Raw genomic sequence first — 72,089 nt, forward strand, 5'->3', positions numbered from 1 at the left:
GCAGGTTCGAATCCTGCCTCGGGCATGGCTGTTTGTGATGTCCTTAGGTTAGTTAGGTTTAACTAGTTCTAAGTTCTAGGGGACTAATGACCTCAGCAGTTGAGTCCCATAGTGCTCAGAGCCATTTGAACCCATTTGAAGCCGCGTTTACTGTACAAGCCCTGCCGATTACAACTTGTGCAGGCTCTCAACCCCAAGGACAAAGTGAAGCATCTCGAATTTTGTGGTTATCTGCTAGCAAAGATGGAGGATGACGCATTTCAACAGCTTGTAATTTTTAGCGACAAAGCGACGTTCCACCTTAGTGGAAAATTCAACAGACACAATCTTCGCATATGGGGTTTGGAAAATCCAGATCCACCATTGAAACACGAAAGAGACTCACCGAAGATCAACGAGTTCTGTGCCATATCCCGTACAATGGTTTATGGACCACTTTTCTTTGCGGAAAGAACTGTAACGGGCTAAAAATGGTTCAAATGGCTCTGAGCACTATGGGACTCAACTGTTGAGGTCATTAGTCCCCTAGAACTTAGAACTAGTTAAACCTAACTAACCTAAGGACATCACAAACATCCATGCCCGAGGCAGGATTCGAACCTGCGACCTTAGCGGTCTTGCGGTTCCAGACTGCAGCGCCTTTAACCGCACGGAGAACTGTAACGGGAATTACGTACCTGGACATGTTGGAACAATGACGGTTCCCTCAAGTTATGGAATATTTTAAAGACTTAATTTTTCAATAAGATGGAGATCCACCCTATTGGCACCGTGATGTACGAGGCTTTTTGAATGACTCCCTTCTTCAGTGCTGGATCGGTCGCAGGGGACTTGAGGACCTGGTTCTGCCCTTCTGGCCACCGATAACTGTAACGGGAATTACGTACCTGGACATGTTGGAACAATGACGGGTTCCTTCGACTATTTTTGGTGGGGTTATGTGAAGAAAGCTGTTTACGTCCCGCCTCTACCACCCAGTCTTAACTATCTGCAGAACCGGAACACAGCTGCCGTGCACTCAGTAAAGGCCGGTTCCCACTAGAGCACGGCAGCGCGTCGTGCGGCAACGGCAGCGGCAAGCGTTTTCTGCTTTGACGCGGCGGCTCGCGGAATTGGCGTTCCCATCTAGAAGCGGCAGACGCTAGCGGTAGCCAATGACGCGCAGCCACTAAGGTATGGGGCGGGAGCCACTGAAACGCCCGGTGCGTTTGATTAACTATATCTTACACCTACATGAAGGAAAGACGAAGTTGGGTCAAGACATACCAATTTTTCATTTTCTGTACAATGTACTCTTTCAGATATTTCATTATTCATGTTTTCTCATTTCAAAAATGGCTCTAAGCACTATCGGACTCAACATCTGAGGTCATCAGTCCCCTAGACTTGGAACTACTTAAACCTAAGGACATCACACACATCCATGCCCGAGGCAGGATTCGAACCTGCGACCGTAGCAGCAGCTTTTCTCATTTCACCATAAACAGATTTCATGACTACCGTTCATGATTGTTCACTATCTCCTAACACATTGAAACAATATACGACAAAAAGATTATTCAGATAGTTAAGTGGGAGAAAAATTTAAAATGTGATACGATAGCAGGTACAGGAAATCACTAAGAACACAAAGGCTTGGGGGAAGGCATTAAAGTGGAAGCCACCTGATAGAATTTCGCACAGAGGATAATGTAATCATCGCCAGCACCTTGCTTAAGAATCATGAAAGAATAATACATATTTGGAACAAAGTTTTCGAAACCAGATTTTAAATTATAAGACATTTCCCGGTGCAGACGCAAACCTACAATAATTTATTGGTTACGAGCTGCAGTTTACAAGTAAAGAGACAGTAAACGATATCAAATTAAGGAAATGGAACTTGACTAAGTCAAGACCCACAGTTTTTCGGTAATCTTAAAGTTACCGTAATGCAACGACAGACTGAAACAGAGGAAGGAATCCGCTAGAATACGAATGGATATCTTTGAGAGAAGAAGTGGTGAATGCAGCAGAGTATGTGAACAGGAAGAAGGTACAGTAGAAATCGTTAGATAAAACGTGATATATTAAATTTGACAAGAGGGAAAAATATAAAATGCAGCAAATAAAGTAGGCCATTGGAAATAGAAATGTCTAAACGTGATGTTGACAGAAAGTCCAAAATTGCAACTCGAGAGGGGGAGGGGTTGTACAAACTAACATAAGCACAATGTTAGATTCCTGTGAGATGTCTGAACACAAGCACAATGTTAGATTCCTGTGAGATGTCTGAACACGCAAGGCAATACTGATCCTACCACTTAGCTAAGTAGACACACTGAAGAATTGTGAAACTGTGTTTATAGCATTTGCATGTTTAGAGAAAGGTTTTGACAATCTTAATTAAAACAATATTTGAAGCTCTGGAGATGTCATCGATAAAACACAGGGCCACAAAATTATCTACAACTTGTACAGAAACCAAACTGCATTTCTAAGAGTGTGAATAGCAAGAAAAGCGTTCTGAAAAAGAAAATTTGTTCACATCTAATATAAATTCTAATGATTGGGTACTATTTTACAAAGGTATTTGTGTGAAGTGCGGTATTTGTGTGGAGTGCAGTCTTGTATGTAAGTGAAACGTGGGCGATGAACAGTTCTTTCAAGAAGATAATGGACACTTTCAAAACGTGGTGATCAACAAGCATGCTGAAGATTAGATACGAGGATCGTGTAGCTAAAGAAGAGGTACGGAATTAAATAGAGGAGGAAGAGGAAATTACGGCACAACTTTGACTACAAGAGGGTTAATTTGACAGGACATACTATGAGGCGTCAAAGAGTGAGAACAAAGGGGTTGTGTGATAGTATTCTGATAATAATCATCTGTTGAAATGCTATTCTACTACTTTATCTATTAATGTAAGCAGTGAATTTACTCTTCCATGCACTCCTCCACAAAAAATTTAAACCAAAACTGAAATCAGCTGAACACCAAATCTTTCAACCACTGTCTGACAACTATTGCACTCACTTTCAACTTTCTATAACTGTCACTGGCTAGCCACACACACATACAGCTATAAGTAGAACAGAAATAAACAAACATTAGTTTTCAGCATATAATTCTTTAGGTTGGCAACATGTACATAAACAAACCAAACAGGAAGGGACATGAGGTGAACACACTGTAGTTACGACTTCTAATCAGTGTTTCCGGTATAATGTCTACAGCTAGTGACAGAAGAAAAAAGAGCGAACATGAAAATGTGCTTATGTTCCATAATCTAAGTTTTAGTTCAACCTCCAGCATGTGACCAGGTGAGGGGAAACGCAGATGTCCACCAAAAACTCGATTCACTGTAAGTAATCAGTTATTCACGTAAAAAAAAGATGTGAACTGTTTTATAATCTGCAAGTATCACATATCAAAACAAAACTGAATCATTCTAGATTCCACCAAAGATGCCTTAAAGCAAAAGGCGAAACGCGTCTTGAACCAATAAGGTACACTAGATAAAGAAAAAAACGTTTGTTACTTACCAAAGGAAATAATCAATAGCTGTAGATACTCAACAAATTACATCTTATGACATACCAGCAAATTAGTTTCTTTTTAACTTCTGTAAGTCTATATATAATATTGTAAATATTAACGTGTTCCATGTCATTGTAATTCTCATTCCACATGCTATTAAATAAAAAAATTCATCTATCCTTTCTGAAAAATTGTAGTTACTTCCATATCTCGGTAGATAAATACATTTTGGATATTTATCACGCGACGAAATACATGACTGTGTACAAGTTATCGTTTTCTAGAAAACACGTTTCAATGTCTTGAACCGTTTATGAAATTTGCTGTTGATACAACCACATGGCTTACGACGAGCAGGACGAAGTATCGGTCGCATCGCGAGCGACCCGCGCGCAGCCACCACACAGCCCGTCCGCCGACATATCATTCAATATCTCGAGAACGGTGATAGCTATCGTTGTGTTCTCAGCTTTAGAAACAATTTCGCTATGTTGTCTAAATTTCATACGCAATAATGTATTATCTAAAATGAACTGTACTCAAAGTCCACGCAATGCGTTTTTACCTCTGCACACTCATTAAAATTTCGTGTAATGGTTTACATAAATTCGATACAGCAAGTAACCACGACGAATAACGAAAAGAAATTCGGTCCTTTATCGAGAGAAGATATCAGGCTGTAACATGCCCAAGAAACAAATTTTTCTACTGAATAGTTTCCTTGAAATCGGATGAAAAGTATTTCATAGCTGCCGCCGCGTCCGCGCCAGCGGTTCGGTGAAAGTTCGTGTGGCCCAGGGTTCCGTACCTGACGTCACGCTCACCGCGTTCTGTGTTTGGCGGCGCGGACCTGGAGCGCGGCACGCGGCAGCGGTAGCGGTTCGAAATGGGCAAACCGCGACGCGGATTCCGCTTTGCCGCACCACTGACGGCGTTTCCATGGCAACCACGCCGCTGCAGCTCGGTTCTGACGCGTGGCAGCCCTAGTGGGAGCCGGCCTTAACAGCAGATACGGTCTAGCGTGTGTGGGACGAGCCGTCCAGCCGTGCAGCCAACGGTGGCCACTTTGAACATTTATGACATTTATTACATTTCTAATTATTAAATAATTATTAAAAACTAATTAATTACAAATTATTACAGATGATTAAATTTATTAAATTGGTAACAAACATTATGAAAAAGAATTTTGAAACTTTTAATTGGTATAAAGGTTGTTCATTTTAGATTTGTTCTTGAATGAATACAAAGTTTTAAAAATGGGGTCCATCATTTCGAATAACACTGTATTATCTGGTAGAGTTTGTGCCCTTATTTACCGGCGGATTCGATCGTTTTCCGGTGGGTGGAGACTTTGTCTGTGTATTGGCCCCAAAGAATAAAATTCCACATTATAACACCTTTCGTGAACTGCAAGCGATATGCCGCGAAATGAAATTATTCGAGACATGGGATAGGATCCATGGGAATCGCGAGGGATGAACGGTTTTTACTAGTCACTCAGCGAACAGACTTGATTGAATATATGTTTGTGTTGGCCTATAGGATAAGGTGGTCGATTCTGAACGACGGCCCGCTGCTTCGTTGACCATCTAGCTTATCTGTGTACCATATTCATACATCAGCAAAATGTGCTGAGAATCCGAAGCCAAATTCATCACTGTTGGTGGACGCGGAATGTCGGCAGCGGGTCGAGGTGGTATGGCAAAGTGTCAAAGCTGCATTGCAGCTTATGCCTCAGTGCTTCGCAGGTGGTCAGGTTGTGCTTAATCGATGATACGAAGAGCACTTACACAATACGATCGGGATGAAGTGAGATGGATAAGGGACACATTTGATTATTACTGCACGATGTTTTACGAGTATTCATTTCGGTAAGAGTGTACAGAACATCATGCAGAAGTCCATCGTGTCAAGGCACACATCCTGTCGATCACGCGACGTCGACTGGGAGGGATTCCGATCCGGACAAAGTGTCTAGACGTGTCGAAAACGAGCAGCTCTAATATCGGTGGACCTTGATCGTGTTTTCGACAAGGTAAACCGTGATTTTTTATCGTTATTTATGAGACGTATGGCGGTTCCACCGTTCTTCTTCACCATAGCTGATGGTGATGATGAACAGTCAGGAGGTGGGTTTAGTCCACACTAATTGCTCGGTTCGGCAAGGGTGCTCGCTTTCATTGGTGCTTTTTACGATAGCACTCGAACCGCTGATGCATGTTATGCGACGCCCTCTCACTGGAATAACTCTACATGAGACCTCATTCACTCATCGTGCCTATGCGCACGACCTGATACTCCTCGCCCGCTAGGACATGAAGTGTGTCTGGCTGTCGGGCATCCCAATATTTACGTCATGGCGGCAAGTAGTGTCATTAACATGACAAAGTCCAGAATATTACACATGGGACGAGGTCTGGAACACGTGTCAGTAACGTTTTAGACGGTGTAAACGCTGTGATGGCTAGGCATCGTATTTACTTGTTCTTTGAGGCGGTCAGCAGCGGCGAGTAATCGGGGCTCCTTCAGAATGTTAGATTGTCCATACGTAACAATTCGTTGAGAGCCCTCGACATGGTCCAACGTGTAGCGTACCCCAACATTCACTTCGCGTCACGACTGCGACATTTAGCGCAGATCCTGCTGATACCGAAGTGTATCGCGGACCGCCTTATGGGGGCCTTCGGGTATTGGGTTGTCAGTACTGGGATGTTTAAGAACAAGTATGACACGTTAACCCTACCGTTCTGGAACGGCTGCCTCAGCCTCACAAACATGCGCATCAAAGCCTTGTCATTTTATCTGCGAGCGACGGTTCAGAATTAACAACAGCTGTAACACACCATTACATCATCTCTGGTAGAAGAACTTCTTCCGCCGTCTTTCGAACCTCCGATAGCGATGGATCACATCTCGCCTTCTCTTGCGAACGCTGCCTCATTTTTTGTTGATTATAGTTACGTTCGTCCGGAAGTCAGAAATCAGACATCCGACGAGAGCGTGGCAGCGTATCTGGCGTACGCCTCATCAACTGTAAAACTGGCACACAGAACCGCTTTTACGCCATTCATGTAGTTGCTTCTTTCCTTTGCATAACTTGTGGATTGTTGGACACGGGAGAACATAGCTTAGTGTGTGGCGTGGCGAGGGACATCTGGATGCTGTTACAGTGAATATAGGCCTCCCTTTGGTGCACCACCGATACACTGGACACGCGACGCAATACACGTTTTCGCACAATGTATTGTCTGTGATGAACTATTGGATATACCTGCAAGAGCAACATGAACTCATACGTTGTCATACGAGGTAGAGAACTTAATTTGCCAACTATTTATGAAGAGTAATTCACAATATGGCCAATAGCTGGGGTGTCTCAGGAATGAGACGATTTGTGGAACCGAAAGTTTAAAGTCGATAATGTACCCCCCATGAACCATGGACCTTGCCGTTGGTGGGGAGGCTTGCGTGCCTCAGCGATACAGATAGCCGTACCGTAGGTGCAACCACAACGGAGGGGTATCTGTTGAGAGGCCAGACAAACGTATGGTTCCTGAAGAGGGGCAGCAGCCTTTTCAGTAGTTGCAAGGGCAACAGTCTGGATGATTGACTGATCTGGCCTTGTAACAATAACCAAAACGGCCTTGCTGTGCTGGTACTGCGAACGGCTGAAAGCAAGGGGAAACTACAGCCGTAATTTTTCCCGAGGGCATGCAGCTTTACTGTATGATTACATGATGATGGCGTCCTCTTGGGTAAAATATTCCGGAGGTAAAATAGTCCCCCATTCGGATCTCCGGGCGGGGACTACTCAAGAGGATGTCGTTATCAGGAGAAAGAAAACTGGCGTTCTACGGATCGGAGCGTGGAATGTCAGATCCCTTAATCGGGCAGGTAGGTTAGAAAATTTAAAAAGGGAAATGGATAGGTTGAAGTTAGATATAGTGGGAATTAGTGAAGTTCGGTGGCAGGAGGAACAAGACTTCTGGTCAGGTGACTACAGGGTTATAAACACACAATCAAATAGGGGTAATGCAGGAGTAGGTTTAATAATGAATAGGAAAATAGGAATGCGGGTAAGCTACTACAAACAGCATAGTGAACGCATTATTGTGGCCAAGATAGATACGAAGCCCACGCCTACTACAGTAGTACAAGTTTATATGCCAACTAGCTCTGCAGATGACGAAGAAATTGAAGAAATGTATGATGAAATAAAAGAAATTATTCAGATTGTGAAGGGAGACGAAAATTTAATAGTCATGGGTGACTGGAATTCGAGTGTAGGAAAAGGGAGAGAAGGAAACATAGTAGGTGAATATGGATTGGGGGACAGAAATGAAAGAGGAAGCCGCCTGGTAGAATTTTGCGCAGAGCACAACATAATCATAACTAACACTTGGTTTAAGAATCATGAAAGAAGGTTGTATACATGGAAGAACCCTGGAGATACTAAAAGGTATCAGATAGATTATATAATGGTAAGACAGAGATTTAGGAACCAGGTTTTAAATTGTAAGACATTTCCAGGGGCAGATGTGGACTCTGACCACAATCTATTGGTTATGACCTGTAGATTAAAACTGAAGAAACTGCACAAAGGTGGGAATTTAAGGAGATGGGACCTGGATAAACTAAAAGAACCAGAGTTTGTACAGAGATTCAGGGAGAGCATAAGGGAGCAATTGACAGGAATGGGGGAAATAAATACAGTAGAAGAAGAATGGGTAGCTTTGAGGGATGAAGTAGTGAAGGCAGCAGAGGACCAAGTAGGTAAAAAGATGAGGGCTAGTAGAAATCCTTGGGTAACAGAAGAAATATTGAATTTAATTGATGAAAGGAGAAAATATAAAAATGCAGTAAGTGAAACAGGCAAAAAGGAATACAAACGTCTCAAAAATGAGATCGACAGGAAGTGCAAAATGGCTAAGCAGGGATGGCTAGAGCACAAATGTAAGGATGTAGAGGCCTATCTCACTAGGGGTAAGATAGATACCGCCTACAGGAAAATTAAAGAGACCTTTGGAGATAAGAGAACGACTTGTATGAATATCAAGAGCTCAGATGGAAACCCAGTTCTAAGCAAAGAAGGGAAAGCAGAAAGGTGGAAGGAGTATATAGAGGGTCTATACAAGGGCAATGTACTTGAGGACAATATTATGGAAATGGAAGAGGATGTAGATGAAGATGAAATGGGAGATATGATACTGCATGAAGAGTTTGACAGAGCACTGAAAGACCTGAGTCGAAACAAGGCCCCCGGAGCAGACAATATTCCATTGGAACTACTGACGGCCGTGGGAGAGCCAGTCCTGACAAAACTCTACCATCTGGTGAGCAAGATGTATGAAACAGGCGAAATACCCTCAGACTTCAAGAAGAATATAATAATTCCAATCCCAAAGAAAGCAGGTGTTGACAGATGTGAGAATTACCGAACTATCAGCTTAATAAGTCACAGCTGCAAAATACTAACACGAATTCTTTACAGACGAATGGAAAAACTAGTAGAAGCCAACCTCGGGGAAGATCAGTTTGGATTCCGTAGAAACACTGGAACACGTGAGGCAATACTGACCTTACGACTTATCTTAGAAGAAAGATTAAGGAAAGGCAAACCTACGTTTCTAGCATTTGTAGACTTAGAGAAAGCTTTTGACAATGTTGACTGAAATACTCTCTTTCAAATTCTAAAGGTGGCAGGGGTAAAATACAGGGAGCGAAAGGCTATTTACAATTTGTACAGAAACCAGATGGCAGTTATAAGAGTCGAGGGACATGAAAGGGAAGCAGTGGTTGGGAAGGGAGTAAGACAGGGTTGTAGCCTCTCCCCGATGTTGTTCAATCTGTATATTGAGCAAGCAGTAAAGGAAACAAAAGAAAAATTCGGAGTAGGTATTAAAATTCATGGAGAAGAAATAAAAACTTTGAGGTTCGCCGATGACATTGTAATTCTGTCAGAGACAGCAAAGGACTTGGAAGAGCAGTTGAATGGAATGGACAGTGTCTTGAAAGGAGGATATAAGATGAACATCAACAAAAGCAAAACAAGGATAATGGAATGTAGTCTAATTAAGTCGGGTGATGCTGAGGGAATTAGATTAGGAAATGAGGCACTTAAAGTAGTAAAGGAGTTTTGCTATTTGGGGAGCAAAATAACTGATGATGGTCGAAGTAGAGAGGATATAAAATGTAGGCTGGCAATGGCAAGGAAAGCGTTTCTGAAGAAGAGAAATTTGTTAACATCCAGTATAGATTTAAGTGTCAGGAAGTCATTTCTGAAAGTATTCGTATGGAGTGTAGCCATGTATGGAAGTGAAACATGGACGATAAACAGTTTGGACAAGAAGAGAATAGAAGCTTTCGAAATGTGGTGCTACAGAAGAATGCTGAAGATTAGATGGGTAGATCACATAACTAATGAGGAAGTATTGAATAGGATTGGGGAGAAGAGAAGTTTGTGGCACAACTTGACCAGAAGAAGGGATCGGTTGGTAGGACATGTTCTGAGGCATCAAGGGATCACCAATTTAGTATTGGAGGGCAGCGTGGAGGGTAAAAATCGTAGAGGGAGACCAAGAGATGAATACACTAAGCAGATTCAGAAGGATGTAGGTTGCAGTAGGTACTGGGAGATGAAAAAGCTTGCACAGGGTAGAGTAGCATGGAGAGCTGCATCAAACCAGTCTCAGGACTGAAGACCACAACAACAACAACAATGTACTCGCTTTATGCATTTTGGCAAATTGCACATTGAGAAGACGATTGTCACCCTCCTGTTAGCACCAGTTATGGCTGGTACGAACGATGGTAAAATACTACGACTCACATAATGTTCCAATAAATGGTCGGCACCGAAAATAGTGATGCCGCCCCAATAGCGGGAATGAATTAAGTTTATCCGACTGGACGCAAGATTTACAGTGCATCACTGCGTGCCGCTGGGGGGGATGTGATGAGGATAGCTGATTTCGTTGAGTCCCTCCCGTGACGAGGGTTACCTTACATAGATGGTGAGGCAGCTAAGTCATAACACCCCTTGTATCTCCCCAACCGTAATAGATACAAAGATGCCGTTTGGACAGTAAATTGCAGGGACAGGGGCTACTTGAATACATCACATTTCATGTTCGTGCTATTTTTTATTACAGAGTATGAGGCCATCTTTGGCTTTTTTTAAATGGAACCCTATGTTAAATTTTAGCGTAACATGATGGGCTTACAGAGACCGTTTCAAGTATGTGTATGTCATAATATTTAGGCGAATAGTTTTTGAGACACAGATATGTATCCGTATCGTATTCGTCCTTCGAAGCGGCGTTGTCCAATGCAACCTTTCCTGTTGACCACTGAGGAACTTAACAGAGAAGGCATTGTTTTCCGGCATCTCGATAACGCCGCAAGGTGACGCAGGAGGTAGCTGGAGAGAAGGGTATAAATGTGCTGCTGGGGTAATGAGACATCGCATTTCCGTCAAAGTTTCTTGGAGCAGACATGTACACCAACGAAGAAAAGTTATATACGCTTGTAGTGTATGGTGAAAGCAGAAGAAATGCTGTTAGAGCAATAAAGCGATATGGAGAGCTGTATCCTGATCGTGAGCGTCCAACGCGCCAGCTTCTTGCACGTATTTGCAACAAACTACTTGAATCGGAATCATGGAACGCCATACAGAGGACAAGGCAGAAAACTGCAGCTGGCGAGATACATGATGGGAGCGTTCTAGCGATGGCGCATAACGACCCTACTATTTCGTCGCTACGTATCGCCTCGAAATGTGGTATAAGTCATAGAAGTGTTCTACGTATATTGCACCGGCATAGATTTCACCCGTTTCACCTCTCATTACATCAAGCGCTGTCCGGTGTGGATTTCGAACGGCACCAGGAATTTTGCCGGTTTGCTCTGCAGCGCCTACAAGATGGTTCAAATGGCTCTGAGCACTATGGGACTCAACATCTTAGGTCATAAGTCCCCTAGAACTTAGAACTACTTAAACCGAACTAACCTAAAGACATCACACACACCCATGCCCGAGGCAGGATTCGAACCTGCGACCGTAGCAGCCCCACGGTTCCGGACTGCAGTGCCAGAACCGCACGGCCACCGCGGCCGGCCCTACAAGATGATCCAACGTTTTTTCAACAGGTGCTTTTTACTGACGAAGCGACTTCCACCAACCACGGTAATGTGAATTTGCATAATATGCATTACTGGTCAATAGAGAACACTCATTGGTTTCGCCAGGTACAGCATCAGCTACCGTGGAGTGTTAACGTGTGGTGCGGTATCTTCGGAAAAGTCATTGTGGGGCAGCACGTCATTCTGGGTATACTAAATGGCAACAACTATGCACAGTTCCTGCGAAACGTTCTGCCCATTGGGCTGGAAGAGGTACCACTAACTAAGCATCAGTGAATGTGGTTCCAACATAACGGCTGTCCTGCTCACTCTTCCCGTGTGGCTATAGAGCCGGTAAATGAAACGGTCCCGGCTTGTTGGATAGGACTTCGTGCTGAAGTCAAGTGGCCAGGTCGGTCTCCTGATTTGCTCCTCTTGATTTTTTTTCTGTGGGGAGCAATCAAACATAAAGTGTATGCTCAAATACCGACTACGCCAGACGATATGAAGCAACGTACCATCGAAGCGTGCGCTGATATCTCATGTGACACCCTCGCAGCCGTTCACAAATCATTCGTACGGCAACAACAAATGTGCATTGCAGCAGAGGGGAAGCGTTTTGACCACATGCTTCAGTAAAGTTTTGTTTCATGTACAGTATGTATTTTGCTTCTTTGTGTGTATTTGCTTCGTATTGTGATCAATAGCAAATATTTTCAAATAAAAAACAAATACGTACGAAATAATTGTTACCAATAAGGGCCTCCTCATTAACATTTATATTTCTGTTACTTAAAATGTATTAACATCTTGTAGTACTTTAATACTGTATGTTGTATACTATTTTGGTATCACAGTTGTCAAATAACTGAATAATATTTGCGCGACATCATCAGTTAAATTTTGCCCAAAATATCGCAGTATTTATTACTATTGTCGGGTAAATGGGTGTGTTTGTGTAAGGACAGACTCGCGACGTTTACCTTATACGCTACACAACAAGAAAGGTCGCATTGGACAACGCCGCTTCGAAGGACGAACATGATACGAGAACATATCTCTATCTCAAAAACTATTCGCCCAAATATATATCAGTGAATGTGGTTCCAACATGACGGCTGTCCTGCTCACTCTTCCCGTGTGGCTATAGAGCCGGTAAATGAAACGGTCCCGGCTTGTTGGATAGAGATATGAGGCCATCTTTGGTTGTTTTAAATGGAAAACTACGTTAAATTTTAGTGTAACATGATGGGCTTAAAAAGACAGTTTCAAATATATATATATATATATATATATATATATATATATATATATATACACACTCCTGGAAATTGAAATAAGAACACCGTGAATTCATTGTCCCAGGAAGGGGAAACTTTATTGACACATTCCTGGGGTCAGATACATCACATGATCACATTGACAGAACCACAGGCACATAGACACAGGCAACAGAGCATGCACAATGTCGGCACTAGTACAGTGTATATCCACCTTTCGCAGCAATGCAGGCTGCTATTCTCCCATGGAGACGATCGTAGAGATGCTGGATGTAGTCCTGTGGAACGGCTTGCCATGCCATTTCCACCTGGCGCCTCAGGTGGACCAGCGTTCGTGCTGGATGTGCAGACCGCGTGAGACGACGCTTCATCCAGTCCCAAACATGCTCAATGGGGGACAGATCCGGAGATCTTGCTGGCCAGGGTAGTTGACTTACACCTTCTAGAGCACGTTGGGTGGCACGGGATACATGCGGACGTGCATTGTCCTGTTGGAACAGCAAGTTCCCTTGCCGGTCTAGGAATGGTAGAACGATGGGTTCGATGACGGTTTGGATGTACCGTGCACTATTCAGTGTCCCCTCGACGATCACCAGTGGTGTACGGCCAGTGTAGGAGATTGCTCCCCACACCATGATGCCGGGTGTTGGCCCTGTGTGCCTCGGTCGTATGCAGTCCTGATTGTGGCGCTCACCTGCACGGCGCCAAACACGCATACGACCATCATTGGCACCGAGGCAGAAGCGACTCTCATCGCTGAAGACGACACGTCTCCATTCGTCCCTCCATTCACGCCTGTCGCGACACCACTGGAGGCGGGCTGCACGATGTTGGGGCGTGAGCGGAAGACGGCCTAACGGTGTGCGGGACCGTAGCCCAGCTTCATGGAGACGGTTGCGAATGGTCCTCGCCGATACCCCAGGAGCAACAGTGTCCCTAATTTGCTGGGAAGTGGCGGTGCGGTCCCCTACGGCACTGCGTAGGATCCTACGGTCTTGGCGTGCATCCGTGCGTCGCTGCGGTCCGGTCCCAGGTCGACGGGCACGTGCACCTTCCGCCGACCACTGGCGACAACATCGATGTACTGTGGAGACCTCACGCCCCACGTGTTGAGCAATTCGGCGGTACGTCCACCCGGCCTCCCGCATGCCCACTATGCGCCCTCGCTCAAAGTCCGTCAACTGCACATACGGTTCACGTCCACGCTGTCGCGGCATGCTACCAGTGTTAAAGACTGCGATGGAGCTCCATATGCCACGGCAAACTGGCTGACACTGACGGCGGCGGTGCACAAATGCTGCGCAGCTATAGCCATTCGACGGCCAACACCGCGGTTCCTGGTGTGTCCGCTGTCCCGTGCGTGTGATCATTGCTTGTACAGCCCTCTCGCAGTGTCCGGAGCAAGTATGGTGGGTCTGAAACACCGGTGTCAATGTGTTCTTTTTTCCATTTCCAGGAGTGTATATATATATATTTGAAACTGTCGTTTTAAGGCCATCATGTTACACTAAAATTGAACGTAGTTTTCCATTTAAAACAAGAGAGAGAGGGTGAGGCAGCTAAGTCATAACACCCCTTGCATCTTCTCAACCGTAACGGATACAAAGATGCCTTTTGGACAGTGAATTGCAGGGACAGGGGCTACTTGAATACATCACATTTCACGTTTGTACTATTTTTTATTACAGAGATATGAGGCCATCTTTGGTTGTTTTAAATGGATATATATATATATATATATATATATATATATATATATATATATATATATATATATATATAATGAAACCGAGAAACTGCAGGGACAGATTCCTGACTGGAAACAGAAGAAAAACGGTCCTGTGAACACGTATCCGGAAAAGTATCGTTGCCACGGCAGATGGCACTGAAGAATGGAAGTTACTATGAACACGTGCCGTGTGTTCGTTGCGTGCTGCAGTTGATATGGATAGTAACAGTTTTCATGCAGGATACACATAGTCGTACGTTGGCTTACACCATGTTTCCGGGCCACTTGCCTGGAACTTGTTCTAGTGTTCGTCTCAGTACCTTGTAGAACCCTGTCCTATAAATCTAGTGTACGCACAGTCCGCCGCCTCCCTGATATTCGTCTGCTTGAAGGGGCCCATGATCACACAAACGCCAAAACAGGGCTTGAAATCTGATCTGATGTGGTTGGTGTCTCCGAAGGTACTTGTTTTGGGGTAGCTACGCTGCCTCTCGACAGTTTCCATCTGCTTGGCTGTACACAAACACCATCTCGGCATCTCCTGCTTGCAGTACGTTCGTCAATCACACAGTCTGTAACAAACAAGGAACACTCAGCATGTGATGAGAGGAACTGATTGCTTCTATGTCTTCCTTCAATCTGACCTGGTACGGATCCCACACACGCGAATAGTATTCAAGAACAGGTTGCACCAGCGTTCTATATGCGATAACATTTCAATGTGAATGACTCTTTCCTAAGCTTCTCCTTATAAACCGAAGTCAATCATTTGCCTTTCCTACAACAGTTCTCACACGCTCCATCTCATATCGCTTTGCAACGTTACGCCCATATATTTAAACGACTTGACTGTGTCAAGCAGGACACTAGTAATACAGTACCCGAACATTAAAGGTTTGATCTTCGTACTCATCCGCATTAACTTACATTTTTCCACATTTAGGGCTATAGTGAGTGTATCGTGTATTGAACCGGGGACCTAGAAACGACAGAGAGGCTTCGTCCCGACGTAGCCCTCAGTGGTTCACAACACAATAGGCCACAATTGTCCACCCACCCCAGCGCCGCCCCCCCCCCCCCCCCACCGAACCCAGGGTTATTGTACGGTTCGGCCCTCAGTGGACACTCCCCATCAGGAAGTCATACCAAACGAGTGTAACCCCAAATCTTTGAGTGGTAGAGCAGTTATGGTGTACACGTATGTGGAGACAGTGTTTGTGCAGCAATCACCGACTTAGTGTAACTGAAGCGGAATGAGGGGAACCAGCCCGCGTTTGCCGAGGCAGATGGAAAACCGCCTTAAAAACCATCCACAGGCTGGCCGGCACACCGGACCTCGACACTAATCCGCCGGGCGGATTGGTGCCGGGGACTGCCACGCCTTCCCGCTCGGGAAGCAGCGCGTTAGACCGCGAGGCTAGCCGGGCGGGCAACGTTTACGGCTAGCTGCCGTTCGTCACACGAACTGGAAATTTTATCTAAGTCGTCTTGTATCTTTCTACAGTCAGTCATCGCCATCTACCGTGCCAACGATCCATTTCTGGACACATGTCAACATCGCGACGCCCGTGGGATGGTATCGATACGTGATACCACATATTTTACTCAATGTTAGCTCTGAAAACTCTACGCATACGTCACTGCTCTCGGTCGTTACGTGAAGGCCCTCGGCCACTGATTTGTCGATGGTGAGAGGTAATGTAGGAAACTTAGCATTCTAGGCACACTCTCGACGCTGTGTATCTCGGAATATTGAATTCCCTAACGATTCCAAAATGGAATATCCCAAGTGTCTGGTTCCAATTACCATTTCGCATACAACGTCTGTTAATTCTCGTCGTGCGGCCACAATCAGGCGGAAACCTATTCACATGTATCGCCTGAGTACAAATGACAGCTCCGCCAATGCGCTGCCCTTTCATACCTCGCCGGCCGCGGTGGTCTAGCGGTTCAGGCGCTCAGTCCGGAACCGCGCGACTACTACGGTCGCAGGTTCGAATCCTGCCTCGGGCATGGATGTGTGTGATGTCCTTAGGTTAGTTAGGTTTAAGTAGTTCTCAGTTCTAGGGGACTGATGACCACAGATGTTAAGTCCCATAGTGCTCAGAGCCATTTGAACCATTTTTTTCATACCTCGTGTACATGATGCTGTCGCCATGTGTATAAGTACATATCGCCGTCCCATAACTTTTGTCACATCGATGTATAGCTCCATGTCTTCAGTAGAATAAACAATAAAGAAACTGGACTATAGCTGACTGAAGGCATGTAGTGTGTTGCCACGAGTCATGACTTTCCTTCTTTTCAAGTGTTGCAAAGCGTCGAGTGCACCGATCTCCCAAGGCGCAGGGCGTGTGTGGAGGGTGTATTACAGGCTGGAAATAGGTCTGCAGTATGTTGGGAGTGTGTACCGTACCATTACGCCCGCACATTCAGGTTGCCGTGAATATGAACTAGAATGTATATTGCAACATTAGCAATGATCGAGAGTTGCTTGTTCTTCCACACTTTTGTCTTCCATGAAGAAAACAAGTGTGTTCACAGGGTTCCTAGTTTCACAAACACTGAGACATCCCATAGCACGTCGAGTGGCCCATCATAACCCGTCAGAAAGTATCTGGAGCTTTTTGGAACACCATTTAGAACGTAGCAATCAGAATATCCGCAGGTTTGAAACTACGAAAACCGGTCGTCAATAAGTGTCTGCAGCTGGATTTAGCATGCCTGAAGAAAGTTGTGGATTCTCTTCCTCACAGAACTGAGGTCTTTACCAAGGCTAGAGGCGTATTCGCATGAAGGGTGATTACTTTCCAGTCTGGTGTGCTTACTTTACAAGAGGGGGGGGGGGGGACATGATTTACATACATGGTCGTGCTGGAGGCAGAGCAGCTGTATAACTGTGTATAACTGGTCATTCTATACACGAGCAACAGTGCTGCATTCATGTTTCTATGGCACTGCTTTTTCAAGGGACATTTTATACCGTGTCTTTTTATGGCTAGTGCCTACAAGGACGTAGGATTTGCTGGGAGGCGCTCTTTCTACATCTACATCTACATACATGCTCCGCAATCCAACATACGGTGCGTGGTGGAGGGTACCTCGTACCAAAACTAGCATCTTCTCTCCCTGTTCCACTTCCAAACAGAACGAGGGAAAAATGACTGCCTATATGCCTCTGTAGGAGCCCTAATCTCTCTTATCCTATCTTTGTGGTCCTTCCGCGAAATGTAAGTTGTCGGCAGTAAATTTGTACTGCAGTCAGCCTCAAATGCTGGTTCTCTAAATTTCCTCAGTAGCAATTCACGAAAAGAACGCCTCCTTTCCTCTAGAAACTCCCACCCGAGTTCCTGAAGCATTTCCGTAACACTCGCGTGATGATGAAACCTACCAGTAACAAATACAGCAGCCCGCCTCAGAATTGCTTCTATGCCCTCCCTCAATCCGACCTGATAGGGATCCCAAACGCTCGAGCAGTACTTAAGAATAGGTCGTATTAGTGTTTTATAAGCGGTCTCCTTTACAGATGAACCACATCTTCCCAAAATTCTACCAATGAACCGAAGTCAATTATCCGCCTTCTCCACAACTGCCGTTACGTGCTTGTCCCACTTCATATCGCTCTGCAATGTTACACCCAAATATTTAACGACGTGACTGTGTCAAGCGCTATACTACTAATGGAGTATTCAAACATTACAGGATTCTTTTTCCTATTCATCTGCATTAATTTACATTTATCTATATTTAGAGTTAGCTGCCATTGCTTACACCAATCACAAATCCTGTCCAAGTCATCTTGTATCCACCTACAGTCACTCAACGACGACACCTTCCCGTACACCACAGCACCATCAGCAAACAACCTCACATTGCTATCCACCCTATCCAAAAGATCATTTATGTAGATAGAAAACAACAGTGGACCTACCACACTTTCCTGGGGCACTCCAGATGATACCCTCACCTCCGATGAACACTAACCATCGAGGACAAATCTTGTAGACGATGTACACGTAACAAACATCAAACACATCGTTTATGCATGATGGTTCAGCTTCAGTGTTCGAGCAGAAGTATGTAACGTTAACATAAACGCTAGGTAGGTACTATGGATCAAGTTCTGTAGCCTGTGGGGTTGCCAGAACTTAACGCAATAGATTTCTATCTTAACTTCTTAGTTTGTGCACCAGCGAGTGTCAATGAGAAGATGCTTCATTACCTCGCAGGTTCAGCATTGCTGAACGGATTTCACTGACATTATTTCCTGACATTGTACTATCGACGATTACATATCCATTCATTGCGTTAAGTGTTTCTTGCACGCTGTGTGGTTCCTTAGTGGATACAGGAGCGAGGAACCGATGGCGTTCATGAACAGAGAATTCAGATGCTAATTTAATATCAGTAAGTAGTAAAAAAATTTATTACTTCGTTATTGTTACCGCAGTGTCAGTTGCTGACAGTAGCTATAAATGTCGAAACACAAATACGAAAGATTTATAAATCTGCCTTTCTTCAACAAAATATCTGTTCGAAGATGTCGAGCCCTGGTCACAATGAAAGTCTATACATGTTATTCAACTGGTAAATACACAAAATTTGGTCAATGCACGAATATTCGAACGTAAGTGCACCAACTGCTGGAGCTCCGGAGAGAGGACGCTTGCGTCTCACTGGCAGCGGCTTAATCTTTCGTGGCAGCGTCCTCGAGCCGCGGTGGCGGCTGTAGGAAACGCGGCGGCGTAGCTGGCAGGCGCTTATTTCAAAGTGCGGCCGCCTGGAATGAGGCCGATAGCGCACCCCTCCCCGCCCAGCTTGAAAGTATGGGGGGGTGGGGGGAGACATGTGCTGTGGATAGTGATGAGACTGGCTGCTTGGCTGGGGCAGAGAAAACAAACCCGCGTCCCGACATTGGGGCTTGCGAGCGCCTGGGATACTGTCCCGGAAGACCAGATGTAGGACCAAGCGAGGTGGCGCAGTGGTTAGCACACTGGACTCGCATTCGGGAGGACGACGGTTCAATCCCACGTCCAGCGATCCTGATTTAGGTTTTCGGTGATTTTCCTAAATCGCTCCAGGCAAATGCCGGGATGGATCCTTTGAAAGGGCACGGCCGACTTCCTTTCCCATCTTTCCCTACTCCGATGAGACCGATGACTTCGCTATTTGGTCTCCTCCCGCAAACAACCCAACCCAACCCAACCCAGATGCAGGGCCGGCCGGTGTGGCCGTGCGGTTCTAGGCGCTTCAGTCTAGAACCGCGTGACCGCTACGGTCGCAGGTTCGAATCCTGCCTCGAGCATGGACGTGTGTGATGTCCTTCGGTTAGTTAGGTTTAAGTAGTTCTAAGTTCTAGGGGACTGACGACCACAGATGTTAAGTCCCATAGTGTTCAGAGCCATTTTTGAACCAGATGCAGGACGCAACGGACGGCACAGGTAGGAGCGTAGAGGATGCCGCAGAGGGTGCCGGCGGCTAGCCGACGGTGACGGCGTCGGTGTCCGTGGGAGACGCGGCCCGCGGCGTCGCAGGTGGGCCGGGAGAGGCTTCCGTCGTGCACTGCGGCGCGCGGATGTGGCTGCGTCACGGCAGCAGGACATCGTGCAGTGAAGAACTCTCAGCTTGACATACGGCAGGTTCACTATATTTACGGAGCCGTAGCTGGTTTTGGTGGGGCTGGTGCGTGCTGCGCTGCTGCGAATAGTATACAGTCCTCTGCAGCTAATATGAGAACAACGCCGGATTCCCATAAGTGTGGCTTGTTGTGCACTCGATATTGAACTCTGACGTTCGAGTGAAACTTCGTGGTGAAGTCTGAACCTGGTGGGGACGAAGCAAATGCAGCAAGGTCCGATGGTGTCTCCCGTGCACACGTTCTGCCGGTGAAATCTCAGGAGCAGGCAAAGTACGATATGGACTCAGAAACATCAGCCAGGCATCTTCACGTGAATGTGAAGCACGATGCTGTGAGAGTTGCGCCTTAAACGTTCGGTCTCGCCGCTACAATGTGGCGACAATGATTCTCTCCTGAGATGCTGTATTCCACTGTGTTTGCAAAATTGTACGAATTCTTTGGAAGAAAAAAGCAGTTCATTGTCAAAAACAGTTGTTTGTGGCAAGCCTTAGAGAGAAAATAAAGAAAATGGTTCAAATGGCTCTGAGCACTCTGCGACTCAACTTCTGAGGTCATCAGTCCCCTAGAACTTAGAACTACTTAAACCTAACTAACCTAAGGACATCACACACATCCATGCCTGAGGCAGGATTCGAACCTGCGACCGTAGCGGTCTCGCGGCTCCAGACTGTAGCGCCTAGAACCGCACGGCCACTCGGCCGGCGAAAATACAGAAGCGAGCGGCTTTATAGTGCTGGCGGCCATCGTCGAATGCAATGGAATAACAAAAGGGTAAGATGGTAGAGCACTTGCCCGCGAAAGGCAAAGGTCCCGAGTTCGAGTCTCGGTCGGGCACACAGTTTTAATCTGCCAGGAAGTTTCATATCAGCGCACACTCCGCTGCAGAGTGAAAATCTCATTCTGGAAACATCCCCCAGGCTGTGGCTAAGCCATGTCTCCGCAGTATCCTTTCTATCAGGAGTGCTAGTTTTGCAAGGTTCGCAGGAGAGCTTCTGTAAAGTTTGGAAGGTAGGAGACAAGGTACTGGCAGAAGTAAAGCTGTGAGTACCGGGCGTGAGTCGTGCTACGGTAGCTCAGATGGTAGAGCACTTGCCCGCGAAAGGCAAAGGTCCCGAGTTCGAGTCTCGATCGGGCACACAGTTTTAATCTGTCAGGAAGTTTCATATCAGCGCACACTCCGCTGCAGAGTGAAAATCTCATTTTGAAAAGGGTATTTGCTGTAGGAATCGACGATAATCAACCAACGTGTTTGCCAAAACGGGCCAGCAAAGTCTATATGGAGGCGTTGCCATGGAGTATCAGAATGTGGCCGGGAGAAAAATTCCTGGCCCGGAGCGGCCTGGTTGTCCGCGCTAGGGCGACCTTGTGCCGTCAAACATTCTATTTGCTTATCTAAACCAAGCCACGTACAATGGTGGCTCACCAGCCACCTAGTGGGAGCTGTTCCCTTATGAACGCTACGCAGAATACATAGAACCTGCTGTCTGTTCATTAGCCGTGTGAAACAGAATCACATCACTGAGAAGAGATAAGCTGCTGCTGTGCACGAATTACCTTTGCATTAAGGGCTCGGGAATACATTTCTGACAGCGTGACCATCCTTTGAGAATGTAACTTTTTACCAATCGTAGTGATTGGTCATACTACGTAGCTTGTGCGATATACCACGAATCAATAGGAACAGAATCCAGTGCTTGCGAATCACAAGACTAAATATGTAAACAAGAAGATTCCTATGCGTCGAATGCTGCACCGGCGCTGACTGGTAAACGAGACAATGTGTCATCGTTTGCATGTTGTGCTATCAGGTGATATAGAATTTCATACTGGTAATTTGACAATAATAGTGACCAACGTTGAAGCTTTAGCGCCGTGCCGTCGAGAACTTGTTTCGATGCGTGAAGCAGCGCAGTCAGAGTGATGAGGAAGAATTTTCTGCCATACGGTAATGATAAAACTTGGTGACACCAGAGCTTGTTTCTCTAGCCCACTATAATTAATCTAAAGCATTGTTCAAAGTTTTGCAAGCAAATGTGATAATGCGTTCTATTTTGCCAATTTTGTAGGATGAAACCGCCCCGATGCCATGGGACGAGGCATCGACTGCAAGCCCAAGAAGTTTGAGCGTATCGTATTGCATAAGGCAAGGTTGACGAAGCAATACATTTTTCAGTCTTCGAAAAGCTTGGGCACAGTCTTTTGTCCAATGGAACGGAACATCTGCAGCGGTTCACAGGCGTGCCAAGTTGCGCCGCATTAGGAATGAACTTCATACAGAAAATTAATTTTTTAAGAACAGATTTCAGTTCACGTAACTTCTTAGGAGATGGCAATTGGTGATTTCCTTACAAATGTTTCGTCGAAGGACGAGCATCATTGGTGTCGATGATATGGCCTAAGTAGTCAGTCACTGTCTTGAAAAAAGAACACTTCGGTAAATTACATTTGACGCCTCCTAAGTTAAAACTTTAAAAGGACATTCCAAATTTTTAAGGTGTTGTTCCGGTGTTTGACCGCAGACGGTTATGTCGTCAAGATAATTAAAACAAGAAGGCAGACGTTACTATTTCTAGAACTTTTCGAAAAAACGCAGACGCGGAAGCGCTTCCTAAAGCTAGCCGTTGATATTCAGACAAAACCTACATAAGTATTCCAACAACAATTTTGTTTGCCTCTTCGTCCAGTGGTAAATGAAGATAGGCTTCTGCAAGATCGGTTGTTGAATAGAACTGTCCTCCCGCTAGGCTATCCAAAACTTCCTTTATATTTGACAGCTGCTAGGAATCAATGCATCACTGTGCATTTACCGTGTATTTGAAATCTGCACAAAGACGAATCTTCCCATTTGGCATATGAATGACAACTAATGGTGATGCCCACTGACTTGCTGAAATAGGTTTTAAGACAATACTGGATTCCACTCTCTAAATTTCTGTAGCCACGTCATCGCGTGATGCATGCGGCATTGAGCGTGTGCGGCAAAATTTGGATTGCGCATTAGCTTTCAGCGTAATGTGAGCGCGAAAATCTTTTTTGCAGTATACAGACACAACAACCGACATCAATTCTCTATATTCATATAAGTGACAACCACCAGCACAGCTATTCACAAAGACTCTAATCACCCGATTACAGAAAAACTAGCCGGCTTCCAATGTACGCTACACAGACTGAACAAAACCCCACTCACTGAAAACAACTACGAGAATGAATTGCAAATCAGACAAATAGCAGTAGAGAATGGAGATGACACAAACACTATAGATAAACTGAACCACAAAATTAAAACAAAATTAAAAAGGGCACCCAACACACAAAAGCCTCCTCATCAACTTACAAATACACAGAAGCCACACATGAGCATACACGAACAGGAAACACCCACAAAGACAAACAGGTGGTTCACTCTCACCTACAACAACAAAGCAGTCCACAGAATAGGCAACATACTCAAAAAACAAGGGGTAAAAATAGCCTACAGCACGGACAATTCTACACAGAGAAAACTAAGGACAACTAACTCAAGCACAGGCAAACACAAGACATCTGGTATTTACCAACTAACGTATCAGGATTGCAAAGCAGTTTATATAGAGCAGACAAGCAGAAAATTTAATACCATATACACAGAACACAGAAGAGCATTAAAAAGTAAAAGCTGTCATTCCACATTTGCTGAACAACTCATGGACACGTAACATAACCCAACAAACATCAACACAGATTTTAAAATTCTTAAATGCAGCAACAGCCCCCCACAAAAACTGATAATTGAAGAAAATTATCAGATACAAAAAGCCATAGTGGAATGCAAACAAGTGATAAATGAATATACAGCTCTCTGTAATGGTTCTCTGTTCTCTGCCCTCAAAGAATTATTAGACAAGATCAACCTATAAAGCTCTCACCCCTCCCCAACACCAGCCCCCCCCCCCACACACACAAAATAAAAAATAAAATAATAATAATAATAATAATAAACCCTAAAACTTACTGTCACTCTCTCTCTCTCTCTCTCTCTCTCTCTCTCTCTCTCTCTCTCTCTCTCTCTCTCTCCCTTTTCACACACACACACACACACACACACACACACACACACAGAATTAAATAATTTCAGGCATTGAAATAACCATATTTCAAATCGTAATTTTTGGCTTAAACAATTTATCTGCTTCAAGGCAAGGTATAAGTGGTTGCAGATGACAAACTGTTGAGCAAAACAGTCACTGTAGAAACCCAACACATCAGAAAAACCACACAATGTGGTAGAAAGGTATGATTTCATAATTTATGTGTTCTTTAAATATCTGTAATTACGATTTAAAAACTAATAGTTACATTTATAAAAACAGTATAGAACAATGTTTATCTTTAATTGATGAAAAATAAAAGCCCACTGAAGATGCTGCAACTGCAGTGAAACATGTTTGGGTTAAAAAACAAAATTGTGTTTTGCTAAAGGCCGACCCTATACAAAAACACATGTATTGTTAAAGCAAACACGGGAAAAAGAGCTTCAACCCCAAGATGATTGCTCCAGTATGTAGTTGAAAAGGCACTGACTGATTTCAATTTTTCATTGCAATCCAAAGTTTGCGGTATGTTCTCTGAATACAACTTTTCATTCCGTTTTGTGAAAAACTGTTATCTCTATCCACCGCGCTCTAGAGCGGTTTCTTGAATTTCGAGATGGGGAGAGCCTTTTTGAAGTGTGTGGTATTCGCATTAAGCGCGTGTCTGTGCGTGTTCTGCATTCGCATTAAACACGTGTCTGTGGGTTTTTTGCGTCTTTTTGAGAAGGAGTAGGAGCAGAAAGTGAACATGAAATGATGCTGATTTCCATCCGTTCTGCTTTTCAGTATTACCACGTGCAACAAAGGAGGGTTTTCTTGTCTTTTGAAGGCAGATTGGTTTTGTATGTCCCATGTGATGACAAAATTTGCATTCAGCTTGTCTGATGAAGCATTTATTCTGATTATGGGTGACAGGGCATTTCACCCAAGACTTCGTTTTGCGCAGGGCTGGTGCAGTTTACGAGGTGCTGACTTGCGAGTTCTGCGGACGGAACCGTGGCTGGAGCAGCGATAACTCCAGTGAAGCGACAACTGGTAGACAGAAACCTTGCTCAGCTAAGTCTTGAACTTTGCGTACGTCGATAATTTTAATCACGTCACTCAGGCTAGGGTTACTCTGCTTTAGAACTTCGGCCCTAGTCTCTAATCTCATAGATTCAGAGTAATAGTATCATGAAGCATTTCATCCTGTAAGCTGTGCTGCAGACAATTGAATGTACAGTCTTTGGTCGTGCCCTGCAGTTCCACAATCCATTCTTTATATGACTCATCAAGACGACGTTGCTTGCGGAAGAAAATATATTGTGAAGCAGCAACGAGTATTTGGAAAAAGTACGTCGAATCTTACAATTATGACCTCGTAGGGCTGGGTTTGGGACTCAGTGAGGGGAAACAATTTCATCAGGAAGGGTAGGTGTACACACCTACATATGAAAAGAAAAATGGACGATGTGATTCACCTGTGATTTTGTAGGCGTCGAAATGTTGATACTGTGGTGTCACCGCCAGACACCACACTTGCTAGGTGGTAGCTTTAAATCGGCCGCGGTCCATTAGTACATGTCGGACCCGCGTGTCGCCACTGTGTGATCGCAGACCGAGTGCCACCACAAGGCAGGTCTCGAGATATGGAATAGCACTCGCCTCAGTTGTACGGACGACATTGCTAGCGACTACACTGACGAAGCATCGCTCCTTAGCCGAGCAGATAGTTAGAATAGCCTTCAGCTAAGTCCATGGCTACTACCTAGCAAGGCGCCATTAGCGTTACATAGTTTGATAGTTATCGTATGAAATGTCTCATCAAGAACGCTGTATACAAATGGTGGATTAAAGTTAAGTATTCCAGCAGCTACGTACTTTCTTTATAGCTTTTATTGAGCGTCCTGTTTCAGACCATGAAGTCCGCCTGCTTGCTTAATGGCCGCCTCCCTTAAATAATGTGCGTAGTGTTGGCAATCTGTCAACACTACAGATACAACTGTGTTATGTATTCATTCCATGTTTCCTCCGTCTCCTCGAAACTGTCAGACCGATGAAGGCGGCAGTTGAATTCCTTCTTTAGCTTCTGGCACCGTTTACTGCTTGCCTGCTTGCACTTATACGAGGCAAAAAATTGCTGACAACAGTTCTGTTATTTGTTTACTATGAAACTGAACAATAGATGTTAGATGCTGCTCAGAACTTGGATGCTGCTCTCTCGGGTTTGTCATGATTCAGTAAATATTTCAACTTAATTTTTTCATCTTATGTATTTCAAATTAATACACACGCACACATACACACACATACACACACACACAAAGAAAAAATTGAACAGAAATAAATAGTTGCCCAGCTATGGTGTCCAAAGCACCTTTCGACAGTCGGTTATGTTATTCTTGAATGCTGCGTGGCTCTGTAGTGGATACAGGAGCGAGGAACAGATGCCATTCAAGATCAGAGAATTCCGATTTTAATTTATTCTACATCTGATATCAAATAGTAAAAATAATACTCAACTTTATTGTTGTTGCTGCAGTGTCAGTTGCTAACAGTAGCTCTGAATGTTGAAACATATACACATACAAAAAAAATTATAGATCTGTCACTCTTCAACACAATGTCTATTCAGAAAATGTTGAGCTCTGGCCACTATGAAAGTCTGCAAATAATATTTAACTGGCTGACACACAAAATAGAGTCAGTGCATGAATGTTCGAGTTTAAGTACACCCACTGCTGGAGCTCCGGAGAGGGGAAGCTTGCATGTCATGGGCAGCCGCGTAATCTTTCGTGGCAGCGCTCTCGAGCCGCGGTGACGGCTGTAGGAAACACGGCGGCGTAACAGGCAGGCGCGTATTTGAAAGTGGGGCCGTCTGGATTGTAGCCGATACCGCAGACTGCATTCCATTTTTTCGGCAGAGTAAGCCATGGACCTCCACCGTATCTACTCCCCAGCTGCCGATATTCGCATATTCTCACACCCCCTGAAGAGAGAACTGGTAGTGTTCCAAAGTAATAAGTAGGAAAACATCTGCGGAATTGGAGATACAGCACTCCTGTAGCTGTTCTCGCAGTAGCTGAACAGTTGACATTCTAAGCTTAGTTATCACGAGTTGCAAATGATAAAACGGGTCCTGACAATAATTCCTTTGATAAAGCTTGGCTCCATAGAATTAGGAAATGAGTACAATTAGGGCAATGGAATACGTAAAATTCGCAATACGTACTAAACGATTAAATGAAAATCACTCCATGATACAAACAGAAAGCATAACGCACTGAAACTGAACTGACTAAAATGACGTGCGGTTCTAGGCGCTGCCGTCTGGAACCGCGAGACCGCTACGGTCGCAGGTTCGAATCCTGCCTCCGGCATGGATGTGTGTGATGTCCATAGGTTAGTTAGGTTTAAGTAGTTCTAAGTTCTAGGGGACTAATGACCTCAGAAGTTGAGTCGCATAGTGCTCAGAGCCATCTTTTTTGACTAAAATGAGTAGACTTCACAAATGCTTACGTACTTCATAGAATACTCACATAACACATGTTTGCATCACTCCGATATCGTTCAGATGCTTTGCTATTGTGACTGTTCCTGTACCGACTGGAAAATCACCCCTGACGTGGTTTGTGCACTTCAATGGACTGCAGCATTTCAGTTGAAAGCAAAGCACTAGTAGGGACGTATTAGATACGTCTGTGTAACAGTACAATGAACATCCCCCATGCCACGAAGGTCATTCTCGACCACTACTCTTGTCCGGATGATCACGTTACGCGCTGTAGTCTTGTAGGCAGGGAAGTTGCTCGGCGTGTGTACCTCAGATAAAGTGATGTGGCGGGGACATAGAATCGGTTGCAGTTGAAAGTAATGTCGATTACTTACACCGCCCAGCCCGTCCGCGTTCTACAGGTGCACAAGATGACCGACATCTACGACTATGAGTCAAAGAAACCGTGGTTTGGATACTCCAGAACTGGATTTGGCGTTCGAAGAGTCTACAGGACGTCATATATAAGAAAAAACTGTTAGGAGACAATTCCATGGTGCCCATTCCCATTCTTGGCGACTGTGGCAGCACCACTTCGTTCACCATAACACCACGGCCTCTGTTACAGATGGTTCTTAGGGGATAGCCTGTTTCATGCCAACCTCCACGACAGACTATTTCGCGTTCGGTTTCATTCCATCATATGCAATCAGCTCTCATAAACAAGTTACACCAATATAATATATAAGAAAAAACTGTTAGGAGACAATTCCATGGTGCCCATTCCCATTCTTGGCGACCGTGGCAGCACCACTTCGTTCACCATAACACCACGGCCTCTGTTACAGATGGTTCTTAGGGGATAGCCTGTTTCATGACAACCTCCACGACGGACTATTTCGCGTTCGGTTTCATTCCATCATATGCAATCAGCTCTCATAAACAAGTTACACCAATGTGACGCTATATGTTTTCTTTAAAAGTGGATACCTAGCCGTAACTCTTAAGGAGTTCGCTTTCGATCTTGATGCTGCGAATCTTTGTGATCGCTGTGGCGGGAGATTTTTCATTCATTGTGCAAGTTAATGGTTTGTTTTGAACGTTACTTGAATGTCGACGATATCCATTGTATGAAGTGTAATACATACATCCCATAGGAGTTTGATGTCTGCACTTCCTGGACACTCATTTTCTGTCGCCCTCCTGATGCACATGGCCGGCCGGAGTGGCCGTGCGGTTCTAGGCGCTACAGTCTGGAGCCGAGCGACCGCTACGGTCGCAGGTTCGAATCCTGCCTCGGGCATGGATGTGTGTGATGTCCTTAGGTTAGTTAGGTTTAATTAGTTCTACGTTCTAGGCGACTGATGACCTCAGAAGTTAAGTCGCAGAGTGCTCAGAGCCATTTGATGCACATGGTGAGTCATTAGCAGCTGATATTTTTCCTGTCACAATTATCAACACAACACTTTCAATGAGCCTTACGAAAGATTAAACTTGTAGCCTCGCACGCAAGGGTTTCCTTGTGAGAATGCACTTGTCGAGCAAGGTCTCGCCACCGCTTTGCTGAGCTAGTGGTAGCCGTAGCCGACTGTATCTCTTCTAAGTATAGTGCACCACGGTCGGTGGGTACGCCGTCCACCATCCGGCGCCTGCTGACGTGGGCAGGAGTTACCAGTATACACTACTGGGAAATAAATAAAGGTTTCTTCTGTCAATGAGCTGATTTTGACTCACACTGACGCACCAACATCTACCAAAGATTACCCACACCCCTCACAGCGACTTTAAACAATAAGTGAAGTCAGAACACTTACCTGCTACGAAGATGTTTGAATTTAGTGGTGTAATTCTCTTCTTAAGTTCACGAGATGCAGTTTGATGAAATTTTAAGCACTGTACTATCAGAAGACCAGGACTGGAAGTGACTACATTGCTTTTCTGTACCAGGAGCGAGGTTCTGACTGATGTCTAATTTCATGCCTTAATTCTTATTACTTGGTAATGTGTATTTGAGTTTAGAGAAGTTAAACTGATAACTGAGGCAGCCATACTGGCTTATTATGCTAAAATAAATATAATTTATGTAAGAAATTCCCAGTTTCTGTAGCGTGATTGCCAGCCAAAGAGGGCATAATTTTAAAAAAATTGTATCGGAAAATCAGGCAGAAGAAAGAAATTTTTAGAGAGAGAAAGCAAAGAATTAAAAAAATTTTAGGAAATTCCAGATCCGGTACCAAGCGACAGAATAATAAAATTCGCATTTTTCACGATACACGCTTCACACCACAGGTTCAGCATTTTCGAACGAATTCCACTCATATCATTTTATGTCCATGCGTTTTCATTCATTTATCAGCATTAAGGTCATTCCTTTAATTTCAAAGAATTTAATTCAAATGATGGGTTATTTTTATCCACTTGACGAGTTTCGACATCTGAAATTTCTTTCCCACATATTTCACACATCACTTTGTTTTGCAGCCAAAAATTGTATATGAATGTCCTACATACAGAACAAGTATATTGCTTAACGTACTTTTGAATGCATGTCAGGATCATTAATACGTTTAATACATATGTGTGAACTGAAACCAACTGCGTAGTATGTAGAGTTGTATTGAGAATCCTGACATACACCATAAAGCACGTCCAGCCTTTTACTTATGCTATATGTAACACTTTGAATTTTAAGTTTCGGCTGTGTGCAAAATGAAGTCAAACACACATGAGGACGAGATTTCAATTCTTAAAATCAGTAGTATGAATAAAAAGTATTCCAGGAGCGACTGCGGAAAGATCATTCACTATCTCTCAGGGATTCTTCAAGAGTGCATCCTTTCAATCTCCGTTATAATGAACAAAACTTATCATAAATAAGTAGTTACCATTAAAAATTAACATAAATAAAATGCACTTCTGAATACCAGAGTGAGATACTGTATTGTAATTTCTGAAGCTAGGTAGTATAGCACTATTTGATCGGGAACTAGTATGAGGACGAGATTTCGATTCTTAAAATCAGTAGTATAAATAAAAAGTATTCCAGGAGCGACTGGGGAAAGATCGTTCACTATCTGTTAGGGAGTGCATCCTTACAATGTCGGTTATAATGAACAAAACTTATCATAAATAAATAGTTACCATTAAAAATTTACATAAAATGCACTTCTGAATACCAAACTGAGATATTGCATAGTAATTTCTGGTGCTCGGTCGTATTTTGAATGGGAACTAGCATCTATATTCTGAAACATTCTAGACATCCCCAGAAACGTGATTAGTATGCGTAGGAACTCGACAGAATTAATCTGAATTTCTTTCTCAGTTCATTGTTTAATATTGTTTAAAGTTAGAGGGCAAGGAAATACCAATTTTCATTTACGTATCTTACAAAAAGATGTAGTATTCTCGGCCTCTTAGATTCATAAATAACGATACACGACAGAATATAGTTATTTCTTGTTGTAAAACTCCAAAAGAATTATTTGTTCTGTATTTTTCCGAAGAAGAATGGTCATAAAGGGCCTAGATATAAATGTCGCATACACGTAATAATTGGAATTTGATAGAAACACTGTAGATCTGGAACTATGAAACCCTATTATGAAAGCATTCAGGTAATTTAAATAATGTGCAACTGTATGTCAGAAGATGGAAAGAACATGAGATACCAAAGAAATAGACTGACACAAGGAAAGAAGAGAAAAGACGAATTATGTCAACACAAGAAAGGAAGTGCACAAAAATTCCAGACTCATTTCTCGGCTCAAGTCAAATACAAATCAGTACCATATTCAGAATATACAGAGATATCACACATAAAACGTGTAGAAACGGACTACTTTAAATAAGAGTATCGGGTATGAGCATGTTAAAAGATTAAGACTGAAGGAATAAAAAGTTACATAAACGGGAAAGAAACTATAAACGAAAGTTTACGATAAAGTCAGTTGCAGCAGTACTGACATGGGATGAAAATGCCGGGAGGTTGCTGGACAGATAAAACTGTAACAGTGGTCAAAAAAATGATTGCTTCAGTGGTTCACGGGCGTCATGTTGCATGTTGCCAAAGCTGCACGTTATCCCAACGAGACAACTGCTCGTCATCTTCAGGTGCTCAACCACCTTTTCCGTGATTTAAATTTGTTGATGCAATAAACTGAGGTTCTAGTTTCGTCATTAAAAGGATGGAATCACCTTCTTCGGATAGGAAAGTGAGTGTTTATCGTGACCACCATACTGGTTTATCTAAATACTTCTCCAAGGTGATTGATATGGTTTTCCGTAATGATATCGAGTCTGTTATGGAGACTCTTGGGTATGATTTCAGTGTAAATGAGTGACGCTTTTTCACAGATTAGAAAAACGTTAGTCTGAAAACAATACTACTCCATAATTTTAATAATTTTGTTATCTTCTGATTGCTCATGCAGTTAATCTGAAGGTGAAATATGATGAATACAAATGGTATATTTCTTGAGATCTCAAGGTAATTCCTATTCTTTTCGGCATGCGGCTCGGGTCCACATTGCACTGCTGCTTTGTATGCGAGTGGGATAACAGAGACAGAAAGAAAATATTATGAGAAAAAAATGGTCTGCTGGGAATGAAATGATGCATGAACAGAAGAACATGGTGAATACTCCTCTTACGAGGGTCGGTCAAAAAGTAATGCCTCCCATTTTTTTTCTACTTAAAAAAATTAAGTTAAGTGAAAAATTTGAATTTGGCGCCATTCCTCAAACCTTCTTCTGCAATCCACTGCAGTAGTAACTTTCTGTGTCAACAGGTGGCAGCACAGCAGAAGTTTGTAAGATGGCCGACATCGATGTTCGTTTGAGACAGCGTTGTGTGATTGAATTCTTGAATGCAGAAGGTGAAACGCCCATACGCATTCATGAACGACTGAAGAAGGTGTATGGTGTTGTGACAGTGGATGTCAGCACTGTTAGACGATGGGTTCGTCGTTGTAAGGAAGCTGAAGGGCAAACACCGTTGACTGACGAAAAGCGGAGCGGCAGGCCGGTGAGTGCAGTGACTCCACACAACATTCAGCAAGTTGATGACATCATTCGTGGTGACCGTCGGGTGACTGCAGATGAAGTGTGTCGCATTATTTCTCTTAGTAAAGGCAGTGTGATCACGATTATTAAACAATTGGGGTACTCAAAAGTTTGTGCACGGTGGGTTCCAAGAATGTTAACCGATCAGAATAAAGAGGCAAGGAAAACAATAGCCTCCCAACACTTGCAGCGCTTCCGTTTGGAGGGAGATGAGTTTCTGACAAAAATTGTGACCGGGGACGAAACATGGGTGCATTTTTTTGAATCCGAATCAAAGAGGCAGTCAATGGAGTGACGTCACACAAGCTCGCCGAGGAAGAAAAAATTCAAAACTGTGCGATCGGCAGGGAAAGTTATGGCAACAGTTTTCTGGGATACAGAGGGTGTGATTCTGGTTGATTTTTTGGAGCAGGGATGCACAATAAATTCTGTTCAATACGTCACAACCCTCAACAAACTTAAAGCACGTCTTCAGCGAGTTCGCCCAACAAAATCAATGGCAGATGTTCTTCTTTTGCATGACAATGCAAGACCACACACCAGTCGTCACACCTCTGACGAGATTGTCAAAATTGGATGGGAAGTTTTGCCTCATCCCCCATACAGCCCTGACTTGGCGCCATCAGACTTCCATCTGTTCGGGCCACTAAAAGAAGCTCATCGTGGGATTCATTTTGAAGATGAGGAGGCCGTCAAAACATCCGTGTGTCAATGGCTTAGGAAGCAGAGCTGTGATTTTTACCGTGCTGGGATACATGCCCTTGTTCAAAGATGGACCAAAACTGTAGAGATGGGCGGAGATTACATTGAAAAATGACAAAATGATCCTCAATGTTGTGGTTTTCAACCTATGTAATTGCATTTAAATTTCCTGACAATTAAACGTAGAAAAAAAAATAGGAGGCATTACTTTTTGACTGACCCTCGTATTAACCCCTTCTCTCCACTTTCTACGTCAACATCTATATCTGCATCTACATAGTTACTCCGCAAGCCACCGAATAACACGTGGTGAAGGGTACCCTGTACCACCACTAGTCATTTCCTTTCCTGTTCCACTTGCAAACAGAGAGAGGGAAAAACGACTGTATGTATGCTTTCGTAAGAGCCGTAATATATTGTATCATATCTTCTTGGCATTGTACGTCTGCGGCAGTAGAATCGTTCTGCAGTCAGCTTCAAATGTCTGTTCTCCAAATTTTCTCAATAGTGTTCCTCGAAAAGAAAGTCTCCTTCCCTCCAGGGGTTTCCATTTGAGTTCACTAAGCATCTGAGTAACGCTTGCGCGTTGTTCTAACCTACCGGTAATAAATCTAGCAGCCCACTCTGAATTTCCTCGATGTCTTCCTTTAATCTGACCTGGTACGGATCCCAAACACTCCAGCAGTACTCAAGAATAGGTCACACTAGCTTGCTGTATGCGGTCTCCTTTGCAGACGAAACACACTTCCTTGAAATTCTCCCAATAAACCAAAGTCGACCATTCGCCTTCCCTAACATAATCCTCTTATGTCCGATCCATTTCATATCGCTATGCAGCGCTCCGCCCAGATATTTAAATGACGTGACTGTGTCAAGCAGGACACTACTAATGCTGTATCCGAACGCTATGAGTTTGTTTTTCCGACTTACCCGCATTAACTTACATTTTTCTACACTTAGAGCTAGCTACCAATCACCACACCAACTAGAAATTTTGTGTAAATCATGTTGTACCCTCCTACAGCCAGTCAACTTCGACACCTTGCCGTTCACCACTGCATCGTCAGCAAACAACCGCAGATTGTTGCCCACCCTGTCCGCCAAATCATTTATGTATGCAGAGAATAACAGCGGTCCTATCACACTTCCCTGGGGCGGTCCTGACAGTATCCTTATCTCCAATGAACACTCGCCGTCAAGAACAAGATACCGGGAACTATAACGTAAGAAGTCCTCGAGCTACTCACACACCTGAGAACCTATTCCAATTGCTCGTACCTTCAACAGCCTGGAGTGGTGCACCGTATGAAATAGTTAATAGTTTCTGGAAATCTAGAAATATGCAATGAGCATGATATTCTTAATTCACAGTTCGCAGTATATCATTTGAGAAAACGGCAAGCTGAGTTTCGCTCGAGCAGTGCTCTCTAAAGTCTTGCTGATTTGTGGACTAAGCTTCTCGGTCTCAAGAAAACTTATTATATTCGAACTGAGAATATTTTCAAGGATTCTGCTGCAAACCGATGTTAGGATTACTGGTCTGTAATTTTGCGTGTCTGTTCTTTTGCCCTTCTTATATGTATACAGAAGTCACCCGTGGTTTCTTCCAGTCGCTTGGGACTTCGCTCTGGGCGAGAGATTCGCCATGAATACAAGCTAGGTAAGGAGTCAATGCCGTAAAATACTCTTTGTAAAACCGAACTGGGAGTTCTTCGGACCTGATGACTTATTTGTTTTCAACTCTTTTAGCTGTTTCTCTACGTCAGGGATGCTTATTACTATGTCGTCCATACGAAAGTCTGTTCGGTGGTCAAGCTACTATATGTTTCTACGATTCTCTTGTGTGAACGATTTCTTAAACGTGAAATTTTAAACTTGGACTTACGTTTTGCTATCTTCAATTGCCACACCAGACTTGTCAACAAGTGACTGGATAGAAGCCTTAGATCCGCTTTTGCAGTTTTACATAGCGCCAGAATTTTCTCGGGCTCTCTGGCTGATCTCTTGCTAAGGTATGATGGTGGTAGTCCTTGTATGCTTCGGGTATAGATCTTTTCACAGACACACGAATCTCTGTTTACCTTTGCTTGTCGTCGGGCTTCCTCAGCATTTTCCGAATTGTTAATCCATGGTGGATCTTTTCCGTTCTTAATACACTTACTGAGCACATAATTCTCCAGACAACAATTTACAGTCTGCATCACACAGTGTCGCGACGGTTACTTTGTGAAAGCCAAGGACAGGGAAAATCACGCGCATTCATGTACTTGCTAAAGGAGTTCCCAAGAATCGGTGAAGCAAAAATAAATGGAGAGATAATTGTAGGGTCACAGATCAGGGAATTAATGACTGATGAATATTTCTCTGATTTGTTGAGCATGTTGAAGGAATGGTATATCTGTCTTTCCCAAGAGTATGCGAAAACTTTTTAGGCAACCGCAGGACACAGAATATTGTACAAAAAATGTTAAGATCACACCGTATTATGGGATGTAACTTGCCACTTAAACTACATGTCTTGAATGATAATTTGGACTTCTTCCAGGATATCCTTGGCGTCGTTAGTGACGAACATGCAGAACGGTTCCAGAAGGATTTCTTTCTCATACGGAAAAAAGTTATCAAGGCAAATGGAGTACCCTAATGTTGTCCATCTACTGATAGTCCTTACATTGCACCATACCAGAGCGAAGTGTCGCAGGAAACATAGGATGAATTATCTTTAGGTACGATTCTTTACTCGTCTTTACTCTTATGTTACTCATTTTTTTATTCCTTTGTGTATTGGTGGAAATTTTCGTTGCTTGCATTCGGAAGTCTTGTTGTGAGAGCGTGTCATTTTGTCAGATACATACAGGTTGTTTGATTATTATAGGTACAAATGAAAGGGGCGAATGAAGGACAATGAAGGAAACGAATAATCCTAATAAAAGTAGGTCCAGTATGACGTGTGCACGAATGCAGCCATGTCTACGTTACAACACCTTTAATACCTAGGGCTATGTTTGGAAGATGTTGCTAATAGTGAAAGGAGGAGCATGTGCAACATGCATGATAATGCGCTGGCACACTTTCATGTGGCTGTTCAGGTAAACGTAACACCAATCTTCGACAAGTGGTCGGTCGTGACTCACCAATACCATGGCCTCCCACCTCTCCCGACTTGAACCCGTTGTATCTTTTTGTGTGCTGATATTTTAGCTTTGGTGTACTCCAGCGATGTTAGTTGCGTTGATAGACTCCAGAACTGCACTGTAGATAGTAGTCAATGCATTCAGAACGTGCCATGAGATTTTTGAATGGGTATGGGCATCAATGAGGAGAAGTTCCGAAGCCTGCCATCACACGAATGGTGGTGGTGTGGAATAGCACCAATGTTTTTGTCCTGAAGTCTGTATCTGCGGTTTGAATTTCAGGGGCTCTGTTATAGGGTGTAGCGTATCGACCATATTTGGTCAAAAAATACGCCACAGCAGAAATGAGTTGCAACAGAGCCAGCCGCAGGCGGGAGAGAGTGTTATGCGTCGCAAAGCAAAACATGGCCGACTGCCGTTGCGAGGCGGAGCCATCTGAGCGCGGGCGCGGTATACCAACAGCCGATGCTGCAATATGCTAGCTGGAGGGCGAAAGCCGTTCTTCACTTTTCACCACGGAAATGTTTAGAGTACGTGCCTTAAGCCCTAAATGAACATAGTCTGAAGTGTGTACGTACTCAGCCACTCGTGTACGAAATCTTTCTCTCCTCAGTGTCACAGCCTACACCATAAGCCTGTGACACCCGGAGTGACATCCAGAATGCAGTGCAGGGTCCACTATTTGAACACGAAACAGGGCAGCCTGCCCTGAGTCATGCGGGAGCCGCCCGCTCTCTGGAGGAAGTGCATCACGGTCACATCCAGAGATGTCACTGACAGCACTATTCGAGTGACGCCACGCTTGGCCGCACTCTTTGCGCTGTCAGTAATGTCAGACGTCTATTGTTTCACATGAGAGGCAACTGGATGCCTTCACCAAACTGTTGCTGATGTACTGCTGCCCGCGCTGCAGTCTGGAACCGCAAGACCGCTACGGTCGCAGGTTCAAATCCTGCCTCGGGCATGGATGTGTGTGATGTCTTTAGGTTAGTTAGGTTTAACTAGTTCTAAGTTCTAGGGGACTGATGACCTCAGATGTTGAGTCCCGTAGTGCTCAGAGCCATTTTTTTTGTACTGCTGCCCAGTGCAGGAATAGAAAAAAATAGCTGAACAAATCCCCTGTCATCCTGATGTCTCATTTCACTCTCGACAGGTGATAATCCAAGGATAATTTAACAGAGGTGATCATATACAAAATTGTAATACTGCATGACGAGGGAACCGTTTTTTGCCGGACCTGTCTCTATTTGCATGATTTTCTTATTTCGTTGTCTTCTACTTGCCCGTTGCGTTAGCACCTGTTGTTGTGTACAGCTTCATACACAATGATAAGGAGGGGTGGACTTCAGAGAGGTACGCTGGCCAGGAGTAGAAGTGATTAGCGAACAATTCAACAAAACAAACAGAAGGTTTACTTAACATGTATTTCCCCAAGTGTATGAATATTCAATACAAATAATGCAGCAAGAAACAGAGTCTAGCACATCAGTGTCGACAAGGAAGAGTCTCACTGTACGAAGTTCAAGCTAAGTTGTTGGTGCGATAAGGCTCCAGGTGTTAGTGGAATTAGCAGCTGCCGCTAGCCATCCTACATCATAGCGGCAGAGGGGATGAGATGCTAGAGGCAGTATCAGTCGGCATGCTCCTTTGGGTCTACCGGATCCCACACAACTGCTATCGGCGTCAGACAGAAACTTTCAATTCTCTTACCAGTGTGGAATGCCCGTAGGGTCGTATCTACATGTGACACCACATCTATAATAGTCAAAAATTCTCTGTATTGTACATAAACTGTCACAAACACACACAAAAACATTATTACCTAAAAAATACGGCCAGTACAAAAACTATGAAATTAAATCTGTATTCTGGGGCGAATTATCTTCGAGAAAGAGTGTATATTGTTTTAGTAACTAAATTAAGGAACTTCTTTGCTGAACAGTATAATATGCTAAAAAAAGAAGGAAAAGAGGATTTCCACCAAAGACTTGGAAAAAAGAAATGCGTGTTAGGGACGGAAAGAGAATGAAATGCAGAAATCGACTGACACCATAAAGCATTGCCTCTATAACCATAAATTTATTTATGTTTTGTTTTGTTGACAACTTTGTTATTAATCGCAGTCCATTTACACAGTGTAACAGTTAGTCAGAATACGAACACTGAAAAAGTACCGGTTTTGGTACACAGTACCATCTTCGGGCCATCCTGTGATAAAAATAGTCGATTATATAGTCTGCACAGTGGTGAAGAGCAATTTACAAAAATATTATACCTTATGGCAGCAAACGTAGGGTATTAGTGAACCTTAAAATATGTAGGTAGACTCTTACTCCTGGCAAGCAGTCATCAGACTGGGTTCCCAAGTACGTGTGTCAAATACGAGCAGAAGATATCAATAGTGAGCTTTAAATAGATTTTAATTGCCATCAGAAGTTCTAAGAATGTCACTATTTCATTTTATTTTAGTTTAGTTCCCTTTTATTACTTTTAAAAATATCACAATGTAAAAGACAGCTAAAAATACATAACATCAGAAATTAAAAACATTACAAAATAGTCCCTACTGTTATCAAACATTAGAAGCAAAATTGCAGACGTGTTTAGGCAAGTTTACAATTTATCATAATATACAATTTATACCATTATAACAACCCCGATGTCCCCATAACTCTTTAACTAAGCAAGCGTCGAAATAATAGGATTACACATTAAAAATACATAATTATTTTTATTTAACAAGAATAAAGCGTCCAGAGGGAAAAGTGACATACTGTGTCTGTGTATTTCTTTGCAGCCGTCAGTTAACGATCTTTGACCACATGTCCAGTTTCCTGTGTGTCCAAGCAGTGTCGATGCGAACGGTAAGGTTCTCAGCGGCGCTGGATCGTGCTCTGTAGTCCAATTATTTTGTTCTGAACCAGGCGGTGCTGTACTTCTATAAATGATGAAGCAGTTTTGTCCGTGGTTACTTCGTGCATTTTGTGCATCCTTAAATTAAATCAGTAAGTCAAGTACATTAAAATATCGTGGTGCTAGGTACCCTACCATCTCAAAATCCATTTTGTGACAACCATTTAAAACACAGTAAACAATAGAATATATTAAACTAAATACCATCCTTCTGGACACAGTAATATTGTATATGTTATATCACGGTATGGGTAGAGAAGGTGAGGGAAGGGAGCAGACGAAGGGAAGAAAAAATAGGGACACTCTCATTAGTGCATGCCGCAATTTACATCCACTTAAAGGTTAATATTGAGATATTCTTTTAGTGTTTGACACACCTACTCGGGAAGTCAGTGTGAAGAGGAGTAAGAGGCTACCTATATATTTTAAGGTTCACTCTGTAACATACGTTTGCTGTCATAGAATATAATACTTTTGTAAATTGCTCTTGCATAACTGTCCATGCTATGTAACCAAATTTTTCGATCATAGGATGGGTTGAAGTTGGTACTGTGTAGGAGATAGACAGTCGACAAAATAAATAAACTGCGACTGTAGGTTAAACATGCGTCTACTCTTAATAAATACTCGTACATTCATGACACAAGATACAAAAAACGTGATGGCAAAAAGACCGAGAAATCTTTTAGTCTCCCAGTTAACAACGCCACAGAAGTCTTTCATTTGCAACAAACATCGCGTGAAATGTATCACTCAAATTCCATTGTTACACGAGACGCGGAACCGAACATGGACGCGGAGCTCGTCGAGTTCTGTGACGTCAGAACTTGGAATTTCACGTTCCGAAGAAATTTCAAGGGTGAAAAGCGGTATCTATCACATGACAATTTTGCTTCGTAGGTAGGAGGTTGGTCAGTTAAAAGCGAGATCGTATTTACGTCACAAACAAAACCTAGGAGGCACCATACTGAATTACGTTGTTTGTATTCGAAGCCCGTATTTGGTAATTTTTATAATTCGGGTATTATGAATGTATGCTGTTTCAAGGCAGTGGCATATTGAGGACCTCTAGAAAACACGTAGTTTTTGATACGTACTGCTACAATGAAACGACGGGAAATTAAATAATTTGCTTGCTATGAAATTATGTCGTATCAACGAACTGGCGCCCAAAGGATTTGTTAACCCACCGCTTTTGGTACAAATTGTTGTAAATAACAGTCGTAACACTTCCCGAGGGCATGCAGCTTTACTACATGGTTAAATGATGATGGCGTCCTCTTGGGTAAAATATTTCGGAGGTAAAATAGTCCCCCATTCGGATCTCCGGGCGGGGATTACTCAGAAGGCTGTCGTTATCAGGAGAAACAAAACAGGAGTTCTACGGATCGTAGCGTAGAATGTCAGGTCCCTTAATCGGGCGTGTAGGTTAGAAAATTTAAAAAGGAAAAGGGATTGATTGAAGTTAGATATAGTGGGAATTAGTGAAGTTCGGTGGCAGGAGGAACATGACTTCTGGTCAGGTGAATACAGGGAATAAATACCAAATGAAATAGGAGTAGGTTTAATAATGAATAAAAAAATAGGAGCGCGTTAAAGCTACTACGAAGAGCATAATGAACGCGTTACTGTAGCCAAGACAGACACGAAGCCCACGCCTACCACAGTAGTACAAGTATATATGCCAACTAGGTCCGCAGATGACGAAGATATTGAAGAAATTTATAATGAGATAAAAGAAATTACTCAGATAGTGAAGGGAGACGAAAATTTAATAGTCATGGGCGACTGGAATTCGATAGTAGGAAAAGAAAGAGAAGGAAAAGTTGTAGGTCAATATGGAATGGGGGTATGGAATGAAAGATTTAGCTGCCTGGTATAAATTTGCACAGAGAATAACTTAATCATAGGTAACACTTGGTTTAAGAATCATGAAAGAAGGTTGCATACGTGGAAGAGGCCTGGACACACTGGAAGGTTTCATATAGATTATATAATGGTAACAGAGATTTATGAGCCAGGTTTTAAATTGTAAGACATTTCCAGAGGCTGATGTGGACTCCGACTACAAGCTGTTGATCATGAAATGTAGGTTAAAACTGAAGAAACTGCAAAAATGTGGGGATTTAAGGAGATGGCATCTGGATAAACTGAAAGAACCACAGGTTGTAAAGAGTTTCAGAGAGAGCATAAGAGAACGATTGACAAAAAATAGGGGGAAGAAATACAGTAGAAGAAGAATGGATAGCTATGAGAGATGAAATAGTGAAGGCAGCAGAGGATCAAGTAGGTAACAAGACGAGTGCTAGTAGATATCCTTGGGTAACAGAAGAGGTATTGAATTTAATTGATGAAAGGAGAAAATATAAAAATGCAGCAAAAGAAGCATGCAAAAATGAATACAAACGTCTCAAGAATGAGATCGACAGGAGGTGCAAAATGGCTAAGCAAGGATAGGTAGAGGAAAAATGTAAGGATGTAGAGGCATATATCACCAGGGGTAAGATAGATACTGCCTACAGGAAAGTTAAAGAGACCGTTGGAGGAAAGAGAACCACTTATATGAATATCAAGAGCTCGGATGGAAAACCAGTTCTAAGCAAAGAAGGGAAAGCAGAAAGGTGGAAGAAGTATATAGAGGATCAGTACAAGGGCAGTGTACTGGAGGGCAATATTATGGAAATGGAAGAGAACGTGGGTGAAGATGAAATGGGAGATATGATACTGCGTTAAGGATTTGACAGAGCACTGAAAGATATAAGTCAAAACAAGGCCCCGGGAGTAGACAACATTCCATGAGAAATACGAGGGCAGTTCAATAAGTAATGCAACACATTTTTTTTCTGAAACAGGGGTTGTTTTATTCAGCATTGAAATACACCAGGTTATTCCCCAATCTTTTAGCTACACAACACTATTTTTCATCGTAATCTCCATTCAATGCTACGGCCTTACGCCACCTTGAAATGGGGGCCTGTATGCCTGCACGGTACCATTCCACTGATCGATGTCGGAGCCAACGTCGTACTGCATCAATAACTTCTTCATCATCCGCGTAGTGCCTCCCACGGATTGCGTCCTTCATTGGGCCAAACATATGGAAATCCGACGTTGCGAGATCGGGGCTGTAGGGTGCATGAGGAAGAACAGTCCACTGAAGTTTTGTGAGCTCCTCTCGGGTGCGAAGACTTGTGTGAGGTCTTGCGTTGTCATGAAGAAGGAGAAGTTCGTTCAGATTTTTGTGCCTACGAACACGCTGAAGTCGTTTCTTCAATTTCTGAAGAGTAGCACAATACACTTCAGAGTTGATCGTTTGACCATGGGGAAGGACATCGAACAGAATAACCCCTTCAGCGTCCCAGAAGACTGTAACCATGACTTTACCGGCTGAGGGTATGGCTTTAAACTTTTTCTTGGTAGGGGAGTGGGTGTGGCGCCACTCCATTGATTGCCGTTTTGTTTCAGGTTCGAAGTGATGAACCCATGTTTCATCGCCTGTAACAATCTTTGACAAGAAATTGTCACCCTCAGCCATATGACGAGCAAGCAATTCCGCACAGATGGTTCTCCTTTGCTCTTTATGGTGTTCGGTTAGACAACGAGGGACCCAGCGGGAACAAACCTTTGAATATCCCAACTGGTGAACAATTGTGACAGCACTACCAACAGAGATGTCAAGTTGAGCACTGAGTTGTTTGATGGTGATTCGTCGATCATCTCGAACGAGTGTGTTCGCACGCTCCGCCATTGCAGGAGTCACAGCTGTGCACGGCCGGCCCGCACGCGGGAGATCAGACAGTCTTGCTTGACCTTGCGGCGATGATGACACACGCTTTGCCCAACGACTCACCGTGCTTTTGTCCACTGCCAGATCACCGTAGACATTCTGCAAGCGCCTATGAATATCTGAGATGCCCTGGTTTTCCGCCAAAAGAAACTCGATCACTGCCCGTTGTTTGCAACGCACATCCGTTACAGACGCCATTTTAACAGCTCCATACAGCGCTGCCACCTTTCGGAAGTCAATGAAACTATACGAGACGAAGCGGGAATGTTTGAAAACATTCCACAAGAAATTTCCGGTTTTTTCAACCAAAATTGGCCGAGAAAAAAATGTGTTGCATTACTTGTTGAACTGCCCTCGTACATGAAGAGACACGTACAGCACAAAAGCATACAGGCCGACCTCATCTGTTGACTGACAGAGACCGCCGACAGTTGAAGAGGGTCGTAAAGTGTAAGAGGCACAGATCTGGGCCAACACCATATTGAATTCCAGCATTACCGACGAGGGCGCCACGCACTTGTAAGTCATTTTCAGTCAGGTGTCCGGATACTTTTGATTACATAGTGCATAAAGGAACCCCTTGAGTGCGAGGTCACAAGTTCAGTTTTTAGTAAGGCTCATTTGAATGTGTGGGGTTAATAGCAATGAAAGGGAAAATATAGGCTGCTACGGACTGACCAGGTGTACCAGGAGGGCGACAGTAAATGAGTCTTCGGGAGGTGCAGAGATCAACACTCTATGGGATGTATGTATAACACATCACAAAATGGGCATTGCCAACAATCAAGAAATGTTCAAACAAACTACAGCTTGGACCACGACCACAGAATGAAAAATGGCGCGCCATAGAGATCACAAGGTTCGCACCATTAAGCCCGAATGTGAACTCCTTGGGAGTTACAAACCGTGAGGACGTTCAGGTAGGTTGTTGTTGTTGCGGTCTTCAGTCCAGAGATTGGTTTGATGCAGCTCTCCATGCTACTCTATCCTGTGCAAGCTTCTTCATCTCCAAGTAACTACTGCACCTTACATCCTTCTGAATCTGCTTAATGTATTCATCTCTTGGTCTCCATCTTCGATTTTTACACTCCACACTGCCCTCCAGTACTATCTTGGTGATGCGATGATGACCCAGAACATGGCCCACCAACCAATCCCTTCTTCTAGTCAAGTTGTGCCACAAATTCCCCTTCTCCCCAATTCTATTCAGTACCTCCTGATTAGTTACATGATCTGCCCATCTAAATTTCAGCATTCTTCTGTAGCACCACATTTCGAAAGCTTCTATTCTCTTCTTCTCTAAACTACTAATCGTCCATGTTTCACATCCATACATTGCTACACTCCGTACAAATACTTTCAGAAAATACTTCCTGTCATTTAAATCTATACTCGATGTTACCAAATTCCTCTTCTTCAGAAACGCTTTTCTTGCCATTGCCAGTCTGCATATTATATCCTCTCTACTTCGACCATCCTCAGTTATTTTCTCCCTAAATAGCAAAAGTCATCTACTACTTTAAGTGCCTCATTTCCTAATCTAATTCCCTTAGCATCATCTGATTTAATTAGACTACATTCCATTATCCTCGTTTTGCTTTTCTGATGTTCATCTTATATCCTCCTTTGAAGACTCTGTCCGTTCCGGTCGACTGCTCTTCTAGGTCCTTCGGTATCTCTGACATAATTACAATGTCAACCGCAAACTTCAAAGTTTTTGTTCCTTCTCCATGGATCTTAATTCCTACTCCCAATTTTTCTTTTTGTTTCCTTTACTGCTTGCTCAATGTACAGATTGAATAACATTGGGGATAGGCTACAACCCTGTTTGACTCCCTTCCCAACCGCTGCTTTCCTTTCATGCCCCTCGACTATTATGACTGCCATCTGATTTCTGTACAAATTGTAAATAGCTTTTTGCTTCCTGTATTTGACGCCTTCCACCTTCAGAATTTGAAAGAGAGTATTCCTGTCAACACTGTCAGAAGCTTTCTCAAAGTCTACAAAAGCTAGAAACGTAGATTTGCCTTTCCTTAATTTATCTTCTAGGGTAAATCGTAGGATCAGTATTGCTTCACGTGTTCCAACATTTTTCCAGAACCCAAACTGATCTTCCCCGAGGGCTTCTACCAGTTTTTCCATTCGTCTGTAAAGAATTCGCGTCAGTATTTTGCAACTGCGACTTATTAAACTGATAGTTCGATAATTTTCACACCTGTCAACACCTGCTTTCTTTGGGATTGGAATTATTATATTCTTCTTGAAGTCTGAGGGCATTTCGCCTGTCTCATACATCTTGCTCACCAGATGGTAGAGTTTTTCCAGGGATGGCTCTCTGTCAGTCAACAGATGAGGTCGGCCTGTACGCTTTTGTGCTGTACATGTCCCTTCACGTTTCCAGTTCACTATGACAATATCACATCGGAAACAGTGGGCCTAGGGATGTTTAGGAGTGTGGAAACCTTGTGTACGGACATATGACAGAAGTGACACTCAACCACCTCACCACGTTCGAAGTCCGTGATTTCCGCCGAGCGCCCCATTCTGCTCTCTCACGATGTCTAATTGTCTAATGACTACTGGAGTCGCTGATATGGAACACCTGGCAGTGGCACAATGCACCTAATATGAAAACCGTATGTTTTTGGGGTGTCTGGATACTTTTGATCACATAGTGTAGGTGAACTGGGGCTGCACGGTGATGATATCCAATTATACTAAAATCGGTACTGAAAACGATGGTCAACTGTCAGAAGGAGTATCGATTATGGGAAGTGTTCGCCAGGACTGCATTCTCACCCCATTACCTTTAAACATCTATTCTGAAAATATTTTCCGAGATCTTCTTGGTGGAAGGTTTAGTGTCTCACGGGAACTGTGATTTCCTCCTAGCCCGAGAATCGGCAGAGAGCACACGTCAGGGATAGGCTGGCTCCAGGCGACTGCCGTGACTGGCGCCTGCACCTCGGCAAGCACGTGAGGTGCGGCCACCATCTGACGAGTGTTCACCGCAGTCCCGCGCTAGTCGCTGATGCCTTACGTACGCGCCGTTGGATAGTATAGTTTTTTGACATTGCCTAATTAACGTTTTGTGATTAGGACTTTTCGCTGGATTGTCACAGATGCATGCACTGGCAGTTTCCAAAATTTGTAAAAGTCATCGATGACCAATACATCGTAATGCAGTTCCCCTGCATAGGTTGCCATAGGATTTTTGTACATCGGAGGTTTTTCCGCGCACTTCAAATAGCACGTAACAATTCTCAGACCTGATAAAGGATGCACTAACATTGTATGAAACTATTTTTAATTACTGTTTGTGTCGCGGACGGAGGTTAGTAAAAAAATAAAAGCAGCGTTTGGACAAACAAGTACCGAATCGACCATTGTATCTGTGGTGTCACCGCCAGACACCACACTTGCTAGGTGGTAGCCTTTAAATCGGCCGCGGTCCGTTAGTATATGTCGGACCCGCGTGTCGCCACTATTAGTGATTGCAGACCGAGCGCCGCCACACGGCAGGTCTAGAGAGACTTCCTAGCACTCGCCCCAGTTGTACAACCGACTTTGCTAGCGATGGTTCACTGACAAAATACGCTCTCATTTGCCGAGACGATAGTTAGCATAGCCTTCAGCTACGTCATTTGCTACGACCTAGCAGGGCGCCAGTACCAGTTACTATTGATACTGTAATAATGTACCGTCACGACCGACGTTCTTCATTAATGGATTAAAGTTAAATATTCCACCATCTACGTCCGTTTTTCTAAATTCTAATTTCCTTGTCCTGTTCCAGACCTCACGCCAGCATGCGTGAGCTAAAACGCGTGCCTTTCGGCTTCCTCTAGTAAAACGGTGTTGGATCCCCTGCCAACCCACAACAGTATCATAGTAGCTGAAGTGCTAAATGTGACACTAATTATTATGACTGGTCCTTAATAACCACTTGCTAGAATGAGCTCACTGAGAATCCTTATATAGTATGATATATTGTCCCCCAGAGCTTATCGATATTGAAGACAATGCACAGAATAATATATTTGGTACCTTACACCATGGTTTACTTGTACATGGAAGCGATCAGGAATGTTAAATCTTTTGGTAAAAGAAACTGACTTATCAGAGGCTATGCACTGAGGTGACAAATGTCATGGGATAGTGCTATGCACTTTTACAGATGGCGGTAGTGTCGCGTACACAAGGTATAAAAGGGCAGAGCATTGGCCGAGCCATCATTTGTACTCAGGTAATTGATGTGAAAAGCTTTCCGTCGTGATTATGGATGCCCGACGGGAATTAACAGACGTAGTATGGTAGTTGGAGCTAGACGCACGGGACATTCCATTTCGAAAATCGTTTGGCAATTCAATATTCTGAAGGACACAGTGTCAAGATTGTGCTGAGAATAGCGTATTTCAGGCATTGTCTCTCACCACGGACAACGCAGTGGCCGACGGCTTACATTTAACGCCCGAGAACAGCGGCGTTTGCGTAGAGTTATCAGTGCTAACAGACAAACGAAACAATGCGTGAAATAATCGCGGCAAGCAGTGTGGGACCTACGACGAACGAATCTGTTAGGTCAGTGCGACGAAATTTGGCTGTAATGAGTTATGGCAGCAGACGACATAGGCGAGTGTCTTTGCTAATAGCACGACACTGTTTGCAGCACCTCTCCTGGGCTCGTGACCATATCGGTTCGACCTTAGATGACTGGTAAACCGTGGTGTGATCAGATTAGTCCAATTTCAGTCTGGAAGAGCTGATGGTAATGTCCTGCGTGCTACAGACCCCACGGAGCCATGGATCCAAGTTGTCGACAAGGCACTGTGCAAGCTGGTGGTGGCTCCATAATGGTGTGGGCTGTGTTTACATGGAATTGAATGGGCCCTCTGATCCGGATGAACCGATCATTGACTGTAAATGGCTATGTTCGGCTACATAGAGAACGTTTGAAGCAAACAACGATGAAATTTTTGTGGATGACAATGCGCGTTGTCACCGAGCTACAATTGTTGAGATGTTTTTGAGGAACTGTTCGAGCGAACGATTTGGCCACACAAATCGCCCGTCATGAATCCCATCGAACATTTATGGGTCGTAATCTAGAGGTCAGTTCGCGCACAAAGTCCGGCTCCGGCAACATTTTCTCAGTTATGGACGGCTGCAGACACAGCATCGCTCTGTATTTCTGCGGGGGACTTTCAACGACTCGTTGAGTACATTCCAGATCGAGTTGCTAGGCTTCGCCGGGCAAAAGGAGGGCTGACACGATATTAAGAAGTAATGCATTAGTTTTTTTTACCTCAACGTAGACGATTCGGCTATGCTCTGGGATTGTGTTAGTTATTAATTCACCTCGTGATCTCCGCTGTCAGTCACTGCTGGAAGTGCATGTTACGTCGAGTATGATAGAAAAGAACAATGCTGGAAGTGCATGTTACGCCGAGTATGATAGAAAAGAAAGTATCATGAAATGGTGGTAAATAGTGTTATCACCAATAACATCGAATATGCTGATGACACTGTTACTTGCAACCAGACTGTAAAATATGCAAGAAATACTAAAAACTGTTACTGAAGAGTACGATATCACGGGGTCACATTTATACGTCGAGAAGTCAAAATGGATTGTTGTCATCAGAAACAAAGATGAAAATAAGGGTACTCTTGCATGATGTAATTATAAGATTGAAAAAGTTTCATCATATGACTACTTGATGTGTCAAATCAACGATAACTGAGACTTCCGCCAAGAAATTGGCTATAGAATTGAACAGACAGAAGCTGTTTCCAGAAAATGAAGAAACTCTGACTAGCCATGACAGAAGTATTACGCTTCACGCTCGTCTACCTCGGTTGTAGGTGCTCAGAACCCTACTCTATGAAGTTGAGGCATGGAGACCGCAGTCTCAGGTAAGAAATTGGAGGCATTTTAAATATGGGCGCCCGAAGGATATTAAGGATTCCGTGGAAAGATAGTCACGAATGTGGCAGCAATGCGGCCTAGAAGCTAAGTTTTAGAAATTCTCAATACCATCAAGAGACGAAAAGTCGAATACTTTGACCGTATAATGCGCAATAACAAATACAAGCTGTTGCAACTAATACTTCGAAGAATGACTGACTGCAGACGTGGTCCTGGACGCAAAATATTAATCTGGCTAAAGATGTTCAGCCGGTCGTTTGGAATGAACTCAAACAGATCATGCTACTGAACGCCAATGTTCTTGGAGGACGAGGCACTTAATTCAGAAGAAATTGACTGTAGTGTAGTATGTAGAGACACGTGCTGGAACGTAAAGTGTTCCACGTTTGTGCCCTGCTTTTCAGTATATTTCTTCACTCACCTTCAGGTTTTCTAAAAGATTCGGGGACTTTCTTACCAATGTAATAGACGTATGTTCCTTCATATTCGATAATATGTTTATATAGGAGCATTCTCCGTTGAGGAATGCGTTTGTTAACTCGTCTGAACGTGCCAGGGAACATGGGCCAGTTAATTGCAAGATTATCTAAATTAATTACAAGATTATCTACCTGATTCACTTGCAGTTCTGTTATATCTAAAGGAAACAACAATCATTTGGCCATAACTGTAGTTTCTTTGATTGATTTGGGAAGTGACTCGTTGGAGCTATAATAGATGAAATATTAGGTCATTTAATTACATGAATTATAAAAAGATTTAATTAACTTGATAGAGTCGTTTGCCACAGGAATGCCTGATAATTTACAACTATCACTTACTGTTGAAGTACCATTAGATGCATTTAAGTGACACTCTTCTCTTGAAATAAAATGTTCAACAATTTCAAAAGTACATTTCCGTGTGAGACTAGAATAGCTCTTTAGTCCTTCTCGATTATGTTGGCTGCTTCGACTGAGGACATGAACATAGCCAGAGTGCTTCCGTACTCGGCGCTATATTGAACTCCGTGCGAGGGCGCCGTTGCGCTGAGAGAGAGGCCGTGTTTTCTCCAGCCTCTCCCATTCGACGAAGCAGATTGCAGCGAGACCTCACTAACATCTGTGGTATCCATGTGCATTGCCAACGCTGATGTGATACCGTGATCTCTGGATGATACCACAAATTCAGTACTTATTTATTCATCCAAAAACCTTTACAAATTGTGAGATACATGCACACACATGCAAACGATGTACAGAAAATTTAAAAATAACATTGGGCTACGTAAATGGTTTTTGACTTTATCGACAAAAGAGTGTGCACTACTGGCAGTAGGAGGTCTTACACTTTAAGTCTCTTATCTTATACCAGTTCGAAAAATTATGCTACTGAACTGAAGCAGTAATCTAGTAAAAATGCCCTTAGGATATTATTAAAGAGAGGGAATGAAGAAATAATTTTAATCCTAAATGTAGGATTGCTGTTAATTTGCACCACATTATTTTCATAGAAATTTTAAAAGCTGATGTCCTTGTTATCTGGCCACAGATTTTTTGGTACATATCACGTTCCTGGGTACCTGCTCGTATAGCGCACAGCGCTTGCTTGCGAAACGGGAAGTGAGCCGAAACAGAATCGAATCCTCGCGGTGGATTAACGACCGTGGCAGGTGCGCCAGCTAGCGTCACTGTGGTGTTTCCCACGCTCGTTTAGGCAGTTAAGGGCTCGTCCCCAATTTCCACCTCAGAAAATGCGGTTGACAAACTGTTAAAATACGATCACATTCAGAACAAAGTTTACACAATGGACAGCCAAGTGGCGCACGCGAGTTCCTTTCCGTACGTAATTGTAAGAAACTGCAACCGTCCCCAAAGTTAAGGAAAAGTAAAATGTCACAATCTTTAGCACAGCGGACCCTGTACTAGGCTGGATTAACGTTAAGCGAAAGAAAGAAAGATAATGTTCATAGACATCGATATTTTTATTTATGTGCACTACAGACCCAACAACGTGGGCAGCTTATGGACCACGGGCAAATGTGTGTTGTAATCATATTAACAGAATCTTCCGTCGGTTCTTGGTAGAGCAACATTATAATAATAAATGAAAAGCACCAGTTTGCTTTTGTTCTACAATATTATTTTTATTGCTAACCGGTTTTCGGCTTACAAGGCCATCTTCAGGCATTTACTGAGTATTATCACCAAAGAAGTTAAATGTGTGTTGTAATGTTCCGTAGCAATTTCGTAAACAAACTGTGTGGTACGTGCGCCAGATACAGCCATCAACCGCCTCTGGAGAGCACTGGGGTAGCAACTCACAATGTGGAGCACGTTCCGTGTGAGGTACCAGCTGGTTTCTGAGCGTGCGCCAGCAATAAAGGAAACCGTGTTTGAGGTGCTTGAAGATGAGAAACACGTCCTTTGGGTGGACAGCTTAAGTGAACTGTCAAGCAGGAAACGTTGTCCAAAGAACTTCGAGGCCGTCCAGTTGGAAGACAGAAACTAAGATGGACAGATGTATTTGTTTAGTGACTTAGTGTCAGTGGTTCATCGATGAATAGGCTGTTTACAGTTAAAGAATTGCTTCGACCAAGACGAGTGCTGGAACTACTAGTCAAAAACAGCTCAATTATGTCGCACACAGGTATTCTGATACCTATTAACGGAGTTGCTTCACAGAATTCATCAGAACAATTTCCTGTATACTGGGGGGAAAATGTAGTACACAAGAAATATTATAGAAGAAAAAGGTGTACTTGTTTTGAGCTGACATCCGTCTTTATAAATGCAGAGCTCTGTGTGCTTCCAAATATTTGTATAGGATCGCTATGATACGCTTGTTGCAGAAAAAAAAAAAAAAAGAAAAGGACTCCGAGGCGTCAATGTCCTCGAACAGCGAGTATGTCTTGAGCAGGCAATGTCCCCGAAATGAAATAGCTATCAGTAGTTCCAGTCAACTACGCTTGCCTACTTACATTCTCAGAGAGTCATCTCAATGCATGCCGAATGCATTGTGGTGTGCCGCCCTGACCAGCGGAAGGGTAAAGTATATTGCTACGGCGTAGGGCTCCAATATATGTTTCTCAGCACCCTTTTCTTTCGAAGCATTTTTTTTTTGTATAGTAGAGTATAGATGCTTGATTGTGGCGTAGTTTTTGTGCCATACCCCGAATTCATGTGTATGAAGTCAAATAAAGCTGTTATGAGCTGTACGCAACCCAAAAAGGCTGCCTTACGAACTGGAACTTCTACAAATGTACTACACTTGGATAAAAATACCTTTGTTTGACGATTCAGGCAGCCCAGTGGTAGGGGCCAGACACCAGACAGTTGTAGTTCTCTCTCGAACGCCACAAGCTCGCAGTATTGCCTGTTCTGTAGGTTCTGCACGCCGCAACACTGCTACGGGACACTGTAATCAGTCACAAAGTTGTTTTGATAGGAGTATGTGTAATAACAAGTGTTGGATTGATGATGCCTGCTAAGACTACCTATGTAACTACGATCTTACATGTAACTAGTAAAAACGATCACAGAATTCTTATCCCTTTTGTGAAACAGTACTACACTCATTACTTGGTAAAAGTACTGTGAAGTTTTGGAGATGTAAGTAAAAGTATATAGTATCTGTTGGTATAAAATGACAGAAAACTGGGTTGTTGTAGCACGAACTGAAGGCTACTTTGTAAATTTCCTACTTTCTTTTATAATCTAGACTTTAATAAAAATGGCAAGGTGCTGTTAATCAGAACACAGGAAGGAGTTGCGATCTAAATAACAAAAGATTTATTCATTCTTAACATCACAAGACAAAAATGGCTAAAGAAACGCCACACAAACAATTTTTATTTGACAAACGCTTTCACTGATATGGGGACTATGGTGGACAAAGTTATCAGCTTGAGATCGAAACACTACACTAACCAGAACACTAATCGCTTTATTTGACTTCATACACATGAATCCGGGGTATGGCACAAAAACTACGCCACAATCAAGCATCTATACTCTACTATACAAAAAAAAACAAAAATGCTTCGAAAGAAAAGGGTGCTGAGAAACATATACTGGAGCCCTACGCCGTAGCAATATACTTTACCCTTCCGCTGGTCAGGGCGGCACACCACAATGCATTCGGCGCCTGAAGTCATGGATGGCAGCAATCTGTTATTAATGGCACGCGCCCAAAAAATGCAAGTACACAGTCTCGTGTTCGGCTAATTCGGAACGCAGGTACTTCCCTATGAGCCTCTGAAACACAAGAGGATTCCAGTGTGAAGGTGGACCCGTTTGCTGGTCTGCCAAACCAATTTGGCTCCATCCCATGACCATGCGTGACGGAATATGTCAAATGTTTAGACAGACGACTCAAGGCAAATAAGTACAAAAAAGAAAAAAAATGGTTCAAATGGCTCTGAGTACTATGGGACTTAACTTCTGAGGTCATCAGTCCCCTAGAACTTAGAACTACTTAAACCTAACTAACCTAAGGACGTCACACACAGCCATGCCTGAGGCAGGATTCGAACCTGCGACCGTAGCGGTCGCGCGGTTCCAGACTGTAGCGCCTAGAACCGCTCGGCCACTCCGGCCGGCGCAAATAAGTACACCCATGCGTCACTCGTTGTGGGGGTGATGCTAGAAGCAGTACCTTGGACAGTGCAGAAGGTGATTGGCACAAGCTCTAAGTGGCACACTACCAAAGGACACAAGTCTCACCATTTAGGTAGAGACCTGCAGTTCTTTACTAGCGAAGTGCCAGTACAAGAGTGACATCTTCTCTTTCTCTTCACTTTCCTCGCAAGCTCGGTAGGAAAACCCATTTACATCTTAGACTGTTCCCACTTAAGCACAAGCCAATCACGAGCTGGAGCACCGCATATGAGGATGGGAGACTGCTCCTTGCTCAGCATACACCGATTTCACCAATCAGAGGCTTTAAGGGTAACTGAGAGAAAAGAACAAAAGACTCAGCTTTGCAGCCTCTTTTCCATGTGTTCATGCCATAATTTTTGCTAACTACATGACCAGGATTGGACCACAACCCTCCTTAAAAAAGACTTATCTCCCATGTCACATCCATTTCGAAGTTTCCAAAGATCAGCCATAAACTCGTTAAAAGTGTTGTGCCTTCACAAATACGTTTTTCTAAACAGAGTCTGGACACCTGGGCGCCAGTGGCCTGTCCCACAGAAATTCGCAGAACGCTCACAGCCATCTCATCAACTTCCTGCCTAACAAGGACCCATCCTCTGCTTTATTTCTGGTCTTCAATGCTTTGGCCATTGCAGCGGCATTTCTTCAGTGCTAGTCAGCCTACCTGGACGCGACTGGCGACTGGCTGGCGCCATCCAAACGTGTCTGCACAATGATGCCGCGGAACTTGGCAGTCTGTAAATTTTTTTCACCCAGGTTCTACAGAAAAAAACGCGCTTCCCTCCGACTTCAGTCGCCGTACGCTTTTACTGCAGTCGTTTAAATTGACACCTATTCCTTTGAATGCAGGTAAAGCTCACCACTATTCCTTCACTACAGCACACAAGCAAGAGCGTTAACTACTGTCCACCATTTGCTCATGATGTATGAAGTCAGATCGTAATAAAGATCATCTTCCCTAAGAACATTAAGCGGCATGTCACTGAATCAGAAGTGAGAGTGCACTCCAATCTCCCAACCTTCCGTGAGGCTAATGATAAACATACTGAATAGTGGTGTAACTCTGAATTACGTAACTATAAATCGCTGTTACTTAAACATGTAATAGGAAGTATTTAGCCCCACTACTGATAGTTTTATTAGCTGTGGAATATATTGTAACAATAGCAGCTCATACAGTTGCAGACGACTTGATGTATGTCGAAAAATGAAATCATACTCTAACGTATAATAAATAATGTGTTATGAAACTATTCACAGAAAACAATATTAAAAAACAAACAGTACACATATAATAATGTTTTACAGTGTATATTGACTATGCTATTTTCTGCTTGTTTTAGATTCAAAGAACCCACTGAAGATGGCGATATTTGCGCTGGAACTAGTTTGGGGAATAAGTAAATAAATAACGAAAGTATTTTGCATCAAGGCGGACTCACAATTCCCATATTGTTGTTTACATCGACACGGACATTGGGACGATGTCTGGAGTAGGAAGAGGAGTAGCAGACTGGTGTTTAATGTCCCGTCGACAACGAGGTCATTAGAGACTGAGCTCAAGCTCGGATTATAGAAGGATGGGGAAGGAAATCGATCGTGCCCCTTCAAAGGAACCATCCCGGTATTTGCCTGAAACAATTGAGGGAAATCACGGAAAACCTAAATCAGGATGGCCGGAGACGAGTTTGAACCGTCGTCCTCCCGAATGCGAGTTCAGTGTGCTAACCACTGCGCCACCTCGCTCTGTCTGGAGTAGGACTGTCGATATTCCAAAAAAACATCGCGTATCTGATGTACCGATATTTAAAAAGTGTCACTGAAGGACCTTAATAAATCGATAAAGAGTATCGATTTATGGAAGGAAACAATATCGATATATCAAATGGTTCAAATGGCTCTGAGCACTATGGGACTTACCATCTGAGGTCATTAGTCCCTTAGAACTTAAAATTACTTAAATATAACTAACCTTAGGACATGACACACGTCCATGCCCAAGGCAGGATTCGAACCTGCGACCGAACCGGTCGTGTGGTTCCAAAAATGGTTCAAATGGCTCTGAGCACTATGCGACTTAACTTCTGAGGTAATCAGTCGCCTATAACTTAGAACTAGTTAAACCTAACTAACCTAAGGACATCACACACATCCATGCCCGAGGCAGGATTCGAACCTGCGACCGTAGCGGTCGCTCGATTCCAGACTGTAGCGCCTAGAACCGCACGACCACTCCGGCCGGCGTGTGGTTCCAGGCTAAAGCGCCTAGAACCACTCGGCCACACCGGCCGGCTGTCGACATATCGGCCTATAAAAATATCACCTGCACATTGTAAATATAATTCTGATTTTAGAGTTGTATATTCAAGTATTGATTTATTATTAGATATTCTGAACTTCAACAAGTTAGCAGCCTGCCTATCCCTCTTAGAGCAAGAATTGAAAGAAAAATACTTAGTTTGAAAATTTGTAAGTTAATAATGGGACTTTTTGCAGATGAAAAACTTGTATTACAGTACTTTTTGGTCGACTGCTGTGCTGTTAATTAACAACTATGTACATGGTGCACTGTCATGCAGTATTTCATTCCTACTTAACCCCTCATACCTTATTTTCTTAATTTGACATTGGCTACTTGCCGAAATAAACTTTTTTCAAGCTTATGTGTGAGAATTGTTCAGTGATGCTAAACGTTGTTGTTTCTGTTGTTAGCGAAGAGCGCCGATTACGTATTTCCCATCACTCGTCTCCACCCGCCGCAAAGTCATTTAGATTTTTGTTCATCAATTTCAGCAACTCTTCTTGAAGAATGCTGATATGAAGAAATAGCACATTAATGACGTGAAAAAATTGTTGTTTAACGCAACTGGTGTGCTATTTCTTCACATCAGAAACCTTGCTATTCCAATCACACAGCCACCCCCAGTGCAATCGGGCTTCTTTTGTTCCACCTACACTGGCTTCACTCAGTCATAGCGAGAGACTGGAGATGATGAAAGCTTAAAGGCAGTAATATTCCTACACACAGTGAAAGTAAAATTATCTTCTACTACAATTTCAAAAGAACAATTTCAAATATCTATTGAAAATTGCAAAAAGATACAATATAAATAAAAATATCAGCACTCGATATTGCCACTTTCATATAGATATATCGACATATCGTGAAAGAAATTACGCCGACACATGTCGATGTTTCTTGTGGGTGATGCCGTCATATCGATACATAGATATTTTAACAACAACCTTAATCTGGAGCACCGCGAGCTGTCAGAATGGTGAACTTTGTTGCGGCTTCCATTCACGCAGCAGTAGACAAGAAGCACTCCAACAGCGGCTCGCACAAAGGCAACCCTGGACACTGGAGTGGCGCCGTGTCGTTTTCAGACGTGTTCTGGTTCTACGTGCATCGTCACGACGGACACATCCGTGTGTGGAGCCTCTAAGCAGAACGAATGTGCTACATTGCATTCGTTCTGCCATATCTGCCCAGCACATGGTGTGATGGTGTCGGGTGACTTCGGACACACGACACAATAACTTCTGGTTCATACATCCCGTAATTTTTACAGCAGCGCTTGTTGCTGCCGGAGCTGGCAACTGTGCACTAACTTTTGCCCTCTGTATACCCTCAAATCACCTACAAATTTAGTCACATCTTCTTCGTACTGTACTGCACACGCACTTCTAGTAAAATTTCCGTATTTGTTATCCTTTCCGGTGCCACATCTTCAATGACCAGCAGAGTATTTTCGAAGTAACGGCTTACGTGAAACACGTAAGCATTGGATACCATGTGACGACGACGTTGTGGTTTCAATTATACTGGGTTTCTCTCCTGTGGGTCGTCAGGAACATTTTCTCTGGTGTTTCAGCAAATGATTACAATTTTGCCCTTGATACGTGTAGCTGGAATCAGCCCAAATAAATACGGCTCACTAAGTCTCCCGTGCGATTCCAAGAATCGACGGAAAGTGTCGGTTTGTATCCCGTTACACACGAAATGTTTTTTAAATCGCAATTTTACGTGTCAATTTGCCCATTCGATCGAGCTGTCCAGAATTTGTCTAGTGCGATATTCTATTCGTCGATATGTTTTAACAGAGACAGTAAAACACAAAGAGGAATCTATAACTCCAATAGCGACAGAGCAGTGGTGCTGCACTCAGCATGGGCTGAAGTGGTGCTGTCGCTGCTGGAGTACTGACTATTCTTCGTGTTTTGCTGTCCCTCTTAACATATATAAATGAAACGAATATCGTACAAGTTAATATGGGTCCGCTTTGTCGAATGTGCATGTGAAATTCCGATTTAAAAATTACTTGGTGTAACGGAGAACAAATCGACGCTTTCTGTCGACAGTTGGCGTCGCATGAAAGATTTGACGAGCAGTATTTGCTTCTGCTGACTCCTGCTACACTTCCCAAAAACGAAACTACAGATATCTGCAGAAACACCAGAGAAAATGCTCTTGATGACTCTTAGGTGAGACACCCTGTATAATATTAAGATATACATGGAATTGTGTTTAACCCTGACAACAATATTTGCATTCTTAATGTTTCTAATTGAAGAGTTTGGGTAATTTAGATCCTTCACAGACAGCTTAAATTTCCAATTCAGGTACCGCAGGATGACGAGGTCCGCTCTAAATTAGTTGCTAGATAGCAAAAAAATTGTAGATCTTCTTCTTCTTTCAGTAAATCTGACCTCAGACAGGTATCAACTGTAATGGGGATATTTCTGGCTGTCAGCAAGCCTTTCTCTCTCACGAAAGCTCTCTTTCCGGTGGATATTCTGCGTCTCACTTCCTATGCACAACTTTCGCTAGAAGTTATCAAGCTTCTCAATACTGGAATGTTTAAAACTGTTCTAACACCAGTCTATCTTTTGATATGTTAATCGTGTCGTCTTCTTTTCTGATCCTCATCACTTTAGTCTTGCCAACGTTCTGTTCCATTCCAGACCCTTTATCCAAGCTTACAATATTCTCCATCATTACCTGGAGCTCTTCCTCTGTTTGTGCTAGCACACTCATATCATCAGCATTATTGATGGTTTTTATTCTGTCTCCTCCCACTACAGGTCCGTTCGATTTTTCCGAGACACTGAGCGATAAAGACAAAAAATTTTCGAAATTAAAAAACTGTGCAGAATTCCAACATACGTAAGTTATCCACAACACGAATTTTCTACCCTGCCTGAAATGTTCGAGAATTCAATATTCACGGACTATTTTGGATCCTGCTGTGCGCCAGTGAAATATTCTACCTTTGACATTCAGTTAGCGCCAGCGATCACATAATCATTTTTCTCACTCTGTTGCTGTTTCACAAATGTTCTATTAATTTTCCACGGATAAGAAGCCACACATGTAATTTCACTTCTAGGAAGCTTTGGCTTCGAGAGTGCTCTGTTCCTGTGTGACGGCGAGATAACGGCTGTGGTGCGGGAGAAACATTCTTTTTTTCACACGTCGTTAATAAAATTATAAGAACTGATGTACAGATAACGCAGCTCTTATCACAGTTTTCTTATCTTGTGACCAGATACTGTTTTTCTTAGTCATAGGCTGTAAAATTAGTTATGTTCTGGTCGTTCCCGGACCTTCGGTACACGAAGCACACTAGTACTTTAATTGCAGCTTCACGAATGAAAGACTGCTAAAAGTTCGTCGACCTTCTGAAGAAAGAGTTATTGCAGTTTCTAACATTCCGCGTGGTGTCTGTTTGTTCTATATCGTGTCTCCCTACCTCTTTCGCGCAACGACGCTCTGAGAGTGTTTTTTAGGGAATTGACTAGTTTGAACCTGGGACCTGTTGCTGATAAGGAGACGCCAGACCACACATGACATGTAGAGTTCAGAAGAGTTCAGTGAGACTAGCGATGATATAGCCAAATACTTAATGATTGCAGCGTCAGGTCCACTGCACTCCCTGTAAAAGAATCTTAATCCTAACTAAATTTAGTGGAAGGGGTTCAAGTCTTTCCTATTTTTAGTTAGCTGGTAAAATAACGTCGAAAAAACAGTTAAGTTTACCATTGGAAATTTTATTCTACTCACAAAACATTGTTTATAATTGCACTACTGATAAAAGGAAACGTTTTAATACAGGATGGTAAAAACCAGCTGCGTTCAACAAAAGTGTGAACGAATATTCCCTGAATGGGTTCCCAAGTTCTACAATGGATCGAAGGATGACCTATGCCATATCACATCTATAACCTAGGTTTAAATTAAGTTTCACAAAAGAGAAAACTATCAAAATGGTCTACAGTGACCCTCAATTATCTTTAATTACTTATCTAACTTGTCGTAAATTACAGTGGCTGATGTGGCTTCTCAATAACTAAATAACAGAAAAATCATCGCGTTTCAGATTTTTACTTCAAGTGGCAAATGTGAACACCGTGAGCTTTAATTGACGATCGACACTAGTATTACGCAAAAAGGGGGTGTAACAGATGAGACATCTGCAGTTCTGAGTGAATCTTTATGCGCTGCTATGCGGCATCGCGTGCGTTCATTACCTTGTCGGTGTTCGTCATGGGGCGGTGGGCAGCACAGCTCTGCTCACCTCACCGTCTCGGAAGCAACTCTTATCCTAACTTCTCCTTACCACAATTTACCGAAGTTGGTTTAAAAAAACTATCTGGCTGTGTTTTCATCTGACCAATCAGGGTCTCAATGTTAACCTTAAGCTCCGCCTACAAAAATTCTGTCAATCCAATGAGAAACGTTATACGTTTCGTGGTGGGGCAATGTTTTTAAAGTTTGCAACGTAACAGAGACGGGAAAAAGTCTCACGCTAAAACTTGCAGCTGGTGTGGTCCTTTTAGTGTTATCGTAAGATCTATACTGTTCTTCTGGAGGGCTCTATCTTTTAACATGGGCTGGGGGGTGGTCCTGACGTAACAGAGACGCGAAAAAGTCTCACGCTAAAACTTGCGGTTGGGGTGGCCCTTTTTGTGTTATCGTAAGATCTATACTGTTCTTCTGGAGGGCTCTAGCTTTTAATGTGGGCTGGGACGTGGTCCTGACGTAACAGAGACGCGGAAAAGTCTCATGCTAAAACTTGCGGCTGGGGTGTGGTCCTAGCGGTTATCTGGCGACGTGGGTGTCCGTCCCTTATCGTAGGGCCTTCCAGCTTAACACGGTTCTGCTCTCGGTTTCTGTTCTCGTTTCTCCCCACGGAACTGCGTCTGTCTGACGGTGGGAAGGTATGACATGCATTTAGGCATTCTTGTGTTAGTTTGCGGTATTCCATTTGCTCACTCGTTACTCGTATTACTTTGGTTAATTTAATGTCACGATTTATTCGGAGCTATGTGACACACTACTGGATTTGCTTATCATGTCAGGGTTTTCATGGAAGGTGTTGGATTTGCCTGACACCTTACAAGTTCGTTCTGGCTAAGTCGTCACCTGAGATAACTGTGTTTGTAATCGGCGTCTCGCAGTGGAGGATTTAGATTGTCTATAGCTTCCTTAGATATTAAATACACAAAGCTGTTTTATGGTGTGTAACTGAGCTGCCAAAGCATGCCTTTCAGGGCTCAGTATGAAATGACGTCTCTTCTGGTTAATTTACTGCTGAAGACAGATGATCAGTGGGAATATCGCAGTAAGAACCTTGTCTCTCGGACGGATATGAGTGTAAACACTCAGTATTCCTACAGGGAAAGCGAACGTTTCGCTTATCAGGACATGTCTGTCAGAAATGAGGAACATCAGTTTAGTACTGCAGTTGCAGTAGACGGTTAAGTTTTTGTGGCGGCACACGATAACATCATAAGAGGAAGATTATCTGAATTGAGTCAATATGTCTCTTAGCGATATCTGGAGGATATGGGCCTCTGGTACAGCCTTCAGTCTGAAACAGTTTTCAACAGGAATTCTGAATAGAGGGTATTAACAAAGCTTGTATCAAGTGACATAGCTAGAAAAATGTTTTTAATAGACACCTACAACATTACCAGAGATGCAAGTGAGAGAAGTGAGTAGAGATCAAATGCAGAGCTGTCAAGTTGACAGCGTTGGCCAAGCTTAGTTTCATTCATGCGACAATGACTAAATTAAGGTAACATGCATAAATCGCACGGAGCTAACGACTCGGAACTTGGTGTATCACACAATTACCAGATGTCTTTTTATAATAAATAGTGTTCGCAGCGTACTTATAATTGTATAAATACAGAATGTGCCCATAACATCGGTTACTTTTGAAAGTTGGGTACCTAGCTTGAATCATACTGACCATGGTAGTGCTCACGTTAGTATAATAAATGCAGGGCAGTTTAGATATCCGAAATGTACGTGTAGATGACGATCCGCAAGTGTTATAAAACTCGAGGAAACCGAAGTAGCCATACCAAAATGTACATCTAAAGAATTTCATATAGACAGAGGATGGTAGGGTGGTTATGACAACGTTCCCTTTCCATGTGAATGATTTACTAACTTATTTTTTTTAATATTTTCATTTCCATTTCATTTTAATCCAATTTGATTTTTGTTTCTTATGTTCTTAACATTGTTGTATACAAGACTAGCTAATCTAACATTATGCAGAGTACCTTCGCTGTTATGCCTTTATTACAGTACCTCCTTTAGCGTAGAAAAGAATTGGTTAATTAAGGGCGCACTCCCAGTGGTGCCATGTTTTATATCTTGACGACCCGTGATTTTGCGACCAGAGTGATAACCGAAACATTAATTGCCGGGCAGTGTGCAGAATCTGAAACAGCCCCCACATTTGCATATGAGGCATGTTAATGACGAAGAGATGAGAGTATGGTAAGATACCAGTATTCGTGGATTGCAGATCGTAGCTGGCATTCACCTGGGAGGCGTTACAGTTTGGTCAGCATCTCCACATCCGGGTCCAAGCACAGAACTAGGAATACCTCAATAGTTCATCAGCAGTCTCAGTGAATTCACGTCAAGCAGTATTGACTGTTCGCACTGCTCATAGGACATATTGGGAGGGTGAGGGGTGGGGGAGGTAAGGAAGTAGGTATGGTTAAAAAATTACCCTTTTATGGCTTAAATCATATAATGATACTTTCCTAATATGTTATATTACGTCTGAAAATGTATCCTTCTATGTGCATCACAGTAATGTTTTGGTTCTAGAGCGCCACCTGATGGGAATCTATTATTATTGTTCTCACTAGTATATGGAAACTGCAGCCACAGACCGTATGCCCCAAGTTCATGAGGTTAAGAAAAAGATATTTCATATCACCAGTCTTATAATCCAGTTCAGCCCATCCTCAGGTAATCATAATAGTCATCACATTGTTTAAGATTAAGTGTTTCTGAACCAAAAATAAAAAAGACATATCCCAGCATAAATGTAGTAAGTCAGTTAAACCTTTCCTCAAACACCCACAAAATTCACGACAATATTTTCTTTCGAAAAATTTTAAAACCAAATTAAAGCGGTTCATTAACGCTGTATTGCATTGAATGCTCGACGGTAGGTTAGTTAGAGATTTTATAACTTCACAGACAGTAATTAGACGAACCGTGTCAAAAAGGTTCTAATTTTTCTGTGTTGTCTAAGCGTGTAGCTGATTTGTTTCTCTTTCAGTAGAATTCAAATAAGTAGCTTTCGATAGTATTAATTTAATATTTATTATATTATCTGCAGTTAAGTCTTCGCATTGCTTTGACAGGGACGCTAAGGCATCTGGTTTTATAACGTCAACTAATCGACATGAAGAGGGACCTTAAGATTAACAGAAGTGCTTTTTGTGTTTCAAAGTAAGTCTCCCCATTTTGTTTTATTTATTTTGCAGTGCCTATAGTAATATTATACCTCGAGTAGAACGATAAATATGCAGGGAAGATATAAAAGTGTGATTCACCGCACTACGGGTAGTTTAGTAGTGGACGAAGTAGTTGCGGGGCTAATAATAGTAAGAGGAACGAACAGGTGCTGGGAGGAAGGAGCGATAATTAGTCCCACAGAATAACTGCCAGCAAGAAGAATCATAGTCAGTAGATCCTTCATCATCATTGGTACGTCCCAGAAGACGCGAAGTGAGAGAGAAATAACAGACAAATCGCTTCCATTGTTGACCAGGTACACTGCGAATATAACGTTAAGAAAACAGCAGCTTAGTCTGGCAGAACGTCTCATAAGATTGCTCAGTGTTTTACGAAAATGAAATAAGCATCAGATTATGCCCTGCCAATAAAACAGGTCGAATGTTGATAAAGGATTACTACACGTGATACGCTACGGTCGCAGGTTCGAATCCAGCGTCGGGCATGGATGTGTGTGATGTCCTTGGGTTAGTTAGGTTTAAGCAGTTCTAAGTTCTAGGGGACTGATGACCTCAGATGTTAAGTCCCATAGTGCTCAGAGCCATTTTTTTTAACTGCAAGTGACAAATAAATAAACAATCAAACATATTCTAGACGACGCTGCAATATTCGTCCACATTAAAGGCTAGAATGAAAGTTGAGTTACGCAACAGAGAGAATCTTCCACCACAGTGGGATTCGCTATTATAAGATGGGTATTTGCATGCAGTCTGTAAGTAGTCAACATATCCTACTCACCCAGAACTTGTCATATAAAAATGTTATCGCCGTATACGTTCATGATTTGATGGCCATCCTTCATTCTCAGTGTTTCTATTTACTCGTTTGCTCAACTGTTTAAATATGATACCAATTATTGGGAGTACAAAAGTCCTAATGTTAACTGTGCCCTTTTCCACATTTTTTCGTTTCTGTTGCTTGCACATTAAGGGAATAGTATCTCTATAGCGAACGTTTTTCGTAATAGCTATCCACGATCACCTGTCCTCATTGAAATCAGATTTTTAATTGGCATGTTCCTCAGACAGTGGTCCCCTTGAATATCCAGTATTAAAGGGTTTAAAAGCAAGAATTAGCATTTGGAAAAAAATATAGTATAATTTTAACACGAGACTTCTGAAAACTACCCCCTAAAATTTGTAAGGCCAACATAGCAACAATAAATTATGCATAATGTTAAGTAGTAAATTACAAGTGCAACTACGAATAGTGCTCTCGAAAAAGTCGATCAATGCAGAACTAAGACTTTTCTCACCTGATTCGTTTACGAAGGTATATCCCACATCGTTCGTTAATGACGACATTTATAACGTGAGTCATTTTTATACTTCATATTACATTTGCTGTTTCGTGCAGAGCTTACGAAGTTAAAATCTATTCTGTACGAAAAACTAGCACCCGCAACATTGCACGAAACGCACCTTCTGACAACCACACAGATCTGGAGTATGAAATTATCATCCCAAAATACTTGCTCTATCAGCAAAAGAATAAATGTTATAGGCACCGTGCAAACGTTTCATTAATTCACACACACACACACACACACACACACACACACTGCGTCCCTCCCACACTTTATTATGTCCAAATGACGTACTTAGTTCTAACATTTACTGAACACACACATTTAAGAGTAAATTAATTATACTTCAGCACAGGGTGTTCGGAAATTCTCGTTACAAACTTCTAGGACTTGTAGAGTGGAGGAGTCTACGACTGTTTCAATACAGATGTGTAACGCGTCTACGTCTGCTGAGGTAAAGGGAAAAGTCTCAGAGTTGCTTGTCCTGGTATTTAATGGGCTAGACAGAATGACGTGTACTACGGCAGATGGTTACCTGCATGTCCGTCAATAAATGTGGTTTCAGGATGATGGTGCACTACCTCACTTCTCACGTACGGTTCGGAGACATCTCAACTAACGATATGGTGAAAGATGGATATGCCGAGGTGGTCCAACCGTGTGGCCACCGTGATCGCCGGATTTAACTCCAACGGACTACTTCTTGTAGGGTCGTAGGCGAAGTATAATTTACGAGACTCCTGTAGAGACGGAGGGAAATCTGCTGGCACGAGTTCTGGCCGCTGCACTATAAACTGAGGACACACCTGGTGCAATGGACAGTGTGTACCAGAACATGCTTCGAAGGTACAATGTGTGTAATAACGGTAGTGGTCGCCACATCGAGCCGCTGTTGTAATGCATCAGTACTGTTCTATACGTACAGTACGCTGGGTTCTTTTTTGTTTTAGAGTAATGTTAACATGTAAAGCTTAGGTGTTACTGCAAACAAATGTGCTTACGTGATAAATGGATGTTTCGTTATGTTTCCTTTCGAATTGTTACCTAACAATTGTACTGCGTCATGCTTAATTCAATTCCTCAAGAAGAAATGGATGATTTAAATATCTGAACTGAAACGGCCGTAGAACGAAAACGGTACGTTTCCAGACATGGCTTCCTATTCAAAATATTATGTACTCATTCCCTTATACAAGTCCTAGAAGTCTGTAACGGAAATTACCCAACACCCGGATTTAATTATCTAATCAACCAGCAATGTCTGATGAAATAACAACACTCACTGTTTCTCTCGAGCATTGCATGTCATGCAGCTAAATGATAACGAAACTAGAACAGATGACGCAGTCCGACGCCTCTGGTACTGAAATGACAAAATACATTTACTTGTCATTCTCATTTTACCGATCTGTCCATGTCAGTATTATACATCACCTGATCTAATAAAACCAGTCAGACTGCATGTACTGTGGGACAGGGAGCGTCGAACATTGAGGCGGACTGCTTTAGAAAATTGCTTGAATTCAGCGGAAGGAATCACTTGTGAGTTCGAAAGTGCAACTAGCGATTGTGTCAAGGAGAAACTACTTTCATTCAGCCCCAACTGTGTGTTCTTTGATTGCTCTGGGAGAACACTCATCAAACTAGAACTCATGAAATATTAATTCACTATATAACGTACATGAATAAAAGATTTACTCAACTTCGACCGACTTCTTTGGTGCAGGATTGCTGGATAATTTTCAACTGTCGTTGACTATGAAACCATCACTTGATGCTTCAGGTAGCGAACTGTTCTCTTGATGTACAATGTCCGACATTTAGAACGGTACCAGTTCATCCGAAACTTTAACAACTCTTTGGTCCTATATGATGATGCTGTCTGCTGTAGCTGAGGTCACGAACTGGGCAGAGCTCATGCATGCTGGACACTATCTGACCTCAGGGTGAGGGTGCTGCAAAGCTGGAGCACAGCTGGAGTCTTCACTAGCACCTCCTATACGTCTTTGAGAATTACAGCGAGCTCTCGTTGATGTCTGTGGTATCGATTTGCGTTGTCAGCTTTCAGACTTTGGTGGGGCACAGAGATCTCTGGACGATACTACACAGGCAGTCCATCTTGCACAACGAGAGTGCGCAGGGAGTTAAAAAGTGTGGGGTACGATGTTTGAGCAGCTCCTCATAAGCCACACATTTCTGTAGTCAGTGATAAACGACTTTTGAGGTGGTGTAAAGAACAACACCACTAAATAGTGGATGAATAGAAACGAGTAACGGTGGAGCGATGAATCACGCTATACCTTCTGTCAATCCGACGGAACAGTTCGGGTTTGGAGAACACCTGTAGAACCTTACCTGTCATCATGTGTAGTGTCAACAGTGACGTATGGAGGACGTGGTTTATTTTGAGGGGGTGTCTTTCGTGTTTAGGGTGTAATCCCCTTATTGCGCTTAAGAGAACATTCAGACAACACACTGAAAATGTCGCCAGCGAAATTGAAGCCATTATAAAGGCGAAGGGTGGCCACACTCCATAATAATGTCCACCGGTTCGATGTCATCTGTTTGAGATCTGGTGTTCTGCTGGTGGTCCGCGTTTTCCTAACATGGCATTTTGACGGCGTAACGCGATGTGTTCATCAGGTGTTACGTGGCTGCAGTCTCATGGAACACCTGATGAGATGTAAAGATACGGGGTCGAAATATCGTGTTGTAAGACACGGACCAGCGGCAGAACACCGGATCTCAACGACATAATTTTGAAGACGCTATCAATTTTATGACATTTACTTTTGAAACCTGTATGTCCAGGGTTGTTAAATTAATTGAGACGTATTGAACTTTCCTCTTTCGCATGAAATTTCATTCTATCGTGCTGCATATTTAGTGAAAGGATACACAATTGGTTTTTATTTATTTTCTCAGGTCTCATGGAACCGACTTAGCCAAAGTTACTTGTTCATAGCAGTTTCTGAGTATGTAAGTCACATGTGACTAGCTACAACAAAAGAAATTATTAACTGTCACTTTTGCTAGAGTTATTTGCTACATCATTTGTCGTGTTCGATGGGAGATCATTGATATCTATAGAGAAGAGCACGAAACCAAACATAGAGCCATGCTGGGACCTTCCATTATTTTCGCACTGTGCCAGATATATTAATAGCATTTTCGCCCTATCGTTTTGCTACTAAAGGAGTTATTTACTAAGTCTTACTAGATTAATTATGATATAACTTATATATACTGAAGAGCCAAAGAAACTGGTAAACGTGCCTAATCTCGTGTAAGGGCCCCGCCAGCACGCAGAAGTACCGCAACACGACGTGGCATGTACTCGACTAATATCTGAAGTAGTGCTGGAGGGAATTGACACCAAGAATACTTAAAGGCTCTTCATAAATCCGTAAGAATACAAGGGGGTGGAGATCTCTTCAGGACACCACGTCGCAAGGCATCCCAGATATGGTCAATAATGTTCGTGCCTCGGGACTTTGGTGGCCAGCGGAAGTGTTTAAATTCAGAAGAGTATTCCTGGATCCACTCTGTAGCAATTCTGGACATGTGGGGTGTCACATTGTCCTGCTGGAATTGCCCATATCCATTGGAATTCACAATGGACGTGAATGGATGCAGATGACCAGACAGGATGCCAAAGTATGTGTCACCTGTCAGAGTCGTATCTAGACGTATCAAGGGTTCCGTATCATTCCAACTGCAGACGCCCCACATCATTACAGAGCCTCCGCTATCTGGAACAGTCCCCTGTTGACATGAAGGGTCCATGGATTCATGAGGTTATCTCCATACCCGTACACGTCCATCTGTTAGATATAATTTGAAACGAGACTTGTCCGACCAGGCATCATGTTTCCAGTCATCAACAGTCCAATGTCGGTGTTGACAGGTCCAGTCGAGGCATAAAGCTTTGTCTCGTGCAGTCATCAAGGGTACACGAATGGGCCTGCGGCTTCGAAAGCCCATATCGATGATGTTTCGCTGAATGGTTCACGCGTTGATACTTGTTGATGGTCTAGTAGAGACAGGGCGGCCATTCGGGACCTAAGAGAGTGCTCTGAGATTGTTATCTTACCTGCTGACAAAGGCAATGCCACTGTTGTTCTTTCCCGTAAGGACTACATTGAGAAGATACAGCGCCTGCTAGATGACGACTCCTATAGGAAGATCAACGCTGACCCCACGAAGAAGGTGGAGAACAAGACCAGGGCTCTACTGAAGGACGCGGATCTACCAGAGGGGGACGCCAAGGAATTGTCACTTCAAGGACCTGTACCACCAAGACGTTATGGACTCCCTAAGATCCACAAAGAGGGGATACCTATGCGCCCGATTATCAGCAACATTATGGTACCTACTTACTTTCTGGCAAAATATCTGGCTGAATTACTTAGCCCCTATGTAGGTAAATGCCCTCACCATATCCGTAATTCCGTGGATTTCGTGAAACTTCTCGACAACTTCAGACTGAATGACACTGATGTCCTAGTGAGCTTCGACGTGGTTTCACTATTCACCAGGGTGCCACTACGAGAGTCAGTCGAACTTATTGGGCAGAAATTTGACGAGAAGGCCACCGAACTCTTTAGGCATGTCTTGACCTCAACGTATATTCTGCTTAATTGGGAATACTATGAGCAAACGGATGGAGTCGCAATGAGCAGCCCACTCTCGCCGGTGGTCGCGAATTTGTACATGAAGTACTTCGAGGAGGAAGCCTTGGCGTCATCCAATTGGAAACCTACTTGTTTCTTCCATTATGTCGAAGACATGTTCGTCATCTGGCCCCATGGTAGGGACAAGCTCCTGAATTTCCTTACACACCTAAACTCCAAACATCAAATTCACTATGGAGACCGAAGCAGAAGGAAGATTACCATTCCTGGACGTCATGGTCAAGAAAAGAGCTGATGGTATCCTGAGCCACGGTGTGTACAGGAAGAAAACGAACACTTACCTGGACCTGCATGCAGACAGCTGCCACCACCCTTCTCAGAGGAATGGAGTACTAAAAACACTAGTGCACAGAGCGTGCAGCATCTCAGACGCAGAGAATCTGCCCCAGGAATTGGAAATCCTCAAAACCGTGTTCCGTAAAAACGGGTACTCGGAATGGCAGATTAGACGCGCTCTCCGTCCTACCACCACAGCACAACCTGTGGAGACGGATGAAGTCACGGAAGAAGAGGTAGCCACTGCCTTTACAATGGTGCACTAACGGGGAAAATCGGCCGTATATTAAAGAAACACCGAGTTAAAACCGTCTTTTGCCAGCCCAATAAAACACGGGCATTACTGGGAAGTGTGAAAGATGACCTCGGTTTGAGGAAGGTCGGCATGTACCAAATTCCCTGTGAGTGTGGGAAGACGTATATCGGACAAACAGTACGCACCATCGAAGATCGTTGCCGAGAACATCAAAGGCACACTCTACTGAAATATCTAAATAAGTCGGCGGTAGCAGAGCACTGTTTGTCCGAGAAACATGAGATGGATTATGAGCGTACTGATATCCTGGCTGAGACCTCTAAATATTGGGACAGCGTTATAAGGGAGGCTATCGAAATTCGCACCAGGGAAGATCTTATCATTAGAGATTGCGGCTACAATCTCAGCAAGGCTTGGGACCCGGCACTGAATGTAATTAAGAAGACTCTCAGCAAGAAGTATGAACTGGCGACCAGGGCGGACGTAGCAAGCATGTCGACATATCGACGCTACGACAGATTCCGACGCCCACGTCTTCGCGACCGCCGGCGCGTGGTCGCGGATGGCGAAGACAGCGGCCCGCGGATGGAGGGGATTTAAATCGGCCGCCCGCCCTCGGGAGCTCAGTTCGTCAGCGCACCTGACGATGGCAACGTGTCTGATCGACGAAATATTGTGCCCGTTGGACACTATGAACCGGTAGTATACCCGTGGACTGTTCGAGCCACTCAATTCTTGTTAACCTGCCATTGTGGCAGCAGTAACCGTGAGAGGCACCCACATGCCTTGCTCATGCTGTGGCATCAAGCAGTCAGGCCTGCAAGATGAGTGGTCTGCCAAGCGAGTGGATTTATTCTTAATTCTTGAGTAACATCAATGACGGATTATGAGCTCTAGTACCCACAATTAAGCTACAAATTATTCTCCTGTTTGAATATTACGCAACGGAAACGGATAACGCATATCTGACTGTTAGGAATTTACACAACTCTGATTGTTCACTACGCTCTGGCAATACCACATTTTCTTCCTTACCCAACGGCTTTGATCAACACATGGCCATCGCACCGAATATGAATGGTGCACACATTATAAATTCTGGATATCATGACTACACACTATTCGAAGAACAAGGCCACGAATATTTTTCTTTTCACTATCTTTTTTATTCCGATAAATTCTATTATGATTCAAAGATAACCTAAACACACCATTACATTTTATGCAACAATTACAATGAGAAACTCCGCTCAGTGGGCATGACTTTACATTGGTGATTCTCTACCTTATGGTCTCGTAATTATCTAACGCTACAGTGCACTTTCTGGATAGGATGGTGGATCTTTTGCTATATCTCACACTTCCACCCTCACACCCATCATCACGAAAATTTACTCCAGACCGAGTGGTACAAAAAGGAACATGCATAACCCGCTGCCTCTGAACGTAACTTGCTACTCTCCCACGCAAACCACACATACTTAAATTACATGAAATACATCACACTGGCAACACAGAATACATCACAAAGAATAGTCACAACGTTAGAATCACTTCACTTTCAGCTTCCCCACTTCAATTAGTATTCATCCCAGTTTCACACGACACTGCCCCACTTCGTAATTTTTCTTTCCTACTACGAAATCTGGAGGATATATGCACGTCTTCCTGTGCAATGCAAGCCAAGTGGCGTTGCTGGATAGACGGCTGACTAACCA

The sequence above is a fragment of the Schistocerca serialis genome, chromosome 3 (genome assembly GCF_023864345.2).
Source record: "Schistocerca serialis cubense isolate TAMUIC-IGC-003099 chromosome 3, iqSchSeri2.2, whole genome shotgun sequence".
Lineage (NCBI taxonomy): Eukaryota > Metazoa > Arthropoda > Insecta > Orthoptera > Acrididae > Schistocerca > Schistocerca serialis.